This window comes from Pleurodeles waltl, chromosome 9 (assembly GCF_031143425.1).
Source record: "Pleurodeles waltl isolate 20211129_DDA chromosome 9, aPleWal1.hap1.20221129, whole genome shotgun sequence".
NCBI lineage: Eukaryota > Metazoa > Chordata > Amphibia > Caudata > Salamandridae > Pleurodeles > Pleurodeles waltl.
Genome location: NC_090448.1, coordinates 182,917,007 through 182,989,095, shown reverse-complemented (window position 1 = coordinate 182,989,095; position 72,089 = coordinate 182,917,007).

The following is a 72,089-nucleotide window of genomic DNA, read 5'->3' as shown; positions in this document are numbered from 1 at the left end:
CATTTCTTAGCAAGTGGGTCATTTCAAACAACAGTGGCCATATCATCAGGGATGTCTCAACCTATGTTTTCCAAGGTGTTGTCCAGAGTGTTGTCTGCCCTGCTCAAACACATGCGGAGCTACATAGTTTTCCCTGAGGTGGAGGATTTGCCTACAGTGAAGGGTGACTTCTATGCCCTTGGACATATCCCCAACATCATAGGTGCCATTGATGGGACCCATGTGGCTTTGGTACCCCCCCAGAGAAAGTGAACAGGTGTACAGGAACAGGAAAAGTTATCATTCAATGAATGTACAGATGGTCTGTTTGGCAGACCAGTACATCTCCCATGTTAATGCCAAGTTCCCTGGCTCTGTGCATGACGCCTACATCCTGCGGAATAGCAGCATCCTGTATGTGATAGGTCAACTCCAGAGGCACCGTGTGTGGCTATTAGGGGACTCTGGTTACCCCAACCTTTCCTGGCTATTGACCCCAGTGAGGAATCCCAGGACCAGGGCAGAGGAACGCTACAATTATGCCTATGGGCGGACTAGGGGGGTGATCGAACGCACCTTTGGCCTCCTGAAGGCCAGATTCAGGTGCCTCCATATGACAGGTGGATCCCTAATGTACTCACCAAAGAAGGTGTGCCAGATCATCGTGGCCTGCTGTATGCTTCACAACCTGGCTTTGCGCCGCCAGGTGCCTTTTCTGCAGGAGGATGGTGGTGTTGTAGCAGCTGTGGAGCCTGTGGAGAGTGAAGAAGAGGAAGCCGAAGAGGACGACATAGACAACAGGAACACAGTAATAGAACAATACTTTCAGTGACACACAGGTAAGACTAGACACCGGCATATTACATTTACTTAAAGACTCCTACCTCTCTACTGTCTGACTTTTTCCCCCAGTGTATGGTAACTGTGTTGTGACTTTACCTTCCGTTTTCAGAGCTGTGGTCCCCACTGCGTGACATCTGCTTAGTTTCCCCATGGACTACAGCTGTGTGACAGCGTTTTTTTGGCAACACAATGTGAATAACAATTTTGGCACTGTCATGTCTAATACATTTGTTAAAATCACAGACAGACTCCAGATTGTTTATAAGTGTGTTTATTCAAGTGCTCTAATTTGAATGGGTGGTTGCAAATCGGTGAGGGGTGATGGTGGAGGATTGTCCATGGCAGAGTCCAGACTATCAGGTTCACAGGTGCATTGTCCAAATGCCTGTGGGAAGTGGAGCAGGGGCAGTTTAAGGTTGGACAGGGTGACAATGTGGGACAGTGGGATGACAATCAGGGCGGTATCCTTTGCTGGCGGGGGTCTTGACATGTTACTCTGTCTTCTTCCTGGATCTCAGGGCCCGCTTGCGGGGTGGTTCTCCTTCTGCAGGGGGTGGGGTTCTGGTGGCCTGTTGGTCTTCTGTCGGGGCCTCCTGTCCACTAGCGCCGGCGGAGGTGGTAGCCAGTTCTTGGTCCATGGTAGTGTCAGGGGCCCTTTGAGGTGCCAGAGTGGTCCGCAATGTGGAGAATAACTCATTCAGGGCCACTACGATGGTACCCATGGCGGTACTGATGTTTCTCAGTTCCTCCCTGAACACCATATACTGTTGTTCCTGCAGAAGCTGGATTTCCTGAAACCTGGCCAGGACCGTCGCCATCGTCTCCTGGGAGTGGTGGTATGCTCCCATGATGGAGCAGAGGGCCTCGTAGAGAGTGGGTTCCCTTGGCCTGTCCCCCCCCTGTCGCACAGCTGCCCTCCCAGTTCCCCTGTTTCCTTGGGCCTCCGTCCCCTGGACCGTGTGCCCACTACCACTGCCCCCAGGTCCCTGTTGTTGTTGGGGTGGTGGGTTAGCCTGGGTTCCCTGTAGTGGTGGACACACCGCTGATTGACGTGTCCTGGGGACAGAGGTATGGGCCCGCTGGGTGGGTGTTGTGCTGGTGTTCCCAGAGGGGGGTAGGTCTGCTGTGGCCTGTGCCTGTCTGAGGGGAACCGACTGTCCAGAGGTCCCCGATGGACCGGGCTGGTCATCTAGATCCAAGGAGACAGAGCTGCTGTCATCACTGTGGGCCTCTTCTGGGGGTGGAGGGGACATCTGTGGACCCTCCTGCGCGGTGACCTGGCGTTCGGGTCCTGCAGGGGTATAAAAGTATGGTTATTGCTTCTGTGTGTGCCAATGGCGTGCAATGGGTGGGTGCCCGTGCACCCCAGTGCTGGCATTCCTTTGTGGGGGCTGTTGTGACGGTGTTTTGGGGGGGTGATGGGTATGTGCATTGGGCATGCTTTGGTGATGGGTGTCCATGCTTTGGGGCCGCATGCAGGGCTAAGTTTTGGGATGGATGGGTTGTGATGGTGAGACATTTGCAAGGGGTAGTTGTGAAGGGGGTGAGGGATGGGGGTATGAGTTGGCATGCAGGTGGGGTGGGGGGGATGAAGTAGTGAAGATGAGACTTACCAGAGTCCATTCCTCCAGATACTCCAGCGAGGCCCTCAGGATGCAGGATGTTCAAGACTTGCTCCTCCCATGTTGTAAATTCGGGGGGAGGAGGTGGGGGTCCGCCGCCAGTCCACTGTACCGCGATGTTGTGCCTTGATACCATGGAACGCACCTTCCCCCGTAGGTCGTTCCACCTCTTCCTGATGTCATCCCGATTTCTTGGGTGCTGTCCCACAGCGTTGACCCTGTCCACTATTCTGCTCCATAGCTCCATCTTCCTGGCAATGGTGGTGTGCTGCACTTGTGTCCCGAACAGCTGGGGCTCTACTCGTAGGATTTCCTCCACCATGACCCTGAGTTCAGCATCTGAGAACCTGGGGTGTCTTTGAGGTGCCATGGGGTGGTGTGGATGATGTGTGGGGTGGAGTGTGTAGTGATAGGTGGGGTGCTATTTAGTGGTGTGTTGTGTGAGGTGCGTGGAAGTTGTGTGGGTATTGGTATTGTGTGCCTGTGGATGCTTGGTGGTTGACTGTGGTGTCTCTCTCTGGTCTTAGTTCAAAATTTTTGGCCGTAGGGGTTTGTGGGTGATGTGGGTGTGTGTTTTATATTGTATTGGGTGTGTGGGAGTGGTGTGTGTATGTGTATCAGGTGTGTGTATTTCGAATTGTCCAATGTGGTAGTGTTTTGTAGGTGTATGTGTATTTCGACCGCGGCGGTGTGTACCGCCAATAGAATACCGCGGTTGAAAGACAGCCACGTGGATTCGTGGGTCGTAATGGCATGGGCGTATTTCTGTTAGCGTGACGGTGGAGGTTTGGTCATCGCCAGTTTATCGCTGACCTTTGATGTGGCGGACTTTTGTGGATGGCGGTATTTTGGCGGTTTGCCTAGTGTGGGTCAGAATGACCGTGGCGGTTTATCGCGGCAGTGTTATGGTGGTCTTCTGTCTGGCGGTAAGCGCCTTTTACCGCAGAGGTTGGAATGACCACCAGAGTGTAAAGCATTCAAATATCACAAAACAGTAATTAAATAAAACACAGGAAACAGTTTAAAAATCCAAAACCAATTTATAAAAATTGATTATGGGCCTCATTCTGACCCTGGCGGTCTATGACCGCCAGGGTGGAGGCCGGCTGAAGCACCGCCAACAGGCTGGCGGTGCTTCATTTAGTATTCCGACCGCAGCTTTGAAGCCGCGGTCGCCCAGCCGGGTCCGGCGGTTTTCCGCCGGATTTCCCCCAGCTGGGGGAATCCTCCATGGCGGCGCTGCTTGCAGCGCCGCCATGGGGATTCCGACCCCCTTCCTGCCAGCCAGCGGGAACGGGTGTCGTGGGGCCCCTGGGGGCCCCTGCACTGCCCATGCTACTGGCATGGGCAGTGCAGGGGCCCCCTAACAGGGCCCCATACAGATTTTCACTGTCTGCTTAGCAGACAGTGAAAATCGCGACGGGTGCAACTGCACCCGTCGCACCCCTTGAACTCCGCCGGCTCCATTCGGAGCTGGCTTCCACGTTGCAGGGCCTTTCCCGCTGGGCCGGCGGGCGCTCTTTTGGAGGTCGCCCGCCGGCCCAGTGGGAAATCCAGAATGGCATCCGCGGTCTTCTGACCGCGGAGCGGCCATTTGGCGGTTCCCACCAGGAGGGCGGCTCCCGCCGCCCGCCAGGGTCAGAATGACCCTCTATATTTTTATATTTAAAATGACACCAAAACGAATAAAATCGGATAAGGGGAACCGGAGATATGAATTTTTAAAGAATTATTATTTTTTTTTCGCCTAGAAACAAAAAGCGCCAATCGGGTCATCTGGTTGCACCTCGACCGGGGCAAAGTCAAAGTTTAAGGCCGACCGCGATGGAGCCCTGCCCGGCTACAGGCCGCGGGAGGCCTCGGTTAAAAGTTTACCTTCACACTTAGGGCCTCATTCCGACCCTGGCGGTTTATGACCGCCAGGGTGGAGGCCGGCTGAAGCACCGCCAACAGACTGGCGGTGCTTCATTCAGTATTCCGACCGCGGCTTTGAAGCCGCGGTCGCCCAGCCAGGTCCGGTGGTTTTCCACCGGATTTCCCCCGGCTGGGGGAATCCTCCATGGCGGCGCTGCTTGCAGCGCCGCCATTGGGATTCCGCCCCCCTTCCCGCCATCCTGTTTCTGGCGGTTTTCACCGCCAGAAACAGGATGGCGGGAACGGGTGTCGTGGGGCCCCTGGGGGCCCCTGCACTGCCCATGCCACTGGCATGGGCAGTGCAGGGGCCCCCTAACAGGGCCCCACAAGGATTTTCACTGTCTGCATTGCGACTGCACCCGTCGCACCCTTGCAACTCCGCCGGCTCCATTCGGAGCCGGCTTCATTATTGCAGGGCCTTTCCCGCTGGGCCGGCGGGCGATCTTTTGGCAGTCGCCCGCCGGCCCAGCGGGAAAGCCAGAATGGCCTCCGCGGTCTTTTGACCGCGGAGCGGCCAAGTGGAGGTTCCCGTTTGGCTGGCGGCACCCGCCACCAGCCAAACTTGGAATGAGGCCCTGACTCTTTTTTTCGAAGATTTTCTTCAGCGGGACGGACCTGCCAGTCCAATCCGACCTCCTGGAGCCCTTCTCCAGATACGCGATGCTGGAATCCTCGGTGGAGATTTTTACCTTCGGACTTAGTCGTTTTTTCGACGTGAAAATCCTTCGACCGGGGTAAACCTGGATCTTGATCCGACGTCCATGGAGCCCTCCTCGGATACGCTGGCTGGGAGGTCCCGGTCAACTTTTTACCTTCGGACTTAGTCTCTTTTTCTGAGATTTTCTTTACCGGGACGAACCAGCAAATCAGGCCGGGTCGCGGTTGAGGAAAGCCGGCTAGAGTTGCTGCGGCGGGTCGTCCCTCTATGGAGCTTTTTTACAAAAGTTGTCCAAACTTCTCCAAACTTCTGGAGCTTCTCCCAGATGTCCTTTTAAGGTTCTTTTGGGGTCCACAGCTCACCCCAAGGGTCCAGAAGTTCTGAGATGGTCCTTGGGGGTGCGGACTACAACTCCCAGAATGCACCTGGCACAAACTCCTTTTTGGCCACTGGACAGTGGTCAGCTGGTCGCTTTCTTCAGGAGTTGGTGCAGGGGACTCTGGATAGCAATTTTTCACCTGTAGCAAACAGGGAGTCCCTCCTTGAACCAGTTGAAGCCAGGCAAAGTCCTTCTTGTGGTGAAGCCCAAGTGTGCAGCTGGTGCAGTCCATCTGAGTGAAGGTTCCAGGTGCAGGCCAGGGGTTCAGCAGGGCAGTCCTTCTTCTCCTTTGGTTCTTCCTTGTTGGAATCTGATGGGGATCTGAGGTGTGGGTGCAGGTCTGCCAGTTTTATCCTTGCTCCTGGGTGAAAAGCAGGGGGGTCCTGGTTCTCCAATCAGGTGCAGGGTCCTTCCCCCTGTGATGACCACTTCCTGGGAAGTGTGGCAAAAATCAATCCGATTCTCTAAAAATCCATCATGGCTGAATCTGATTTTTGGAGGTTACATCTGGCTGAGCCCACCCACTGGTGTGGCTAAAAATCATAAACACACTCCTCTCCTGCCCTCTCCTAATCTAATCAAGGGGGCACCTAGTTGTCTGGGGTTGCAGGATGTGGGGGTGTTGCTGGTTGCTCCAAATGTCCTTCTCTTCCTTTGAAGACCAGTTTGGCAGCCCTCCCCCTTCCTGCCTCACCATCTGCTGAGGGGAGATTCCCTCCCACAGGCACATTCCTTTGTGTGAAGCCAGGCCACTTCACACCTCATCAAGGCAGCTTGGCCAAGCTACTAGAGCTGGCCAATCAGAGCACAGCAGCAAAAACAATGCAGGGCTGAAATGGGCAACTTTTCAGGTAAAGTTTAAAACTCTTTACCTGAACAAGTTATATTAAATCCAACAACTGGAAGTTGTGGGATTTATTACAACAATAATTAATTTGATACCAAATTCTTGGTATGCATCATTTAAGGAGACTTTAAAAATTAAAATAAAGGGCTGATAAAACTATTTTTATAAAGTCCCTGCTTATAGTTACATGGCACCCAGCCCTAGGGGCACATAGGGCACATCTTAGAGGTGACTTATATGTAAAAATAAGGCAGTTTGAGAATTTGGAACTACTTTTAATTCCAAAGTCGAATTTGCATATAACTTTAATTTAAAAGCAGCCAGCAAGGCAGGCCTGCCTTTAAAATGACACTGGGCACCTCAGCAGTGCACCTATGGGTGCACTACCTATGCTGTGGTCCCTAAACCTACATGCCCTACCATATACTAGGGACTTATAGGTAGGTTAACTTAGCCAATTATAATTAGCCTAATTTGCATATCCATTTTACACAGAGCACTGGCCCTGGGACTGGTAAGCAGTACCCAGGGCACAGCCAAGAGTCAGTGACCACCAGTACCTGTCCAAAAAGTGTGGGGGTGACCAGGGCAAAAAGGAGAACTTTCCTACATCTTCCAACAAAGAGGTCTTAGCAGACAGGTCTATCTCTCCCCACCCTAGTTTAGGCACACACGTCATCAGAGGAAGAGGTCTCAGTGGAAAGGTAGGGTCTCATCACCCCCCAACATGCACTAGTGTAATATATGATAGAGGTGTGAGCAGAGAGGCCAATCCCTGTTCAAACCCTACTATGCACAACCATCTTCCTAGGGAGAGGTCACAGCAGAACAGCTAGTCCAGATGCACACCCTAATTTGCACACCCTTCACCCAAGGGAGAGATCCCAATGGCGAGCCCAGTCTCTTCTCATACTCCACTGTGCACAAGTGTCATCCAATATAGTAATCTCATGGGTGAGGCTAGTCTCTTATCACACCGTACTACACAGTCTTGTCTTACAGGAGGAAGGTCTCAGTGGAGAAGCCAGTTTCTTCACACCCCCTACTGTGCACACCTGATGCCCTGGGGTTAGCTGCCACCAGTGAGGCCAGTTCCTCTCTACACCTTGCAATACACACCACCATCCAAGAGAGAAGTCTCAGCAGAGAGGCTAGCTCATATTCCCACTCTAATCTACAGACCTGTCACCCAATAGTGAGGTCTCAGGGCCGAGGCTCCCATCTCATTGCATCTGACTAGGGATTTGTGGCATGCAAGATAGAGGTATGAAGAGAGAGATCAATCCCTGTTGATATCATACTATGAACAGTTGTCTTCAAACAGAGAGTTCTCAGCAGAGAGGCCAGTTTGTCCACATCGCATGCTACACACAGCAGATGCCCTAGGAAAAGCTGAGAGCAGAAAGGCCCATCCGTCTCCTCACTAGGTACACCTGTCATTCAAGACAGAGGTCTCAGCAGAGAGGCAAATTCCTCCTCAAGCTCCACTACATACAGCTGTCATCCAAGAGAGAGGTCCCAATGTAGAGGCTCATTTCTCATCACATCCTACTATACATTTGAATTATGCAAAAGAGAGGCGTGAGTTGAGAGACCAGTCCCTGTTCACACTCTACTGTGCACATGCGTCTTCCAAGGCAGAGGTCTTAGTGGGGAAGTCAGTTCCTCCACACTCCCTACTATACAAAGCTGATGTCAAGGGGATAGCTGTGCGTGGAGTAGCCAGTGCCCCTCCACCCTGTGCAACACACACCTGTCCTTGTATTCTAGTATGCACGCATGTCATCCAAGAGAGAGGTCTCAGTGGAGAGGCTTTTCTTTCATCACATCCTGCTATGCATGTGTGTCATGCAAGAGAGAGCAGAAACGCTAGTTCCCTCACTCATCCTACATAGCACACCAGACACCCTTGGGATAGCTGTGAGCAGAGAGGCCAGACCCAGTAAACACCCTACTATACACATTCATTTTCAAGAAAGGACCCAGAAGAAAGACCAGTCCCTCCTCACACTCTACTATGCACACCTGTCATCTAAGAAGGAGGTTGAGGAGCAGAGGCTAGTCTCCCATCACATCCTAATACATACACGTGTCATGCAAGAGAGAGGTGTGAGTAGAAAGGCCAGTTCCTTTCTACATTCTACTCTGCACTCTCATCTTCCAAGAGAGAGATCCCAATGAAGAGGCCAGTTCCTTCACATACCCTATTATGTAACCTGACATTGTGGGGATAGCTATGAATGGAGAGGCCAGTCCCTCTCCACACGTCACTATGCACATTCGTCATCTAAGCTACAGCTCTCAGCAGACAGGTCCGTTTCTCCTCACACTCTACTATGCACACACATCATCTAAGAGAGAGGTCTCAGTGGTGAAGCTATTCTCTCATCATACTGTCCGATACACTTATGCTATTCAAGAAAGAGGTGTGAGCGGAGAGGCTGATTCCACACCCTACTACACCCACCTGATTCCTGAAGGATAGCTGTTAGCAGAGAGGCCAGCCCCTCTTCTCTCTCATGTCGTTCAAGCGAGAGGACTCTGCAGAGAGGTTAGTTCCTCCCTACATTTTAGTACAACCACCCACAATCCAAGAGATGCACACCCTCCTGCACTCACCCATCATACAAGAGAGAGGCCTCAGCGTATCGGCCAGTTCCTCCACACACCTTACCATGCACACTCTTTATGCAAAAGAGAGTTCACAATGGAAAGGGCAGTCTCTCCCCATGCCCTACTACCAACACACATTAGCCAAGAGAGAGGTCTAGTGGAGGGGCCAGTCCCACTTTACACTTTATTACCTACTCCTGTCATGTAAGAGACAGGTATCAGCACAGATGTGAGTACCTCCCCACACCTTACTGCACTTGCCTGTCATGCAAGAGGAGGTCTCAACAGAGAGGACAGTCCCTCTCTAAACACTACTAAGAACATGTTATCCAAGAAAGAGGTTTCAGCGAGAGGCCAGCTCCACCCTACAACCTACTACACACACCTATCATCCATTAAAGAGGTCTTAGCAGAGGAACCAGTACCTCTGCACACCTTAATATGCATAGTCATCACCCAAGAGAAGGCTCAGCTGAGAAATCAGTCCTTTCTCACACCTTACTCCACATACCTGTCACTATGTGGAGTGGAATAAGCAAAGATTCAATTTCCTGACAATACCATTCAATGCACACTAATTGCCCCAAAAAGTGATTTCCGCAGTGATATCAATAACTTCTCACACCCTGCTATGCATACTCATTCCCCTAGGGAGGTGTTTTAGTTGAGAGTACAGTTTCTTCCCACACTTTACTATGCTGAATCTTCATTGCAGACAAAGGTCTTCATGGAGAAAACTGTATCCCCATACTATACTATGCACGTGCATCATCTTGTGGAGGTGGCTCAGTAGAAAGGCAAGTATCTTAAAACAGCCTAGTATTCAGACCGAACACTCTGAGATTGTAGTGAAACTGTAACACAAAATTTGTATTAAAATCACAGTTAACACATGATTAATATATATTTCGAAGAACAATAAATGTAAATATAATAATGTACAATCCTGTGAGAATGTTGTTGAAGTTGATAAATATTCTTGCTGGACTCTCGCAGGAAACGTTATTCTAAAAATAAAAAAGGGGGGGTGTTTTGTAAACAAGGTAGATAATGAGATTACAGTGTAGAACATTTTTTAAAACTTGTTTTACTTTTTTTGCTATTTTTCAAAAATTCTTTTCATTTTTATTTAATGCGTCTTTTCAACAGAAGAAAACTAGATCTTTGTGGTTTCTCAAAAATTGGGAATTAAGGGGCATATTTATCAATGTTTTGAATCACCCTTGCACCATGCAAGGGAGTACAAGGGCAATGCAAAACTTAGATGAGATTCACCAAGACACGCAAGGGACCTTGCGTGGTCCTGTGTGGCTTGGTTAGTCTGAAGCAACACAAGGCAACACAAGTTGCTGCCTTGCATTATTCTGTCCCGGGGAGGCGCTCCATGGGTGGAGCCTTTGTGTTCCCACGCATCCATCCATTTTTCTGAAGCATTCCCAGATTTACCAATACTGGTAGACCTGGGAATGTATCAGAATGTTACCCGTCCACAGGTGAGACATAACTAGGAAAAACATCTTCATTTCTCCTCATGTTTAGTTGAGCCTAGGCAGTGCCAAGCGCTGTCTCTCGACATGTTGTAATCCACACCTTTAGGCTTGCAACACGCCCATCTCACGCCCATCACTTTCATTCGTTCCTTGGCCCGCCTTGCAAAATTCTTTTGATTTTGTAGGTAAATTCTTTACATTTGTCCCACCTCAAGGCTGCTTTGTTACTGCCTTGGAGACTGACCCTGTTGTATGGATTATTGCACGATCAACCATATGCCTTTGCATGGCTCACTACTTTTTTCTTTTGCCTCGCCACTTCTCTCTGCATGGCCATATGTTGTTTCTACCTTGTCCTTACTTTGGGCATGCCACTGTTTCTCGGTGGTGTCTGCAAACAAAGGGGGTCATTCTGACCCTGGCGGTCTTGGACCGCCAGGGTCACGAATGATGGAAGCACCGCCAACAGGCTGGCGGTGCTTCCCATGCCATTCTGACCGCGGCGGTAAAGCCGCGGTCGCCCTGCCGGGGCAGGCGGTATTCCACCGTTTTTGCCCCGGCTGGGAGAATCCGCCAGGGCTGTGCTGCAAGCAGCGCTGCCCTGGGTATTCTGACGCCCGTACTGCCAGCCTGTTTCTGGCGGTTTTCACCGCCAGGAAGAGGCTGGCGGTAAGGGGTGTCCTGGGGCCCCTGAGGGCCCCTGCACTGCCCATGCCAGTGGCATGGGCAGTGCAGGGGCCCCCTAACAGGGCCCCGGCCAGCTTTTAGGCAGACAGTGAAAAACGCGACGGGTGCAACTGCACCCGTCGCAACACCGCCGGCTCCATTCGGAGCCAGCTCCTGTGTTGCGGCCTCATTCCGCTGGGCCGGCGGGCGCTAACATGGTTAGCGCCCGCCGGCCCAGCGGGAATGTTGGAATGGGGGCAGCGGTATTTTGGCCGCATGGCGGCCAAATGCCGGTTCCCACCTGGCGGGCGGCTACCGCCGCCCGCCAGAGTTGGAATCACCCCCAAAGTCTGTAACCTGGAGGTGGATTCATTAGCAGTTGATAAATATACAAACTGGAGCATTTAAAACAGAAAAGAACACAAAAACCTCAATGTGGCGCTCCTGGCACAGCAGGAAAGCCGATTCTACAATAAGCACTGCTCTTGGGAAACTCACCCTATAATGCTTTGCAGGGCATTTCTTTTCCAAAACATTTTTGCACATAACTCAGCCTGTGGTGCCCCTGAAACAATGCAATCACCACCTAACCATTCAGCGCATCACACTCTTTCTGTCTAGGTCCTCTCTGGGTCCTCACACTTGGGTGGAGAGGACCGCAAAATAGTAACCTCTTCCACCATTCAATGTATTTTACAGCTCTTCTTTGGCTGGAACTTTTGTTTTAGAGCGGGGATAGTTTAAGTTTTAAGTACCTTGCTTGTAATAGTAATGCATTAGGCCTGCTAGGCCTGAAAATGTATAAGGTGATATGCCCTCTAGGGGCTTCATATATGGTTACACTGCATTACTTTCTACCATTTTGTTTTCATGTAGTTAGGCCCTTTAGGGGCTGACTATATGGCTATATGACCATGTTTCTTACAAACACTATTTTTATTATGGTGTCTACTGGGGCTGTTCTGAGCATTACAGTCAAGAAACTACAATATTTGCTGCACTCGGACACAGGCCCCATAATGCTTTGCAGGGCATTCCTTTTACAAAGCATTTTTGCCCATAACTCACCACACAATGAGCTCCTTCTGTCTAAGTCATCTCTGGGTCTCCACACTAGGTTGGGAGGGACCACTAAATAATAAAATAAAAAAATATAATAAACAATGGCAATATTTTTATTTTTTGCTGCAGATAGAAGAAGGTCAATGGAAGTGCCTTAGTTATATGCAGGGCCACTGGAAGTAGGTGGCAGAGAGGACCAAATTATACAGCATGGTTGACCAATTTATGTGGCAATAAAAGTCCACTTATGTATTTACGACGCCAATAGCTCTAGCTCTAAAACAAATGTGAGACTACTGCATTGCAAATGCTTGTTTCCTCTTTCTACATTTGCTACATTTTGCAGCACATGGAGTAGGAGAAAAATGCCTCAGAGGATTGTTTTTCTGCAGATAGGTGTCCCTTCCTGCACAGAAACAATCCTGCCTGTAAGACAGGCACCCTTGCACCCTGGTGCAAGGATGCCTGTTGGTGCTAGGCAGCAGTTTGTGCACCAACGCAGGCACGGAGCAGGAATGTGCTATATGAAATGTTAAATAGGGCGAATCCCTACCCTCTCCCTTTGACATAGTGCAGCAAGGTGGCTTTCTACGTTGCATTGCTTGAAATGTTGATAAATATGTCCCTACATCTTACAGGAAAAAAATAATAAAGCAGTTTTTTGGTGGGTATTTATGGTCCTGTACCAATTTGTCTTGTGCATTGTTGCACAGTTTAGAAACAAACATGACAGTGCCACGTAACTGGCAGTATAGTACTTTATTTGAGTAAGAATTATTAAACTATCTCTCCTGAGTTTGTACATCAGATGGTGCTTGCTCTCCAAATTGTGCAAACCTGGTTCGGCTTGATAAGGATGCCTCCTCTGATTGTCTCTGTATCTCGACACATGCAAGACGTGCCGGATGCATAGGTTTCAAAGGGCACCGCATTCTTCTGGAGCCAAAGCTGTATCAGTGTCTGGTGCCACAGGAAAATGCTTTGCCACACAGCTTTCAGGTAGTAACACCTTTTTGAGAGCGTCAGGGATTTAAAAACAAATCCCAAACAAGGAATGTATTGATTGGTTTTGGATCCAGTGGTGCAGTGATTGCTCCTGCCACCTCGTCTTCATATGTTGAATATGGCGTTCTCCTAGTTTTCCAGTGTACTAAAGTGCTGAGCAGACTTGTGCTATCTTTTATTTTTTGGAAATTATGTGTAGTGAAAACATAACAGGAACGTATTAATTCAATTGAAATTACATTAGTCAGTCAAGTACACTCTTGCGGGTAGTCCACAAGAGCGAAACAGGAAGTTCTGCCCACTGCACATGTGGATTGTGTGACTGGCTCTCGTAAGCCTTTTGTGGGAATGAAATAGTGTCTTAAATTATAATGAGTAATTAGTATAATACAGATGTTTAAAGGAGACATGTATTTAAAAAAATTATAACATAAACATACAACGGATTAGTGAGATATATATTGAGGAGCATAAAACTAAATTCATGAATGTATGATGTTGCAAATTGGGTTGTTGGTGGCTTGCTAGAGTATTGACACACCCATAAAAAAAACATTTGGTTGGTTAACACTATTTTCATGTATAATTATAGGGAGGAATCCCCCTCCATTTCTCATTTCCACTCAGCTGCTTGATGTTGGAATATCTACAAAGGCCAGGGAGAATACTGTCTTCTATTCTTGTTATTTTTGCTAAACGTGGCTGAGGAGATGTCATCATCTGACTGTGATGAGCAAAGACAAGCTGGACAACCAGAACTTCCTAAGCCACCCAATACATCAATTGTGTACCAATTATTTGAGTTGGTAACTGGTGGGAAGACAGTGTCTGCAAAGCATGTAAAATACAAATTGTGCCATTAGGAATTTAGTAGGTTAAAACAGTATAGTTTGGGCACGACAGGAAGTTTTACGTCACTCAAAGGCAATTCATCTCCAATGTCTAGCTCACAGATACAGAGGAGTACAAAGCGAGATGTCTCATCAGGTGCCTCCACATCTATTCAATCAGGGAAACCAGCACCATCAGAGTTTGTAGAAAGGCAGGTCAATAACAACCAGGCCTATTTAAATAAGGGACAATTTTGCTGCCTTTGTAAGACCATAATTGTTTCTTCTGAATTAAGTGCTGCAGCCTGTGACAAGTTGGCAAATGACCATAAACGCACTCCAAGGCATTAGATTTTTTTTGGTATGATTTTTCCCAGTTCAGAGTTCCTCATTCTTTATGAAGGTCCTCACTTCCGTTTTGCAGTTCAAAAAACAAAAACACAAAAAAAATAAAAGGTTATAAAAGTGTTAGAAACAGGGTTTTTGTTTGGCAGAGTTATGCACCCTGTCCAACCAGGAACCACAATCCTAGTCAGGGTAAGTCAGGTACACACCATAAATTAAACTGTACTCACCCTCTGATATCTTGGCATAAAGCAGGCAAGCCTAACTAGACAATGTGTAAATTATTTATGGAACCCTTCAAACAGTAACACAGTAAAAACACCATAAAAAGACTCGACACCGGGTTAGAAAAATAGATTATATTTTTATGAGCAAAACAAGACCAAAACAACAAAAATAAAACACGTGGAATTCAATATATGAATTTTTAAAGAATAAAATGAAATGTAGTGCTTAAAAGCACCAACCAGGGCTATTTAGCCATGCTAGACCAAGTTAAATCCAAAAGTCATACGTAAGCTCCTTTTGTGTGTGACTGTCTAGAGGTAATGCAAAAGCCCAGACACACTGGACCTAAAAGCAGGAAAAAGCCAACTTTCTAAAAGTGGCATCAATAAATTTGACTTTACCATTAATGAGGATTTCTTATTACAATTCCATATTGTATAAACATGACATATTTACTCTATCTGAATTAGGAGTTACAGCTTAATAAATGCAATAAGGAATCCCTAATGTTAACCTATGAAAGGGGTAGGCCTCACAGTAGTGAAAAGCGAATTTTAGGGGGGTCACTATGAGGACATGTAAAACTTAAAAGTATATGTCCTGCCTTTTAATTTCATAACACCCTGCCTTATGAGGCTACCTAGGGCCTGGGTTAGGGGTGACACTGGTAATAAAAGGGGAGTTTAAGGCTTGGCAAGGGATTTTAAATGCCAAGTTGACATGGCAGTGTAACTGCATATATAGGCTCTGCAGTGACACGCCTAAACATGTTTAAAGGGATACTTGAGTGGGAAACACAGGCAGTGCTGCAGTCCCACTATTAGCAGTTGATTCACAGACACTGGGCACATGAAAGGGGTAGGCCTCACAGCAGTGAAAACCAAATTTGAGGGGGGGGGTTCACTATCAGGTCATGAAAAAACGTAAACATATATGTCCTGCCTTTTAATTTCATAGCACCCAGCCTTATGGGCTACAAAAGGCCTCCCTTAGGGTTGACATATGTAATAAAAGGGAAGTTTAAGGCTTGGCCAGGGGTTTTAAATGTCAAGTTGACATGGCAGTGTAACTGCACATACAGGTTCTGCAATTACAGGCCAGATGCATGTTTAAAGGGACACTTGAGTGGGAGACACAGGCAGTGCTACAGTCCCACAATTAGCAGTTAATTTACAGGCTCTGGGTACATGTAGTGCACTGTACTAGACACTTATAAGTAAATTGAATATGCCAATTGTGGATGTACCAATCAAACCATGCTTAGGGAAGGGAGCACATGCACTTTAGCACTGGTCAGCAGTAGTAACGTGCTCAGAGTCCTAAAACCAACACAAAGAAATCAGCAAAAATGTGAGGCAAACAGTAGAAATGTTGGGGGAAAGACCATGCTAAGGCTGTCAAATCTAACACATGGAAAATTGTTTACATTAGAACCATTCATTCTGACTAAAAGCCAAACTTTTAATGTCATTTGTGTTATGTGTAACTGTATGCTGGCATTGTCTAGCAGTCTGTACCCTCAAATAATTTATTTTGTACTCACTTGTTTTTATCACATTTGAAAGTTTGGAGCTCAATTGGAGACAATGACGTGGTTTATAGCATGTAATAGATTGTATAAGTCTTCTTCTCCAACAGTCTAATGTTTCTCTTTGCCATTTTTTATTCAGAAGATTCTACCCTCAGTGTTTGGACATTCTGACTGAGGTTATACTGGTTGTTAAACTCCATCTCCCTCCTTATGGGCCCTTGCCTGCGACACAGGCCTACTACTCTGCACCCTTATGAAGAAGTATATACCCCAGTAGCAGGCTATAAGGCCAAGGGCAGCCAGATCAGGCTCTTTCCTATGACAAAGAGATCACAATGAACAGAGCAGACTTTCCCCATACCGTTCTACTGTTGCGTATGTTCTCATTATCCTAATGATGCTACTGGACTCAGGTGGCAGAATCACCTGAATTGTGGGGTACTGAGTGCAATTCCACACCATGTGACGCCTGCCCGCCTAATTCGGGTTTTCTGGCTAACTAGCAGCGGATGATTGTGGCAACCGGGCACATGACAGAACGACCCCTCAGGGAAATCTTGGTCAATCAGATCTCATCCGTTTCTCTCAGTTACATTAGTCTCCCACAAGAAAAGACAAACTGAAGCAGAGTATAGTTAAATAAGGTTTTATTGAAGTAACTGCATCTGCTATAAAATAGCATGTATTGCAATAGCTAGGATGATAAAACTCACTAAAACCAAAATGGTGACAAGGAGTGTGAAACACAAAAAACAGTCCCACCATGCTGTCACTAGGAATGATATAAATATTTCCTACCTATGCTTTGTTAGAGCACAGTCTGATAAGCCCTAATCCGCCCTTCAGGTTTCCCACCTGGGAAGACATGATCCCCCATACCTGAGCGAGGAAGCCTGTAGTCTAGAAAAGCACGATCCCCAGAAAGGCCAGGGATTCAGCAGTCTAAGCAAGCAGCTGTAGCGAAGATGTTCAGCAATCAGGATGCAGTTGTGCTCATCTGGATAGAATCTCCCCCTAATGTGTATGGGACAAAGAAGTGTTTTTATAATAAAACAGTTCATGTTCTAAGAAAAGGTTCCTATGTAAGGATATGTACGTTTCTGTGAATGTTGAAGACACAGCATAACACTTTTGCCGGCAACCCTATCTGACTGCAGCCTTGAGGAAAGCAGAAAGTGGAATGCTAGGAACGTGGTGCTTTCCTAGGTGAAGGAACAAATAGATAGAGCAAATAAAACAACGCAGCAAATGTGGCTGATGCTAGCAAAATAACGCAATACTGAATAAAATGTAACTAGGCTAAAGTGCACAACGGCAGGCCTGTTTTGCTAAAAATAATGTGTCTAAAACGTGGCTAAAATAGCTATACAACACCCTCCTCTTGCCGGTTCAAAGGTGGTTCGGAGCCTAAAATGAATAAAGGCTACTAAGATCTATTTATAAAAACATATAACATGAATGTCAATAATGACAAGTTAGAAGACACTTCAGCATGAGTTAAAACGGACAATAAAAACATTAGCAGTGGCGCCAATAGAACCAAATTCAAAAGTCAATGTCATTTTTAAAATCGTCAATTATATCCAGGACAATTGAAGCCAGGAAATGTTCCACTTCTGCAGGTGGTAAAATATCCAAATGGTTTCCTAGAAAAACGATAGGGCATTCACATTCAAAAGCCTGAGCTCCATCTGAGGCAGAAGCATTCCGTGTTGTGCCTAATGTTGAGTTAAGAGCTGCATTTTCCTCGCAGGGCAACTCATAGGCACCTTCCCATAGCAAACGCACCCCCAACGCCCATGTCTGGTAATGAGCCCTCAGTGAGAACATCAGCGTAGAAAAACAGACTTTCAGTGCACATTCGAAAAGGCACCAAAGGTATCAAAACTGAGGCTGCACACAATCCAAAACCAGTCTTAATGACAGGGATCAGTTGTACTCCAGTTCTTCTAGGAGTGGTGTTCCGAAATACTGCATCATGCGTTCACGACACAGTTGCGCTGGTGGAAGCGATTTCAGCCCTCCTTGTTGTGAAGGGACAGCCACTGCACAGAAAAAATAGCAACAGCAAAATGCCACCTATGATAGCCAAAGTAATCGGTAATCCCCCGAAAACACTAGAAAATATTGAGTGTATGGCTGAAGGTATTAAGCCAAATATTGAGGAAAAGGTGTGAACAAAAGCAGAAAACCAATAGCCTTAAAGAAATGCATGATTCCAGTAGTACTGGATGCATTAAATATTGGTCCCACAAGTTCATCAAAGTGTCTCAGAAAGTTTGTACTTGAAAGGGACTGTATCTCTGCAAATGACCTCGCAACTTGAAGCGCATAGCAGATGTAAACGCTGCATGTTTTTGAAACAATAAATCCTTGAGTCTGCAAACTTGTCAAAATTCACATCTGAAGTAGCAATATGAGGCCAAGTCTCTGCTACTTCCCATTGTTGGGAAGGGGGAAATAGGACATTCCCACAACAGGTGACAATTTGGGAGACCAAAACGACATAAGCTATTCCGGCTTGCCTTTAACAACAACTCTCACTGTTAAGGAGCTTCCATTTGGAAGCACCTGGAACGCAGGTCTAATCAAGTGGACTGGAACTCCCTTCAGAAAAGAATCCAAGTTTGCTGCTGAGGCATTACATGCCCCGTGCACAGACAGCTGCTTACAAACCATTGAATGGCTTACAGATCGCATTCACTGCCACTAAGAAAGACCTCTTTCATGCCATTGAAACATTTGTATGAAAAGAGAAGGTCCCACACCTTGTTTATATAACTATCTCATAGCCTTTCATTTCTGCCTACTGAAATGTATAGGCAGAAAGGATGTGAACTGAAGTGATAAAATAGGTAGATTTATAAACCTGTGTATTAGCCATTCAACAGATTGTATTTCAGCCACAGTAAAAGGCAACTTTTCTAATTTCTAAATGTTTAGCATGACATAAGTCACTTCCTTCTTAGCCATTATTTTTTGTTGTTGTGTTAAGATAAATGTTGAAAATATAGTCCTGATTACGACCTTGGTAGATGGGATACTCCATCACATATCCTCCAGCTGTTTTACAAGCTCCATAGGATATAATGTAATACTGCAGTCAAGAAATCCTTCACGATTGTGACGGAGTATCCCATCCGCCAATATTGTAATCAGGGTGTATGTCCCTTGCGCTAAAGTGTTGCCAGGGAACGTGACCTGCTTTCAATGTTTGTAGTGTCCAACCTAGCTGCATAATGGACCTTAGCTGATTCTGTCCATGAGGTAAAGAGGACATGCCACTCTGTACTATGAGTATTGCAGGAGAAACAATGTTGTTTGAAGTGTGTGTTTCACATAAGCTTTATTCGGCCAACAGACCATCAAAGCAATACAATACAATACAATATAATATAATAATATAAACCATAATGTCATAGAAAAATTTAAAAAAAGAATGATCCATGTTTGCCCGTCTTAAAACAATTTCAACTCATTGTAAATAAAAAGTGCGTATGCGCCATGCTGTTGCTAAAAACTTACTTACTGCGTAAATTGTCACATTTGAATTGTGGCTTTTTAAGATCCGCAAAGCTAAAAAACATTTCCTTAAATTCAATTCCCTACAGATTTTATATATCCATTTAAACCTTGGGATTGAATAGGCGGGACAAAAAAACATAAAATGTTCTACTGTTTCGGAAGGAATGCCACATACAGGACAGGTATCAGAGCTTGACTTAGGTCCCCATCTGCTCGTTAAGGCCTTCAGGGGTAATGTTCCAAATCGAAATCTGGCATACAAACTTTTGCCTAACAAATCAGGTATTGTATCTAAGTATGGTTCAAACTCAGGGTACCATTTAAAATCAATAAACGAGTTAGTTAAATGACCATTCGATTTCTGAGAAATGTAATTATTACATATGTGGGACCAGTAAGCTCTCTTCAATACTTTTACATGGGGCTTCACAAGTTGCTGGGGATTCTCCCAGAAGTTCCTCAGTCCTAGCATGCAAAACCAACTAGATACGTGTTTGATCCATGGTATGGACATGGAGTTAGAGGTTTTTAACAATTCTAATAGGGAAGACTTATATATAGCCAGTTCAGGAACTACCCAAAGCCTCACCCAATATAGTAGGGGCCGTAAGATAATCAAATCGGCTATACGTTTAAGCCCTAGATCTAAAAAAAGGGGGGTTAATGGGGTGCTAGTGGGACAAGCACATAGAGCCCGAGCAAAGCTATTCTCAATTTTAGTTATCCTACTGCTATCTGTCATGCCCCAAATCTCTGCACCATAAACAGCAGCACCCTGTGCCTTGGCCACATAGATCTTTACTGCTGGAGACACAACTTTAGCGATCGTATTCCTGTAAAGGCGTAATATGGATGCTGCCCGATGTTGCAAAAGCCCGCCACTCTTACCGACTTGTTCGTCCCAGAGGAGTGAGTCTGTAAGCCTCACACCCAAGTAGTCGATAGAGCTAACCTGGTCCAAAATAGCTCCATCTAACCTGATCGTACACTTCTTACGAGAGCCAGAGCAAAGCACCATCAATTTTGTTTTCTTCGAGTTCAGCTCTAAACCAAAATTCCAGCAGAATGATTTAAATCTATCCACAAGAATTTGCAGCCCCATAGGGGTCTTTGAGATCAATAGAGAGTCATCCGCAAAAAGAAGAATTGGGATTTTCTGATTGCCTAAGCTGGGAGCATCATTCTGGCATGTCATGAGTTCTTGGACCACCTCGTTAATGAATAAAGAAAACAAAAGTGGCGCTAGGACACATCCCTGACGAACACCTCTTTTAATGGGAAACTTGTTAGTCAGTTCGCCTTGGTTACCCCATCTTACTTGAGCGTATGTGCCTTCATGCATACGTGTTAATAAATGAATGATATCAGATGGTGCCCCTCTTTTGTGTAGCACTCCCCAAAGCTTGTCTCTAGGGACCAGGTCAAAGGCAGAGCGCAGGTCTACAAAAGTGACATATAGTGTTTGCTTTGCCAAGACTACATATTTCCAGTGTAGCACGGTCAACCTAAATACCTGGTCAACCGTGCTAACTCTAGAGCGGAACCCTGCCTGAAGTGGTGATAGGATCTGCTGCTCCGTCACCCAACTCGTCAGTCTAACTAACAATTGTTTTGCAAAAATTTTTTGTAGGTTGTCAATTAAACTGACCGGTCTGTAGTTAATTGGAAGATTTACGTTGCCCTTTTTATATATTGGAATAATTTCTGCACCCTTCCACGTCTCAGGGATCTGTCCTCCTTTTGCGATTTTGTTTGACAGCATATTAATATACCAGGTCCAGATGGGCCTCTCGTCACTTCCCCCGGACTCCTGGCCAATCAGCGCGTCATATGTCCTTATATCATAACCTCCACAGACTAGGTAGAAGAGGTCCGCGTGCTCCCTGAGTCTTGGCAGCTGCCGTGTCATTCTTTTCCGCCGTTGTTTGAAGTGTATATCCAGTTGGACAATGTGTTAATCCGATTATCTACAACTGCTAATGCTTTCTGTAAATTTTCTTGATCTATTTGTCTTCACCTGGCAGCAGATTCTTGTTGGGAAAGTTTCCAAATCTCATTAAATACTGCATATAAAAAGCGCTTTCTGCGTTGTCTTCTGGGGCCTATCAGGAAATTCTGCAAATCTGTATCGTTAGACAGAAGACACAGGTATTCTTTAACAGCATCCAGTGAGGAACTTTTCATCCATTGCTGGCATAGATTCCCTACACTTCCTTTTGACTACCAGGGTAAATGTGGTGGTCCCAGCACCAACAGGCTGGCGGTGCAGACCGCCGGATTATGAGTGTGGCGGGTTGGCCTCTGCCAACCCACCACATCTCCACTCATACTGCCATGGCAGTCAGAACCGCCGGGCCAAAGATGATCATCCCCAACCCGGCAGTCAACAGAAGACCACCAACAGTATTAGGAGCAAGCTTTCCATCATGGTTTCTGCGGCGGTAGCAGCGCCATGAAAACCCTGGCGGAAAGGATACCGGTGACAGGAAATTTCTTCACTGTCACCGGTAAGTGGCTCCCCCACCCCACCAGCAAGCACTAGACCCTCCTCCCTCCACTCCCCCTGTAAGCACTAACCCCCCAGCAAGCACTAGAACCCCCCACTTCAGCCACATCACCCCTTCCCAGAATACATACACACACACGCATCACACATACACCCATTCACCGACACTTACATACACGCATCCACTCACACGCATCGACACACACATTCACAACAATATTCATACATGTATTCAGACATGCATCCATACAAGCATTTACAACAACATTCATAAACGCATACAAGCATGCATATTCACACCCATTCAAGCACGCATACTCACACCCATCCAAGCACACATACTCACACCCATTCAAGCATGCATACTCACACGCATACACACTTACATTCAGACATTCACTCACTTCAACATTCAGACACACATAACACCATGCATACACACATTCATGCAGACACGTAGACTCCACACTCACACATGCGCACACAACCCCCCGCCTTGCCACCCCCCTCTCCTGTTGGACGATCACCTTACCTGCTCCAGAGAGAAGGTTGTCCGGCAGGGAAAGGGAAGGGGCACTTCCACTGCCAGCAGCACCCAGCCAGCATGACACAACAATGCCGTATTATGTCCCATAATACGGCAGGTGGGGTCCTACTGGTGGGGCAGACCGGTAGTGGAACCGCCAGAGTGCATCTGCCCTCCATCACGACTACTGCCAGATTTCCACCCAAGGTGTGGCGGAAATCCGGCAGTACCCATAATATGGTGGTCAGGAGACTGCCAGCACCAGCGGTCGTCTGGCGCCCCCGGCTTTGGCGATCTCCATGGAAGACAACCAAAGTCGTAATGAGGGCCTTTATGTTGTCACTATACACAAATATTCTGAGGCCACATAGGGATGATCTGGCCTATTTGTTCTAAATCCCCACATGGAGTTAACAAAACATGGTGCCACTCACTGGTGTCTACTAGCCACAATAACCACCCACCAGGATGTGAAAGTGATGTGTTAAATGCTCCATTCTGGACCCACTCATCGAGCTGATCTTCAGATGCATTTATATATTTTTGCCATTTATAAAATTTTACAGGACTACTGAGCACATTTAGGGGCATATTTATACTCCGTTTGCGCCGAATTTGCGTCATTTTTTTCGACGCAAAACTAACTCCATATTTATACTTTGGCGTTAGACACGTCTAGCGCCAAAGTTCATGGAATTAGCGTCATTTTTTTGCGTGAACACCTTCCTTGCGTTAATGATATGCAAGGTAGCCGTTCCCGTCTTAAAAAATGACTCCGATGCTATTGCGTCGGATTTATACTCCCGGTCAAAAATGACGCCCGGAAGTGGGCGGGTCTAAAAAACCCGCATTAGCGCCGGATTTTAGCGCCAGGGTCAGGGCAGGCGTTAAGGGACCTGTGGGCTCAGAATGAGCCCAGAGGTGCCCTCCCAAGCCCCCAGGGACACCCCCTGCCACCCTTACCCACCACAGGAGGACACCCAAGGATGGAGGGACCCACCCCAGGGAAGAAAAGGTCAGTTGTGGTAAGTATTTTTTTAATATTTTTTTTGTGGCATAGGGGGGCCTGATTTGTGCCCCCCTACATGCCACTATGCCCAATGACCATGCCCAGGGGACAGAAGTCCCCTGGGCATGGCCATTGGGCAAGGGGGCATGACTCCTGTCTTTGCTAAGACAGGAGTCATGTTAATGGGGGTTGGGCGCCAAAAAAAAATGGCGCAAATCGGGTTAAGACGTTTTTTTTGCCTCAGCCTGACTTGCCCCATTTTAGGACGCCCAAACGCCATTTTTCCCTACGCCGGCGCTGCCTGGTGTACGTGTTTTTTTTTCACGCACACCAGGCAGCGCCTGTCGGCTAACGCCGGCAAACGCCATTCAATAAATACGGCGCCCGCATGGCGCTTCAGAATGGCGTTAGCCGGCGCTAATTTTTTTGGCGCTAAACTGCATTAGCGCAGTTTTGCGTCAAAAAGTATAAATATGGCCCTTAATTCCTTCATTTTTGCCAAGCCTAAACAACTTGACTGTTGTACAGATTAATTCAATTTGAACAGGTATCAGGCATGCTCTAAATAAAGCTTCCTTTCCCCTTACTTTCCAATTTTTAGCTCTCCACACACTTTTCAAGTCTACCGATTTCAACCAGTATTCATAGCCTTCTATACCTAACCAGGCAACATAAGAATAAGAATAAATAATTTTGTATCAGTCAATAATATGTGTTGAATTTCCATTACTGGTGATTTTAAAAAGTACGACTCAGCATTTTCAACATTGTGCCCACTGAAATATGCAAACTTCTCAGTGTATGTTTTGGAACTCCCCATTGGTGGAGTCAGACAGTGTTCCCACTGTGTGTAATTAAAAATAGTCTTTGGGGTACTTGCTCTGTGAATAAAATGATGTCCATAATAATTATAACAGAACGTATCTCATAATTCTTTTGGGATTGATAAACATCCTCACTTTCAAATACAGTAAAATACTGCAGCTCTGACATCATAGAATCAACTGTTTTTACATCCCAATAATCAGAAACTACTCTGGGTGTAATAACATCGTTCATGGAAAGTATGAATATGTACAGAATTTGAAGGACCTCCGTCGGGCCATATATATCAAATAATACTTTATCCCAAACAATACCATCAGGAATTGGTATAGCGGAAAGGGTCACTAGGGAAAAGTCTCTGCGGACTTTGTGAGAGGAGAAATGTGGTTTTAGGACCTCATCTACCAGTTCAACTGTAGAGCATTCAGGAAGATAAGGACCATGAATCAGTAAAAAGAAAACAATGACAAACCCAATCCAAAAGGAGGAAGGCAGGTACAGATAATATGAGCCACAGATAGTTCTATGGAAGTACAAAATAGTTCATTTTGAGCCAAATTATCAGCTTACGTATTCTTGACAGTTCCTTGCAGTAGAGGCAAATGAGTTGGTTAAAGAGTCATTGATGTCAGCAAAATATCCAGAAGCAGTTCATGAAAAAACTGGAGCCGTGTTCGGAAGAGGAGAGCTAGCAGAAGCCTCCCTCAGTGGTTCATAGCAGACTATACCATTCATTTGTATAGAACTTGAGTAGAATCGCTCAATGTTCTTGACGTTACTCATCTCAGAAGAAGTTACTGGAACTAATGAAAGATCATATTCCAGCCTACCCAAGCTTGGAGAGGTGTAAGAGTTGCTGCTTAAAACCTGTAGTGGAACATTCTGGTCTGTAGTGAAAGGGATTTGGGTACTACCCAGGAGTCGCCGAGATCTGCTGCGCAGGATCGCCCTTTTGGTGTAGCTTGACATTGTCTATGGAGACAAAGCAATTTCCTTTAGAACCAGGCAGCAGTGGTAGAATGACAGTTCTGGTACGATGGATTCCCAGGACTGGAATCAGTGCACGATAGGAAGGACCAAACTCTTTTTTCTCAGTAATCTTTTCACACACTAGATCCCCAACTTTTGAAATCCAGCGGCTAGATGTTATTGGTACATCCCTTTTTCTAAAGGAGGTGGCACTGGCAGATGTGTTGTAATTATAGAACTGTTGTAAGTCCTGCATGACAGTGACTGATTCATTTATGTCAAAAGGTGTATCTACCGCCTCCGTGCTAGGATCATCAAGATCTGAAACATACAATCAAGTTCTGAACAGGCATTCGCAGGAGGAAAGTGCTCTCTGGACTCCATACAGGTGAGTAAACCAACTACGACCCGTGCCTAATACTCTGGCTGTTAAGGATTACTTTAAATCCCGTATTCTTCACTCCTCTAAACTAATTTCCTCAGTATGAAATGGAGATGAATAATGCAGTTGGACCCCGTACAAAGCCATGGCATCCCTGAAAGCCCTTGAGGTAATAGCAGGGCTCTGGCCGAGTGGTAAGCCCCAACAGCATATGTGCCGATAAAGATTTGAAAATCTTTTATAACAGTACAAGCGTCAGCCGAGCATTGTGGCCAGACCCATAGAAATCTGGAGCATGAGTCAACAGCGACTAAAATGCATTTGCATGCATCGTCAGGTGTCAGGGGACAACAATGGTCCAAGTACACACATTGTAATGGTTTGTTAGAAATTAGGAGGGATGTCTGCGGTGGGCATTTGATGGTGGACCCTTTCATTTGCTGGCCGATGTCACAACAAAGCACATACTGCTTGGTCTGTTTGTAGAGATCTGGCCACCGGTAACATGCTTGTAACAATGATATTGCAGCTGCCACACCAGCATGGGCAGAAGTAACTCCCTCATGAGCTGCTTTGATCAATTCTGGTCTTTGATCTTTGTTGGAAATCACACGATTACCCACCCCTGGTATTACGGATAGGCCTGTGTTGAGGCATGATATGCAGTAGGAATATTTGATAGGATATGCCTTTGGCAAGGGAGTGCTGTCAGCCAAAGCTTTCACTTCAGTGTTTCATCATCCATTTGGTGTTTCATTATCCAATTTCATTCTAGAACGAGTTACTGCAGCAAAAGAAGCTGTAGCTTCTGCTGATTTGGCTGCCTCATCAGCAAATGTGTTGCCTGCAACATGTATTCCAACACTCTGGTGTCCCAGGGTATATACAACATGAACATTGGCTAGCGTTTCCTTCAGATTTGCTACTTTCCCCCACAGAAGTCTGTGTTTGATGGAGTTTGCTTTTGAATCTCTGAACCCATTCCGGTGCCAGTAGTCATTGAAGGACTGGACACAATATTAAGAATCACAGACAATCAGTGACAGCTGTTCAGGATCCGCATGTTCCAGTGCCATCACCAGAGCCTTGAGCTCTGCTAATTGTGTGCTGCAGTCCCCTAAGGTCTACGATTAAGTGTGTTATGGATGCAACTTACCATATTTCATGTAGCCACTTGCCACTGCACAAGTGGTGGAGTATTGGTGTCTTGTGCCAATAGCTGGTTGGGCTGAACCATTAGTGTACATAATTGTTTGATATTTTTTAATAGTCAATGTGTTTGCTGGAACTGGAACTGGGTATTCAAGTTTGTATTATAAAAATGATTGCGTTTTAATTTTGAGTAAAAAATATAGTCAACATCAGTGGCCATCAAAGATGTTGCCCATTGAATCTAACATGGATCTATTGCCTTAACGTTAGGAATGCTGGCTTTGGTAACAACCTCAAAGGCTGGGATGGGGGATACAAAATGATATATTTCCCCTGGGGCAGAGGTCTCTCTTTAATGACAGCCATCTGAACACCAGTGAGAATTTTCTCAGTGGGAGCAAAGTGTTGTTCTGCTGTGGAGTACAAATGTGATTTGTATGCAATCGGGACGGCCTCACCCTCATTGAATGTTACATAGCTGAAACCAATGGCACCAACAATTACTCTGATGACCAAGTGTTTTTTGTTGCCCCTTGTATGTAAATGTTTAGCTGCAAGCATATCTTGTTGTAATGCTCTTAGAATGTATGTGTGTTTGACTGCCCAGAAGTCAAATAAAGGTTTAATGTGTTGTGCATAGTCTGGAATGTATATTCTGCCAATATTTTAAAAGCCCAATAAAGACTGGAGCTTTTTGATTGTAGTTAGAGGTTGTAGTTGAGCGTATTTTTCTAAAAACTGGGGCGCTAGGCTCCTGCATTCATCTGATAATTCATATCCCAAAAACAAGACACTTAGGAAGGCTATTTTTGTTTTATTTTAATTGAATTTGTAGCCTATTTCAGCACATCCCACAACAACGTGGGCTACCCATCTTACATGTTGCATGAGGTCGTCGCCTGTAAGGTAGACATCATCCACATAGGACAAAGCCTCAGGGTCAAGGTTGTATAAAATAGATGTAACACAAACTGAAAACAGTCCCAGACTGTTCTTGTACCCTTGTGGGAGTCGGCAGAATTTCTCTGGGAGCCTAAAGTGCTGAAACTTGTTAAGCCCCTACTTACAGGCACTATATTTTGGCAAGAAAACCCTTTGGAAATATCTAGGGTTGTTTTGTATTTTTTGTGCCCTATATTGTTTATAAGTGATGTGCTGTGTGCATTTTGTATAGCAAATGTGGGTGTGTGACTGTTTAAATGTCTGTAATCTGAGGCTATTCTGTATGAATTGTCTGCTTTAGCCATGGTGAACAATGGATTGTTCATTGGTGAGACACAGGGTTCAATGATGCCCTGGCACTCTAACTGTGTGAGGATTTCCCTCACAGGTGCTTTAGCTTCATGCTTTATTGGATATTGGGGTTGAGATTGTGGTTGAGATTTAATGGGTATTACATGATAGGGGGAACATTTTTCCCACCCCACATTGTTGAGATACAATGCAAGTGCCTGCGCCACTGCCCACTCAATGGTGTGTATTTCTACGAGCTTTCTGAAAACAAAGCGGTGAGAAAGATGTTTCAATAATCTCCTCTCAGAAGGGAAATCACAGACAAATTCTGGTGGCCAATCCTTCTTGTCCAGCTAAATATCATAAATGGCAATGGTGCGATCCCAAAAGATGGCATCTATTGTACGTTCAATGTCTCCTAACTGCACAGTTACTTTATACACCCTGTCAGGCATAGAGACAAGCATGTCCACGGTTTCAACTTGTAAGAAGTCATCAGTTGCTTTCACCTCCAGATGCTCTTGAAGATCCTGGTCAACTATTGTGACCTCTGCTGCACTATCTAGCAGTGCTAGTGCCTGTTCTTCAGTGCTGAGTGGCATGTCATATTGCTACTGCTGCCACTTTTTTTTCTTTTTTAATTGGGTATTTTGTTGGGGAAGTTTATCTTCTTTTTTAACGGAAATTTCAGACGAGCGTTGTGAGTCCTTTTTCAGTTTCACATACTTTGTTCGCTGCTCTGATCACCCACCTCTCTTCCTGATTTTTTCCGGTGAGTCCTGAAAGGAACAAGATTGGCGTGCATCAGTATATTGATATCTGTAATGGCGTTTATTATCTCTATTTCTAAGATTATAGCAATTTTGAATGGTCTCTGAATGCAGAAATTCCCCCCTTTTTTTGGGGGTGTTTGTTGTTTTTTATCCCAGCATTTTTTAGAACCTTCAGGTGCTTGCTTAGTAGAGTCTCTATTCGATCTACCCTGCAATTGTGGTTTGATGGGTCTGGCCCCCAGACTATCTCAACCAATGCTCAAGTAGGTCTCAGGGATCATCTTTGGAAGCTCACGTTCTTGATCCTGTGCAGGAACGTCCTGGAGCCGCATGCACACTGCTAGTGCAAATGCTTTCCCTTTAAGGTTACTTAATATAATTGAAGACACAGTGGCAAAAATATCCATTAATTGCATCCCCAAGTCCAGGGCCGGGACAGCCCCATATTCATCTTTAATTTGTTTTAAAATCCCTGGAAGATTGGCAAGTCTTGGTGTACCATGTGCAGTAGTGTGGCAAATACCATGCACCAAGTATTGCAGTTGTCTGCGGTGGGAACCATCCCAAATGGCAAGAACATTTTGAGTATCCCAAGTTTGTCCTGAGGGCCCGTATGCGGAAAAACTCCTTCCAGCGTATTTATTTTTTGAGCTAACCAAAAAAGAATTTCCTCCCGTTTGGCAGGTACCTTACCCAGTATCGATTGTACAGTGACAGGATTAATGCCTGGCGCAACTGCACGTGGTTGTGCTGGGGCAGCATGTACTGGTTTTGTATTTAATGTTTGCATTACAAACTGTACTAACAGTCTGTATAGTGTCATGAACTCTGTATATGAGCGGTGAATCTTAGCTACTGCTAGGGTTGCTGCATCAGGATGCGGTGTATATGTGACCAATAGAGGCCAGGTTGGGCCATCAGTGCTCAGAGGACCTAACCTAACGTATACTGTTGTATGTGGTAGAGCACCATCAAGCCAATTTTTATGGTCTTGATAAGATAGAGGTATTTCTAAATATGCATGAGCTCTGTATTGTGCAGGTATGTTAACAGATGTGTAAGGATGAAATGTATTAGTTCCCATCAACTGCTGGAAAATTGACCCAAGAATAAAACGTCTTTGTTCTGTGGGCTGGATGAGTTTCAACAACAATTGTAACTGTCAGAAGATTACCCATTAAATCAAACTTCCACAGGAGCAGATGCCTTTTACCCAACTCCCTCCAAAAGATGCGTGCTCAGACTTTAACTGATTATCTGAACCCTGCATCCGCTAGGGGGAAAGGGGATGGGAATAGAAAAGTTCCAGATCCAGTTCCAGCCTGTGTTTCCCACTTGAAGATGGGATATTCAGTGTGTGTCTCTGAAAACCTGCACCTTTCTTCTTATTGGGATTAAATGAAGGACCTGCAGTTGGGTGATAAGAGCATAGATAAGTACATTCCTACTGCACATTCAACTGTTCAGCCATTCACATTCAGCCAATTCTATCACTCTCCTAACCTGGATTTTTTGAGAGACTAGCCTCTCTCTAAGAAAACAATGTTAAATTAATATCTTCTTTTCTCCAGGAGTCAGAGGTTTCCAATGTTCTCTGGAGAACAGTTCAAACGTTCACCAATACACAAACTACTAATGTCTTTTACAGGAAATGAAAACTCCTTCTCAAGGTTCAGTTTTCTCAATCACAGTCTCTATGTATTAGTCTGAGCACTGAGGTTTGTCTCTAAGACTGACAAGTCTGCAAAGCAAAGAGTTCTTGAATATATATGTACATCTATATATTGGCAAGTCTGGAAATCATACAAAAGGATTCCTCACTGCAGTTGCTTGAAGTTATGTTAAGCCAAAACAAATTCTCCTCAGAAAGCCGATAGCCAGTTGTTGAAGAAGGAAAAAATTCAGCTTCTTGAAAAGGGAAAAAGTAGCTGGTGTGCACACCATAACAAGAAAAATAATTTATTACTCAAAACTGAAAGAATTCTCTATGAAACGAAGGCCTCAGGAACACCGCTCATTCTCCTCAGGATGACAGTTGGGGTACAGGGCGCCCAGAGAGAAACTGCTGGGGGGAAGCTTCAGCATGAGACTAAGGTAGAAACACTAGAGCACTGACCTCACAAGGATTTGCGGCCACCATCTTGAGTGCAGTTAAACCTGAAGAAGTTAGTTCTAAGAACAGCCTCCGCAAGAGCCAGTGGGAGTGAGCACGCCGCTGCAACCAACGTGGGTACAAGGAAAAGGGGAATCAATTTTGCTGAGGAAAGAACTTAACAATGCTGGCAATAGTTTTCCTGACTGTACCCCCCTCCAAAGAACTCCCTCCCACAGAAGGTTTTTTGGGGAAAGTATTGTGAAATTGCTTAGTCAACTTGGAGCATGCATGTTTCAGAAGGCTTCCCAGAACATTTCTTCTGGGCCAAAACCTTTCCAATCAATGAGGTAATATAATGTTCCTTTTTTAAACTTTGAGTCTAAAATTCTATTCACTTCATATTCTAAATGTGAATCTACATGGATAGGATCTGGAGGGTGGTTGTCCTAACATTGGGAGAGCTTCTTTTAAATAACGAGACATGGAATACTGGATGAACCTTAATCTGAGGGGGCAAGGCGAGTTTGACTGTTACTGGATTTACAATTTTCTTTTATTTTAAAGGGTCCTACATCGAGGCTGGAATTTTATGTTCCTTCTTAAATGTAAATGTCGAGTGGATAGCCAGACCTTCTCACCCTCGCAATAGCCAGGGTTGCCTCTCCTCTTTTTGTCAGCATGTTTCTTGTAAGAGACCTTTGCCTTGGTTAAGTGTTCTCTAGCGGATTTGTAGGTTTTTAAATTTTCTTACTGAATTCATTCGCAGCTGGGACCGAGCCTCCCGACCTTCCTAAGAAAATGTTTGAGTGCCTACCAGAGTTCAAATAGAAAGGAGAATAACCAGTGGAGGCATGAATAGCATTGTTGTACGCAAATTCTGCTGTCCAAATGAAAATTGGCCAACCATTTTCTTGGTCCAGGAGATATAAGTGTATGTACTGCTCTATCTCCTGGTTAACTCTTTCTGTCTGTCCATCCGTTTCCGGATGATAACTGGTAGAATAACTTGAGTCTATTCCAAGTTGTTTCATAAAAGCCCTCCATTAATGAGAAACAAATTGGGGATCTCGATCTGAGATTACAACCACCGGAATGCCATGAGCTCTCACTATGTGCTGTGAAAATAACTGTGCTAACTGAGAGGCTCTAGGAACCTTCTTCAGAGGAATGAAATGACTCATTTTAGAAAAAGTGTCTACAAAAACTAGGATTGTGTCAAAACTTTGACTTGAAAGTAAATTTACCATCAAATACTTACTAATGATGTGCCAGGGATATGGTGCAATGGGAAGAGGCTGAAGCTCACCTTCAGGAGCTAATCGTGTTGTCCTTCCCTGAATGCATTTATCACAGGTTTGAATGTATTGTCTTATTTGAGGGATCATGGCAGGCCACCAGAAATACCTCTTAATTAATTTGGTAGTCTTCAAAATTCCTTTATGGCCAGCTAAAGGATCAGCATGACACGCTTGTAGCGCTAGTTCTTGCAACTTACAAGTTGGCAAATATAAAACCCTTCTTCCTTCTTTTTTGTTGGCCCAATCTGAAATTTCTTGTTCAGACATGGATTCTCAAACCTTCTTTTTTATTTCAGAAAATTGTAAGGTACAAACAAACTTTCTTCTGGAATAATTGGAATCTTTTCAGCTTCTCCGCCTCCAGGCATATTATTGATTATTGATAATGCATCTGCCTTACCACTGGCAGAACCAGGTCGATAGGTAATGGTAAAATTAAAATCTGCAAAGTACAAGGACCATCTCAATTGCCTTGGAGTTAATGTCTTAGAAGACTTTAAAAATTGAAGATTTTTATGGTCAATGATCACAGTGACTAAATGACGAGCCCCTAATAATTAATGCTGCCATTCCTGAATGGCATAATTCTCTGCCAATAGCTCTTGGTCAGCAATTGGATAATTTATTTCAGGAGGAGTTAATTTCCTCTATCGAAAGGCCACTGGGTGAAGATGACCTGTTCCCTTGTGCCTCTGAGACAATACACCACCAATTGCTTGGTCGGAGGCATCAGCTTCCACAAGAAATGGCTCTTCAGGGTTAGGATGGAGAAGGATCGGGCTGTCGTAAGGGCTCCTAGAGGAACTCAAAAGATTCTTCAGCATCAGTTGACCAATGGGAGGGTACTCCTTTTCTCAAAAGTTTTATAACGGGGACCACCATTTTAGAAAACTCTTTTATAAATCAGTGGTAGAAATTGGCAAAGCCAATAAAACTTTGCACCTCCTTCACCATTTTAGGAGAAGGCCAATCCTGGATTGTTTGAATTTTAGCAGGATCCATGGAAACTCCATTTTCCGATAAGATGAATCCAAAGAATTCTACTGCCTTCGCATGAAAGGCACACTTTTCGAACTTCACATATAGGTAATTTTCTAACAATTTCTTTAGAAGTGCTCTCACGTGATCTACATAGCCTTGCAAATTCTAGGAGAAGATTAAAATATCATCAATGTAGACTACTACAAATTGATCTGAAAACTCTCTCAGAACATCATTTACAAAATGCTGGAAAGCCGCCGGCGAGGTACATAGCCCATAAGGCATCACTTCGGACTCTTATAGACCAAAGCGGGTGCGGAAGGCCGTTTTCCATTTGTCTCCCTTAGCAACTCGAATTAAATGGTACCCTCCGCGATGATCTAGTTTGGTGAAGATTATTGCTTTATTTACCTGATCCAGCAGTGCTGAAATCAAGGGCAGGGGATATTGATTCTTCACCGTAACTTGATTTAATGCTCTATAATCAATACAACTTCTTAACTCTCCATTCTTCTTCTCTGGGACAAAAAAAGGGGGGAAGAGACTGGGGATTGAGAGGGGCAAATAAAACCGTTTGCCAAATATTTTTCCAAATATTCTTTTAGGAGCTTGTTCTCCTTTTCAGTAAGGGCATAGATTCTACTGCAAGGTAGATTCACACTTGGCTCAAGTTCGATCCTGAAATCATAAGATCTGTGGGGAGGTAGCTTCTCTGCCTCTGCTTGGTCAAACACAGAAGACAATTCTTTATATTCTGGGGGAATGACAACCTTTTCCAGAGCAATACCCAGATTGGATTTTGTACCTAAAACTTGAACGGGAGATGGGGCACTACTTATCTCTTGAGGACCATAACAATGCTTCCGACAGTAACTTGAATTTAATTGGACAGTCCTCTTTTCCCAATTAATTTCAGGGTTGTTTTCCATAAGCCACAGTAGGCCCAAGATCAGCTAAAATTAAGGAGCATCTATGAGACTGAAAGATATATTTTCTTGGTGTCCTAGATGATCTTTCAGAACTATAGGTTCAGTTTCATCTGTGATGGGACCTGTTAACAAGTTTGTTCCATCCACCGCATGATCAGGCTCTGCTATTCTCTTTTTTACACAAACTGTATTCCCATTTTTGTGGCATACTGGATGTCGCAGAAATATCCCGTAGCTCCTGAGTCAATCATCACTGAAACCTCCTGCAGCTTCTTTTCTCTAAAGATGAGGTCAAAAGACATGGTAAGATGAGGGGAAGCAGACTGTAAGGTGTTTGTCACTAATTGGGATTCAGGGGCTGGTTAGTGTTGTAAGTCAACCAGGGCTACTCTCTTGGTAAAATGTATTTTCTCTTTTCCTAAATTAACATGTTTAGGCTTCTTTGGGCATTCTCTTACAAAATGCCCAGACAACCCACAATAGAGACATAGGCCCATGTTTATACTTTTCAGCACCTCATTTGCATCATTTCTTGACACAAAAACGACACAAACTTACAAAATACAATTATATTTTGTAAGTTTGTGCCGCTTTTCCGGCAAAAAATGACAAAAATGCGGCACTAAAAAATTATAAATATGGGCCATAGATTCTTAGATCTTCACTTGTCCTTTTCTTCTTTAGACAGAGGACCTCTAACACTGCCGATTTGCATTGGCTCTTCCGAAGAGTGTATCTCGGAGGTCTTGATTCTTTCCACTTTACTCATATCGAAACGTGGTGGGATAGGATGAAATTCTCTCTTGCGTTCAGCATTTCTTTCAAACAGATGCTGATCAATCTGTAAAACTAGATCAACTAATTTTGACACATCAGTAGGTCGATCTGGAATTTGGGCTAGCGTATCTTTTAGTTCTTCTCGTAAACCTCGGTAAAACAATGTAGCCCTTTTGCTCTCGGTCCAACCAGTCTCCACAATTAATTTGTTGAATTGGGCTAGATAGGAGATCAAATCCCTGTTACATTGTTTTAAGTCTAGTAATTCATTATCTGTGGCTTGGGAAATTGTTCTGCGGTCAAAGATTCAAAGGAATTCGGTTTTAAAGACTTCAAAATCATATCATATAGGGTAAGTTCTTGACCCCAAAGGCATGGACCATGAAGCCTCATCTCCACTCAAATTAAACAAAATGAAAGCTGTTTTTAACTGTTCCTCTGTAAAAATAACAGGAGGACAAAGGAAGTGTAAGGAGCACTGGGTTAAAAATAGTACCGCCTTGTAAGGATTTCCACTAAAATGTTCAGGTGGGGCCAGGGGAATGATAGGGGAGATGGAATGAATGACTTGTGTGGATATTTCTGAGGTAGAGGTAGGGAAGGTTTTACCTGAAACCCCACTAGTCCCTGCGTTATTCCCTGAAGTGAAGTTATTTAATTTGTCCATGTGCTCAGACTTTAACTGATTATCTGAACCCTGCATCCACTAGGGGGAAAAGGGAATGGGAATAGAAAAGTTCCAGATCCAGTTCTAGCCTATGTTTCCCACTTGAAGATTGGATATTCAGCGTGTGTTTTTAAAAACTTGCACATTTCTTCTTATTGGGATTTTTTAAAGGAAGGACCTGCAGTCGGGTGATAAGAGCATAGATAAGTACATTCCTACTACGCATTCAACTGTTCATCTATTCATCTATTCACATTCACCCAATTCTATCGCTCTCCTAACCTGGATCATTTGAGTGATTAGCCTCTCTCTAAGAGAACAGCGTTAACTTAATATCTTCTTTTTAAGGACTCCAGGAGTCAGAGGTTTCCAAGGTTCTCTGGACAACAGTTCAAAAGTTCACAAATATACAAACTACTAATGTCTTTTACAGGAAACGAAAACTCCTTCTCAAGGTTCAGTTTTCTCAATCACAGTCTCTATGTTTTAGTCTGACCACTGAGGTTTGACTCTAAGACTGACAAGTCTGCAAAGCAAAGAGTTCTTGAATATATATGTACATATATATTGGCAAGTCTGGAAATCATACAAGAGGATTCCTTACTGCAGTTGCTTGAAGTTCTGTTAAGCCAAAACAAATTCTCCTCAGAAAGCCGACAGCCAGGTTTTTGAAGAAGGAAAAAATTCAGCTTCTTCTAAAGGGAAAAAGTAGCTGGTATGCACACTGTCACAAGAAAAATAATTAATTACTCAAAACTGGAAGATTTCTCTATAAAATGAAGGCCTCATGAACACTGCTCATTCTCCTCAGGATGACAGTTGAAGTGTAGGGCTCCCAGAGAGAAACAGCTGGAGGGAAGCTTCATCATGAGACTAAGGTAGAAACACTAGGGCACTGACCTCACAAGGATTTGCGGCCACCATCTTGAGTGGCCGTTAAACCTGAAGAAGTTAGTTCTAAGAATAGCCTCCGCAAGAGCCACCAGGAGTGAGGATGCTGCTGCAACCAACGGGGGTACAAGGAAAAGGGGACTTGTTTTTGCTGAGGAAAGAACTTAACAATGCTGGGAATAGTTTTACTGACAGTAACTTGACCCCCCCTTGTCTGTTAGGCTATTTGCCAATAAATATGCAGTTAGGGGTGGTCGCATGTTTGCTGCAATTACTACCCATTGCGGGTTCACCATGGTAATGGTAAAGGTGTTTGTTCAGAGATAAGGACACCAGATGGGGATTGATCCTTTTAAGGTCCAAGCCTAAACAACCAACACATTGGATAGCTACTAGCTAACTAGCTGAGGAGGAAAACCTCAATACCACAGAGGTCTCCGTATATAGTACTAAGGTGCCTTTAGCACATGGTGAGACAGAGATACTTAGGAGGATGTGAAAAATAGTGCCTGACCAAATGATGGCTGCGCCATGTCATGTAGGTTTTCATTATTCTAATGAGGCTACTGGACTCGGGTAGCAGAATCACCTGAATTGTGAGGTACTGAGTACAATTACACACCATGTGACGCCTGTCGTCCTAATTCAGATTTTCCTGCTCACTAGCAGTGCCTCATCTCTGCCCAAGAGCAAGGATGATTGTGCAACCGGGCACATGACAGAAGGATTCCTCAGAGGAATTGTGGTTGATCAGATCTCATCCCTTTCTCTCAGTTACATTAGTTTCAGACAGGGAAAAACAAACTAAAGCAGAGTATAGTTCAATAAGGCCTTATCGAAGTAACTGCATCTTAAATAAAATAGCATGTATTGCAATAACTAGGATGATAAAACACACTAAAACCAAAGTGGTGACAAGGAGTGTGAAACCCAAAAACAGTCCCACCATACTGACACTAGGACTGATATATATTTCCTACCTATGCTATGTTAGATCTGAGCATGATAAGCCCTAATCCACCCTTCAGGTTTCCCCCCTGGGAGGAGATCATCCCCCATACCTGAGCAAGGAAGCCTGTAGTCTAGAAATAAACAATCCCCATATTGGCCAGGGATTCTGCAGTCTAAGCAAGCAGCTGTAGCGAAGATGTTCAGCAATCAGGATGCAGTTGTGCTCATCTGGCGGGAATCTCTCCCTAACGTGTATGGGACAAAGAAGTGGTATAATAATAAAACAGTTGATGTTCTAAGAAAAGGTCCCCACATAAAAATGTGTGTTTCTGTGAATGTTGGAGACACAGTGTACCACTTTGGACAGCAACCCTATCTGACTGCAGCCTTGAGGAAAGCACAAAGTGCAATGCTAAGACTGTGATGCTATCCTAGGCAAAGGAACAAATAGATAGAGAAAATAAAACAACACCGCAAATGTGGCTAATGCTAGAAAAATAAAGCGATGTTGAATGAAATGTAACTGGGCTAAAAAGTACAACGGCAGGCCTGGTTTGCTAAAGTAACATGTCTAATACATGGTTAAGATAGCTATACAACACTACACACACCGGTCTTTAAATAGAGGGGTCCAAGCACAGAATGCAGCCACTCCCAAAACTGTATCAAGTGCACCCATTATCCAGGAGGATGTCCTAGCTGAGAGGTATGTTCCTCTACATAATGTATTAAGCACACATGAGATCCTAGGAAGAGAGAGGTGTGAGCAGACATTTCAGTCCCTACCTACAACTTAGTGCACACACCCATGTCTTGTGGAGAGGTCTCAAAATAGAAGCTAATCTCTCCATACCAGCTACTACCCACATCTGTCATGGAAGCAAAGGTTTCAGCAGAGAGGTCAGTCCCTTCCAACTGTCTAGTATACACATCTGGCGTCCAAAAGCCAATCTCTAGACTCACCCTGCTATGAATAGTTGTTTTCCTAGAGGGAGAAGTGTGTAGAGGCCAGTCCCTCACTATACCCTTAAATGCCTCCTATTGTCTAAGATGAAATCTCAGCAGAGAGGTCGCTCTTTGCTCAGATCCTACAATATACACCCATCAGCCTGGGGAGGTATCTAAGCAGAGAAAGCAGACCCTCATCGCACCCTACTATGCTCACATATCTCGCAATGCACAGGTTTCAGCAGACAGTACAATCCCTCCCCACCTTCCACCATGCATAGTCATCCCCTATTGAGGGGTGTGTTTAGGCAGGAGAATTCCTACCATACTCTCCTATGTGCAGCTTGATAATAAAATATTACTTTGTCTTCCAAAAAAGCAATAGAAATTATTTGAAAAAACAAAGGTGACATAATAGTTAGGTGGAAATTGCAGCTGTAATGTTTTCAACAACAACAAAAAACACAGGCATTCACCAATTAAAGTTAGCAGAGCTAGCTGTAAATTGCACCCCTGCCGTGCACTACTTATGTCCTCTTATACATCACTCATGACATGTTCTATGACATCATTTATAACATCACTGATGGCATTTCAATTGACATCATTGATGACATAATCAAAGGTACTTTGTACACTTTAGTCCATAAAGGAGTAGAGCAGTAAAGATAAGAAAGTAAGCACCAAACAACTCAAAGTAATATAAAATATAATTAATGATATCATACATACATCCCTCTTAGGTGAACCAAGCTTCTGTTATGTGCAACATTGACCCTTTACCATACAGTTTATGGGTAGCTGAGCAGTCGAAGGCCTAATCAAGGGAGCTGATGTGGGCTAGAAATCACTGTTCACTGGCATGCAATTATAACAATGAATAATTGTCCAGTCAGTGCTATTTCTCTGAAAAAGGAAAAGTACATTTATTACACACACTACTAAACTACTCTTTCACTTACAAATATATATATAAGGTAGATAGAAAATACTTTAGGTGACATACCCCAATTACGTCTGACCCATAAAGTGTTATGTCCCCCAACATCACAGTACCCCCATGTATAAAACATAGCCTAACACAATAAAAGGAGGTATAACTACACAAGTGTCTTTTTTAAACTCTTTCAGGCCATATAAAATATAGCCATAAAGCCGAATCCTAGAAGGCACTGCACTACCAGCTGAGGAGTGCCATCCTTGGGAAGTGCTTGAAATTATGAATACAATCCTGGGGAGTTATAAATGCCCTGGTCACTCAAACAAAGGGTTACTTTTGAATTCCCTTCTGGGTGCTGCTGTAACTCTTGCAACCCCCCACAATACTTCTCAAACTCGTTGGTGGTGCCACTGCCTGCCTGTGCCCACTACAAGGTGAGAAAACACATTCTTTTGGAAGCCAGCCAGGGAATTATGGGGTGCTCCCTCATAGGAGTATGACTATCTAATGATCGTCTTTGTCCACTTTTCTGCAGCACTTTCCCTTTCTTTCCTGGAGTTGGGGGCCCAGGGATGAGTTCCCTTTCTTCATTTTTTAGGGGTTCAACTGTGCACCCCCTTTTCTTTTATAACAGAGGCCCAGAAATCGGGTTCTTGTGTCAGACCCAGAGAGATGGGGCTTTCTTTGGGCAATCCTGGTATGGGGAGAAGAACCCCCCCCCCACACACACACCCTCCACCTGGCAATTGTTTAACAAAGATTGTGTCATCCCCTGAGAGCTTGGTCCTCCCCAGGGAATTTAAAACAGAGTTGCAGCAGAATCCCATGCACGCTTTGGACCAAACATCAAAGGTAACAAACTCCAAAGCACCATACCTCAGACCCTGATTGGCTAATTTACACAATCTTTTGCTCTTTTTACTCCAACTGCTACCAGACACCTGGTCTCTGCCTTTCATTTGCTCTGGTATTCCTTTCCTCCTGCTGGGGCATGGAAGTCCAGATCCTCCCCCGAGTGGTCCTTAGGGGAGCAAAGGAACCTGATTCTCTAGCCATAGAGAGATGCACTGATCCTGGGGTGAACTGTAGTAGAGGCCTTAGCCCATTAGGGCATCATAGGTCCTTTTTTTCCAGTTGTCCATGGTTGGTACCTCCATCCAGGTCCAACATTCAACAGCAAAAAGAACTCTCTCTTCCTTGCACACATGTTTTTAAATAGAGTGGAAGGTTCTGAAAACAGGTATCACTACCCAATCCCCTGGTGCCATATCATCCCTCCAGCTGTGTCCCAACTCTCTTGTACTACAACAGCAAAAACTTTCTGATATCTTTGCCAGTGCCTTTCCCACTAAAACATCAAAGCGGAGAACTCTAATGTGTTGTCTGGAGTTGTCTGGACTACCTCCTTTGCTCAGTGTTACAACTAATGTTCAGGTTTCCTTCCACACTGGTCATTATTCTTTTTGTGTAGGGAGGCTTTTGATCCCTTTTCTGGGAAGCAATCTAATTAACTTGGCCCAGCTGGGAGACAAAAGACCTGGCTCTGATTGCCGAGATGGGGCCACTCACCTGAAAAGCAGGATGTCTGCAGGGGCAATGGCATGCCCCTGACCTCCTGGAACACCTCTCAGCACTTCCTGGTGGACACAGAAACCCCAGCAGGTGTCCCAAAAGGAAAGGGGGGAATGGAAGAGAAAGAGACAAAACACTGCCTCGTCTTGCCGGTCCAGCCAGGCACCCTGTATCTTCGGGGGGCAGGTCATTGTTGACAGAGTGATAGTAGAGTTAGTGCACTCAACTTCCTTGAAACTGAATCTCTCTTTCTGATATGGGCACGGGAGCGGTAGAAGAACACCAGGATGCTCCAGCCCTTTTCTTGGATAATAATAACTGTTGGCACAATTACTAACACTGCATTACCAAAACCCAAACTGAGTACCATAACAATACATACTGCAACATTAGGGGTGGCTCCACAGAGATTCACTGTTGCACACTACAATTAGAACTGTGGTTGCACTTATCATGCACAAGAAAGACAAACAAGTGCATTAATTATATCACGTATAACTTTACTGCATGCATAGGGTTAAACTAAAAGGAACAAAAACAATCCAAGAAATACAAATGTCAACTCTGGGTTTAAACAGTTAGGGTGGCACAGTTTGGTTTGGTTTCACTGTGTGTGTGAAAAACCCTTCAAAAGCAAATTCCACAAAGCTGAAACACAAGCATGAATGACACAATTTAAATGCAAGAGTTATGCTATTAGAGAAAGAAATGTCACGTAAATGCTCTTTTAAAATTGCACTATCACTTTTTCTAGTATTTGAGCTCAAGCAGATTTCCTGAAGCACATTTAGGTAAGTAACTACAATAATAATGAAGAATGTTCAGAAATGCATTTGTCTCTTCAAGATAAGCACTCTGCCAAAATACGAGGTCTGCAATACACCAGCTGGTCTAGGAAAGCGCGGCCCTCAAAGAACAAACTCCCTGAAGAATACTAGTCACTTAGCTGCAGTCTTTTCCGGAGTGCTGGAGGAATGCCTGGTGTCATCTGGTACAGGAACGAAGAAAAGTATTGACTCAAAAGTACTGAATACGAGCAGCAGGGGCTGGACTGCCAAATCAGATGCTGAGATCAGGAAGCAACACAAAGCCAAGCAGGGAGGCATGCTTCACTCTGCTATTTATAGCCAATCAAGAAAGCAGTTGAGTTTCCACATGTGGATGAGTCACCACACCCAATTAGAAGCACATGTCTACACCACACCCAATTAGAAGCACATATCTACACCTGCTCACTTTAGCAAACAAGCATTGGTAAAACACTCATTGATAAAACCAATTGTGTAACACAGCACATTATGTTTACTTAGAAACATGAAGGTTTAACCAAGAACAGAGATATGATTTAACCCTAATCCCCGGGGATGTTGTCAGATAATGCAGGAGGCACCTTGGGGATTCCTGACACTGATCCTGAGATGAGCCAGAGAAATATGAAAATTTGAATGACCTATTAGGTTTACATACATGTGCTTGCGACTTCCATAATCAATCTTGGAGCACACTTTAATCCCAGGTTGATACCTTGCCAGACAGGGTAGGCCAAAGGGAAGCTATATGGCACACTAAGGCAGATTTCCCCCTATGTATATAATAGAGTGTCAATGCTGACAAAACGGTAAACCATACTCACTTTACACATGAATGTGCACATTATTATAATACAGAAGGAAGAAGGGCAAACCAATAACCCCTTGGGAGCTAGGGTAGCATTATAAAAAAAGCAAATGGCCAACAAGGTGATCATTTACAAACACAAAGAAAAACTATAAATAAATATCCCAAGATTCTCTATATTTTAACATTGTGAATAGCAAAATAGTGATGCATGGGGAATGTGTGTGTGTGCGAGGCTACATGCATGCCTTTATGGTTGCAGCGCAAACACTATCACCTTCAGATATGTTTTTTTCAGGCACCCAGTTGGTTAGTTTTTCTTGGTTTGTTTTTATTTAGCATCTTTTTCTGGGGTCCCTACATTAACTACCTTCTACTATTAGTTCTGAGGATGGTCTTGCATATTTGTACAATAAGACACTTAAACATCACTGTACATTCCACTACTTTCACATAGATTTGTCATCATTGGGACACGCTCTCCAGGAATGTCCTTTGTATGAAAAGTGATTCATACACTTCTATCTCAGTGAAACTCTGCATGGAAATATGCCCAACAAATTCACTGGATATATGTGTATATTTTATTTTGTTGTTATAAGTACGGCTTGAAACCTCTTGTTTAAATAAATACCAACTGATTGTCTTTATATTGCTGGTATGCCTGCTTCTTCATTTAATGTTGTTGTTGCAATAATCTGTAATATTATTGTGAATTTTGCTCAGAGCGTTATGGTGCAGTATAGGTTTATAAACTCATAGATATTTATTTACAGTTCTTCTTTGTTTTTGAAAATGAGGCACTTGTTGGCCATTTACTTTACACTAATATTATAAGTCCTAGCCCACATCAATATCTAACTCTGCAGAGCCCCCTCTGTGCCAGGATACCTATGCACAATTACGAGGCTCAACACAATGGCAGTGTCCCATATGCAGCCCACACATGTAACTAGCCAAGTGCACCTTTCTCTAGATGCACTGCAGCAGCCTTATTTTAAAAGGTGGACTCTCTGTAGTAAACTCATGCAGTGCTTTACCAGGTGATTACAGTAGGTGAGACTAACCCACAGTAAAAAGTCCAAAACCAAGTGATCAAAGAATAAAAAACAAACTGGTTTCTTAAATGTGCTAAACTCGTTTTGCAACACTCCTCCTTTTGTGTTTTCTCTCTCTCTCTTGGTCTGGCTTAAAGTCTAATGAGGAAAAGTAAGTGCTGACCCCCAAAAAAGAGTGGGCCCCACCAGAAAACACCAGCTCAAATTAAGTACTGCTTTTACTGATTGATCCTTACTCCTTAGTCTCCATGTTCCAGTGTAAGGAGAACCTCTATTGTGATTCTTGGTTTGTGTGGAATAATACTTTATCAAAATGTGCAGTTTGAGCAAATGTGTTTTTACTGGGCTTCTTCTTTGCTCATCCTACGTTTTAATGAGGGTGACGCCAATGTAAGCTGAGCCCATGCTAGGCTATGAAAGTATTTGGAAACTCAAGCAACATGTTCAATTCAATACTTATGACTTGATTAGCTAGCCACCCACGACAAAATCACATTATGGGCCACATTTACAAGAAATGACCCTAGGCTGCCCCAACACAGCTGAGCATCAAAACTTTTAAAGCCAGCTAATGACAGGTCCTGTCATGGTGTCTTTTCCTCTGGATCTTTACGCTGCTGAACAAGAAGGCCCACCTCCCGGCATCATCGACTCAGAAAGCTTTAATAGTACAGAGTTATGATGAAGCCAGGCGGGGGAAGGGAATCAGGGTAGGGAACAGCTGGGAGAGAGATCTGAAAAGAAAGAGGTTAGAACAAGCATGCATATAGTCATTAATGACAATCTAATTCACCAGTAAAGCCTTTGCGTACATGCATCTCCATAATACCAGATTGAAACTCTTTGCGATTGGGCAATAGCCCCTTCTGTAAATCACAACACCAGAATGAACTGAGACCTCGGAGTCCCAAGAAAACCAGAGTTCTAGACCATGGATACTCTCTGAAATATCAATCATAGAACCACTTATGCATTGATAAAACTCTAAACATTAGATCTCTGTTTAGAAGACTCATAAAAACACTTAAAGGGGTCTTTTCAAATAATGTAAAAACACCTTAATATGTATATCACATATCATGCATCTTAAAACAATGAAACTGTGATTTCTTTATCTTTGAAACTCCTTTTCAATAAAGGCTCTCCTGTGCATGAAAAGCGCTTTTACTAGAGCGCATTGCTTCCGTGAACTGAAGCGCTTTACTGAGCGCGTTTTGCTGCCGTGAACTGAAGTGCTTTACTGAACGTGTTTGCTGCCGTGAACTGAAGCGCTTTACTGAGCACGTTTGCGACCGTGAACTGAAGTGCTTTACTGAGCGCGTTTGCTGCAGTGGACTGAAGTGCTTTACTGAGCGTGTTTGCTGCCTTGAACTGAAGCGCTTTACTGAGCGTGTTTGCTGCCATGAACTCAAGCGCGTTTGCTGCCGTGGACTGGAGCACTTTACTGAGCACGTTTGCTGCCATGAACCGAAGCGCTTTACTGAGTGCGTTTGCTGCCGTGGACTGAAGCGCATGAAAAGCGCTTTTACTGTAGCACGTTGCTTCTGTGAACTGAAGCGCTTTACTGAGCGCGTTTTGCTGCCGTGAACTGAAGTGCATGAAAAGCGCTTTTACTGGAGCGCGTTGCTTCCGTGAACTGAAGCGACCTACAACGCCATGCTTGTTAGACTAGGGGAATGCTGAAAATTAGGGAGAAACAACTCCCTTCTGGCTTGGGCTCTTCACGACCTTACCGCCCACGAGTACGACCTACTCATGTCTGAATTCCCAAAGGGAATAACTGGAACCTTCGAGTTTCTGCCAAGCTGCCTTGAAGAAATTCTGCTTTGCTCCAGAGGAAGGTCCCTTGAGGCCTGACTGCATCGAAGTCTTCAAAATAGTGAGCCACGAGGTCGGGTGTTGTATGGGCTTTATAGGCCAGCCACACCCCAAGATGCCTCTAAGAACAAGGGAAATGTAGTCCCATGATAAGTGCATCTTGACCACCAATGGCCTGATACTGCAGCTATGTGGGTTTTACCACAGGGCAAGCGATGCTGCTGGCCATTCTTGGAACAAGCGAGGATGACCAGTGGTGCGCATAATGCGCAGCAAATCCGCGCAGCGGACCTTCGGTTGGAACCTGGACCGTGCACAGCCTTGATCCTGACATTAAACCCCTCTCCCAAGTGAAGTCCAGGGCCTGGTTTTTCAGGATGGAGGAGGTGAAATTGCCGCACAAACGTGGTTCATGGACATTCTTTGCAGGGTCCCAAGAGTCATTTTCCGGTCCATATCCTTTCCAGAACACCAGGTACCAAAGGGAAGATCCCCGATATTTGGAGTCTATGATAGGTCGCACTTCATATTCCCAGTGCCCTTGGACTAAGAGAGGAGCAGGTTGTGTGACACCTGAGAGTGAAGCTAGTTTGAGAAGTGAAGTGTGAAATACTGGGTACATTTTCAAAGACAATGGTAACTTTAGTTTATATGTTACTGGATTCACTTGTCCTAAAACTTCATAGCGCCCTATGAATTTTGGATGGAACATATTTTTATTTTTGAATACAAAGTTTTTTGTGGACAACCAACCTTTATCCTTGTCTGTATATTGAGGACCAGGCTGGTGTTTCTTGTCATATTGTATTTTATATTTTTTCTTAGCTTCATGGAGACTTGTTTGCAGTTGTGAATGTACCTTCTTCATGTGTGTTAGAATGTCCATAACTGCCGGAGAGGTTTGTGTTGAAGCCGGTAATGTGACTGGAAAAATATGTGGATGACGACCATTTAACCCATAGAAAGGTGTTGAGTTTATCGAGGAATGATGAGAGTTATTATAAGCCAGTTCAGCAAGCCACAGAAGATCCATCCAGGTTTTTGGAGATTTTGTTGCATAACATCGTAAGCATTGTTTCAGGGTTTGGTTTAGTCTCTCTGTTTGACCATCCGTTTATGGATGATAACTAGTGGACTAGGTTGAATGAATACGTAAAGCCTTGCACCATTGTTGCCAAAAGCGTGCAGAAAATTGCAGTCCTCTGTCAGAGAGGATGAATCTTGGAAGTCTATGAAGGCAAACAATGTTTTCTAGTATAATAGTTGCTAAGGTGTCAGAGGTTGGCAGCCCTTCACAAGCGATAAAATGAGCATATTTAGTAAGGCTGTGCACTACCTCTAAAATGGTTGTAAATTGTATTACTTGCGGAAGACCAGTGATGAAGTCCATTGAAATATGTTCCCATGGATGATTGGGAACAGGTATTAGTAGACCTTTAGGTTTGCTATGTTCGCTTTTGCATCTTGCACATACCCCACATGATTGTAACATTTGTTTAAGATTGTGAACGAATGTAGGCCACCAAAAATACCTCTTCATGAGGTCTATTGTTTTTTGAGGACCTGGATGACCTACTAGAGGGTGACTATGTAACCAATGAAAAAGTTTCTCATAACTCCTCAGTAGGCAGGAAAACGTGAGATTCATGCAGTGGCAAACCTTTTTGAATTGACCTTTTGGTTGTAGGAACGTAGCAAAATCACAAAATAAAATGATAGACGGAGTGTTGAAACTTTTCAAACACTCACCGCCAGTCACAGACCTGAATTTAATCCATCGTTATTTTGCTTGCCACGTCACCTTAGTATGGACCCAGCTATATGCAAATCAGCCTTGACCCTTCTCCTAATGGGAGCAGTCCAGCCCGAGCTGCCAAGCCAGTTCCTCCCTGGACAGGATTCAAGCATCCTGGGACCAGTTTCAGGGTATCACCCTTCATCAGCCAGGCTAGCTTGAATACAGTGGCGCAGCAAGCAAGGGACCCACGTCTGGGCATACCCTAGCCACTTAGGGCGCACAAAGCAAAATCACAAAATAAAATGATGGACGGAGTGTTGAAACTCTTCAAACACTCACCCCCAGTCACAGATCTGGGTTTAATCCATCGTTATTTTGCTTGCCACGTCACCCCAGTTTGACCCAGCTATATGCAATTCAGTTTTGACCCAGCTCCCAATGGGAACAGTCCAGCAGAACTGCCTAGCCAGGTCCTCCCTGGACAGGATTCAAGCATCCTGGGACCAGTTTCAGAGTATCACCCTTCATCAGCCAGGCTAGCTTGAATACAGTGGCGCAGCAAGCAAGCAAAGGACCCACGTCTGGGCATACCCTAGCCACTTAGGGCGCACAAAGCAAAATCGCAAAATAAAATGATGGACAGAGTGTTGAAAGTTTTCAAACACTCACCCCCAGTCACAGATCTGGGTTTAATCCATCGTTATTTTGCTTGCCACGTCACCCCAGTTTGGACCCAGCTCCATGCAAATCAGTCTTGACCCTGCTCCCAATGGCTGGGTCCAAGCTGGGGTGGCATGGTGAGCAAAAGAACAATGGATTAAACCCAGATCTGTGACTGGAAGTGAGTGTTTGCATTGTTCAGCACTCCGTCCATCATCATAAGCGGGAAGGGTATGCCCAGACGTGGGTCCCGTGCTCACTGTGCCACTGGATTCAAGCTAGCCTGGCTGATGAAGGGTGAAACCCTGAAACCGGTCCTAGGATGCTTGTTTACGGTCCAGTGAGGACCTGGCTAGGTAGTTCGGGCTGCACTGTTTCCATGAGGAACAGGGTCAAGACTGATTTGCATACGGCTGGGTCCAAACTGGGGTGGCATGGTGAGCAAAAGAATGATGAATTAAGCCCAGATCTGGGAGTGAGTGTTTGAATTGTTCAGCACTCCGTCCATCATCCTTTTGTGTTGCTAAAGTTACCCTAAGTGGGAAGGGTATGGCCAGACGTGGGTCCCGTGCTCACTGTGCCACTGAATTCAAGCTAGCCTGGCTGATCAAGGGTGAAACCCTGAAACCGGTCCCAGGATGCTTGTTTCCGGTCCAGTGAGGACCTGGCTAGGCAGTTCAGGCTGGACTGTTCCCATGAGGAACAGGGTCAAAACTGATTTGCATATGGCTGGGTCCAAAGTAGGGTGGCATGGTGAGCAAAAGAACAATGGATTAAACCTAGATCTGTGACTGGGAGTGAGTGTTTGCATTGTTCAGCACTCCATCCATCATCCTTTCGTGTTGCTAAAGTTGCCCTAAGTGGGAAGGGTATGCCCAGACGTGGGTCCCGTGCTCACCGTGCCACTGGATTCAAGCTAGCCTGGCTGATGAAGGGTGAAACCCTGAAACCGGTCCCAGGATGCTTGTGTCCGGTCCAGTGAGGACCTGGCTAGGCAGATTGGGCTGGACTGTTCCATCAGGAACAGGGTCAAGACTGATTTGCATATGGCTGGGTCCAAACTGGGGTGGCATGGTGAGCAAAAGAACGATGGATTAAACCCAGATCTGTGATTGGGAGTGAGTGTTTGCATTGTTCAGCACTCCGTCCATCATTCTTTTGTGTTGCTAAAGTTGCCATAAGTGGGAAGGGTATGTCCAGACGTTGGTCCCGTGCTCACTGTGCCACTGAATTCAAGCTAGCCTGGCTGATGAAGGGTGAAACCCTGAAACTGGTCCCAGGATGCTTGTTTCCAGTCGAGTGAGGACCTCGCTAGGCAGTTCGGGCTGGACTGTTCTCATGAAGAACAGGGTCAAGAATGATTTGCATATGGCTGGGTCCAAACTGGGGTGGCATGGTGAGCAAAAGAACAATGGATTAAACCCAGATTTGTGACTGGGAGTGAGTGTTTGCATGTTCAGCACTTCGTCCATCATCCTTTTGTGTTGTTGTAGGAAGGTAGCCTCTTTCTAGCCTTGTTACCCCCACTTTTTGCCTGTTTGTGAGTATATGTCAGGGTATTTTTACTGTCTCACTGGGATCCTGCTAGCCAGGGCCCAGTGCTCATAGTGAAAACCCTATGTTGTCAGTGTGTTTGATATGTGTCACTGGGATCCTGCTAGCCAGGACCCCAGTGCTCTTAAGTTTGTGGCCTATATGTGTTCCCTGTGTGGTGCCTAACTGTATCACTGAGGCTCCGCTAACCAGAACCTCAGTGTTTATGCTCTCTCTGCTTTTAAAATTGTCACTGCAGGCTAGTGACTCATTTTACCAATTCTCATTGGCACACTGGAACACCCTTATAATTCCCTTGTATATGGTACCTAGGTACCCAGGGTATTTGGGATCCAGGAGATCAGACAATTCTTATACAGGACTTCCACTGCAGCCTGTGTGAAATAACGTCCACGTTATTTCACAGCCATTTTACACTGCACATAAGTAACTTATAAGTCACCTATATGTCTAACCCTCACTTGGTGAAGGTTAGGTGAAAAGTTACTTAGTGTGTGGGCACCCTGGCACTAGCCAAGTTGCCCCCACATTGTTCAGGGCAAATTCCCCGGACTTTGTGAGTGCGGGGACACCATTACACGTGTGCACTACATATAGGTCACTACCTATATGTAGCGTCACAATGGTAACTCCAAACATGGGCATGTAACATGTCTAGGATCATGGAATTGTCCCCCCAATACCATATTGGTATTGGGGGGACAATTCCATGCATCCCCGGGTCTCCAGCATAGAGCCCGGGTACTGCCAAACTAACTTTCCGGGGTCTCCACTGCAGCTACTGCTGCTGCCAACCCCTCAGACAGGTTTCTGCCCCCCTGGGTCCTGGGCAGCCTGGTCCCAGGAAGGCAAAACAAAGGATTTCCATCCATACTATGATATAACCGTCGACGTTTCGACCCCTCTATATCTTGGGCCAAATTCCGGCTCCACATTGGGTCTTCTTCAGGACTAATACGATGGGAGTCCCATACATATATCTTCTAACTTCTTCACTTCCTTTACTTGTCTGTTTATGAGGCGATCACATCTGATTTCAAAATATCATTCCTCCTCATCTAACCAAGTCACACGTCAATTCCAATGCATTCTTCATTCGTGTGTGTGAGCCTCCGAAAGAATGAGCGTTCACCAAGATTTGGCCCAAGATATAGAGGGGTCGAAACGTCGACGGTTATATCATAGTCTGGATTGGTTTCTGCATAAGATCTTTGGAGGATTGAAGGCATTGATTTGGACTCTCTGATGATTTGGAATGGAGTTAATGCAGCAAACAAAAAAGAACTAACCGACTGCTTTTAATGTTTCTTGTATAGGTTTTTGATTTATTGGAATATGTATTATTCTCCTTTCTATTTTTCACGAGCACTTTTTCTCACACTATCTGTCTTTGGGTGTGTTGTTTTATCAGATGGGTTGTCCATTTAGGATGAATATATTAAATTGATATTTATGTATAAGTTTAAAGAAATGAATATATATTTATATGAATAAATAGCTTTCTTTGCTTTCACCTATGTTGTCTTATGATGTATAAATAATTTGTCCGGTTCTCCCCGCTAGGGCATTGTTGTATGTAATGGTTAGCACAGGTCCCCAGCACTCCGTCCTGCATTGCCCAACTTGCTGAGTTGGACTCCGACATCGTGGGACCCTCTTTTGTGACTCTGAATCGACCGCTGTCCTCAGATCTTCTAAGTGCCTGTTCAGGTACTTCTGCGGGTGCTGCCTGCTTCTGCATTGGCTCTCTATGTTGCTTAACGCCCCCTCTGTCTCCTCTTCCAAAGGGTGACCTCCTGGTCCTTCCTCGGCCCTAGCAACACCCAAAATCCTTAACTGCAACTCTTGTAGCTAGCAAGGCTTGTTTGTGGTCTTTCTGCGTGAAAATAACTCTGCATCCTCCAGCACGCCGTGGGACATCTTCTGACCAAAGGAGAAGTTCCTGGCTTCTTCTGTTGTTGCAGAATCTTTGGCTTCTTCCATCAGAGGCAGCCCTTTTGCACCTTCATCCGGGGATTAGTGGGCTCTTGCCCCCCCTGGACACGTGCGTGACTCTTGGACTTGGTCCCCTTCCTTTACAGGTCCTCAGGTCCAGGAATCCATCTTCAGTGTTTTGCAGTCAGTTGTTGTCCTTGCAGAATCCCCTATCTCGACTTTACTGTCTTTCTGGGTTAGTAGGGTAACTTTACTCCTACTTTTCAGGGTCATGGGGTGAGGTGTCTTGGACGCCTTAGTGTTTTCTTACACTCCCAGTGACCCTCTACACACTACACTAGGCCTGGGGTCCATTTGCGATTCGCATTCCACTTTTGGAGTATTTGGTTTGTGTTGCCCCTAGGCCCATTTCTCCCTATTGCATTCTACTGTGATTCTACATTGTTTGCACTACTTTTCTAATTGTTACTTACCTGATTGTGGTTTGTGTGCATATAATTAGTGTATTTTACTCACCTCCTAAGGTAGTATATCCTTGAGATAATTTTGGCATATTGTCACTAAAATAAAGTACCTTTATTTTTAGTAACTGAGTATTGTGTTTTTTATGATATAGTGCTATATGATATAAGCGGTATAGTAGGAGCTTTGCATGTCTCCTAGTTAAGCCTAAGCTTCTCTGCTATAGCTACCTCTATCAGCCTAAGCTGCTAGAACACCTCTATTCTACTAATAAGGGATAACTGGACCTGGCACAAGGTGTAAGTACCACAAGGTACCCACTATAAGCCAGGCCAGCCTCCTACATTGGTGTCTTGTTGTAACCACTCTTGCCACTTAGTGATATGATTTTTTTTTACAAATAAGATCAAAGAATTTCTCAGCTACTATTAAACACAGTACTTTTGAAGGCATTATAATAGGCATAGGATTTTGTTCTGTATGAGTAATCGAAGAATCCTGCCTAGACAAAGCATCTGCCTTTCGATTGTCAACTCCTGATCTAAAGGTCACTATGAAATCAAATTCTGCGAAGAATAGCATCCATCTCAATTGTATGAGAGTCAATCGTCTGGCAGAACTCATAAATTGTAAATTTCTATGATCAGAATATACAGTTATGGTGTGTTTTGCTCCCAACAGATAATGTCTCCATTCCTTAAAAGCATTGCGAATTGCTAATAATTCTTTTTCAGCTATGGTGTAGTTCTGTTCTGCTTCATTCAATTTCCTTGCTGCATAAGCGATGGGGTGCAACTGTCCCGTTTCTCTATGACGTTGAGATAAGATGGCTCCCACGGCAACATTGGATGCATCAGCTTCCTCTATGAATGGTTCCTCCACATTGGGGTGAGCTAGGATGGGAGCTGTAGTAAAAGCCTTTTTCAATTCTTGAAAGGCTTCTTCAGTTTCCTGGGACCAGTTGAAAATGGCCTTTTTTCTTAGCAATTTAGTGATTGGTGCCACCTTTTGGGAGAAATGATGGATGAAACGTCTATAAAAATGTGCAAATCCCAAAAAGCATTGAACATCACGTACTGATTTTGGTGTGGGCTATTCAGATACTGCTTGAATCTTTCTTTCAGTCATTTGCATGCCATTTGGTGTTAAGATGACTCCTAGAAATTCAACTTCTTTGGAATGAAATTCACATTTACTTAATTTACAGAATAGATTGTGCTTTTGCAGGGTTTATAATACCTTTTTCACATGTTCTTCATGTATTTCCTCTGAGTCTGAATAATTCAATATATCGTCCATATAAACAATAACAAAGATGTCTAAATACTCTCTCAGGACATTATTTAGGAAGTATTGAAAGGCTGCTGGAGCATTACATAGACCAAACGGCATCTTTATATACTCGAAGAGGTCATAACGAGTTTTAAAAGTCGTTTTCCACTCATCTCCCTCTCGAATTCGAACTGAGTGAAAAGCACCTCATAAGTCAAGTTTGGTATAGATAACAACGGATTTTTCTTCGTCTTACAAGACTGGAATAAGAGGCAGTAGATATTTGTTCTTGACTCTGATCTTATTGATTGCTCTAAAGTCAATACACGGCTTCAAATCACCATTAGCTTTGGATACGAAGAATAGGGTAGAAGCTGCTGGAGATCGTGATGGCCGAATTAACTTGTTGGCCAAACATTGATCAAGATATTCTCGTAGGACTTGATTTTCTTTCTCAGATAAAGCATAGATTCTACAGTTTGGTATATTGGCGCCAGGTACTAAGACAATTGTATGGTCTGTGAGGTGGTAAGGAACTTGCTTTCTTCTCACTGAAAACGTCAGAATATTCTGAGTATTGGGATAGCAGGTCAACTTCCTTTTTGGCTGCAGTAGCAATGGAATGTTGAAACTAATCTTCTTTGTTTCTCTTCATTTGAAAACATTTTTTTGCACAAGAGGAAGAAGAAAAACTTAAAACCTGGTTGCGCCAGTCCATGCATGGATTATGTAACATTAACCACGGCATTCCAAGGATAAAACCATACTGTATTATATCGAAGCAAATGATTTCACAAAGATTCTGGTTTTCGTTATCTTCACAAATCATTTGGATTTGTGAAGTTTGTTTAGTAACTGGGCCTCTGGCCAATTCGCTACCATCTACTGCATAAATAACTTCGGGAATCGTTTTCCTGACACTGGGTATCTGTAAGTTTAGTGCAGTCTGTTGATCCACAAAATTTCCTGTTGCCTCTGAATCAATTAGAACAGGTACTTTATGTCTTTTTCCTTGCACAGTCATTTGTACTAGAATTCAAAAATGTTTGACATATCGGTTTGTGCATGAACACACTGAAGGGATTGTTAATTTGCCCAAGAGGTCCCCTTCATTTTTTCTTGGGCATTTTAGTTTTCCTGTGAGTCTTCCAAAGCAATAGCTATCTTTTTCTTTGTTTCCAAAGTTGGGTCCATTTTACCTTTGAATTTCTTTTGACATTCCTTTATAAAATGACCCTTTTTTCCGGAATATAAACACTGACCATTTTTTCGTCATTTGTCCATTTCCTCTGTGGTCAATGATGGGCGGACAGTTCCGTTAGCCGTTGGTTCAATCATTGAATCTAAGGACGCTTAAAGATGTCTGGGCCTTTCCAGATGCTAATTGTTTTTTTCCCATTTTTTCCTTACTCCTTTTCTTTCAGAGAGTCTATGATCTAACCGTAGAGTTAGATTAATCAAATCAGAGCAAGTTTCTGGTTGTGGTTCATCTTGGGCCTATACATCTTTTAGTTCGTCTTTTAACCCCTAATAAAATACTCCTGACCTTTTTTCATCAGGCCAAGCAGTTTCCACAACTAGCCGGTTGAAATGGGACAAATACGTTCTCAAATCTTTATTTCCTTGGTGCAATTCTAGCAACTCTTTGTCTGCAGACATAGTTGTAGCGCGCCTATCAAATACTTTTTCAGATTCTTCCACAAAACAGCACCAATTATACAACAAAGGACTGTCTACTCGAACTAAAGGCACTGCCCAAATAGCTGCATCACCACTCAGATACGATATCAGAAATGCAATTCTAGATTGTGCGTCCGGAAAAGCACTGGGACGACATGTAAAATGTAACTCCAACTTCGTGTGAAAAATTTGAACCTTATTAGGGTCGCCTGAAAACCTTTCTGGTACAGCTAAAGGAATCTGTGGTGGAACATTCACAGCTATATTAGTAGGTGTGGCAACCATAGGGCGAGTAGTAGAATCAGAACCATCCACCTTACTCTGTAACTGAGTTACTATGCTAACCAAATTAGCTTTGACATTTTTTGAGTCTGTCAAATCTTTTTGCATCTGAGCTACCGCTTGCATAAGGGTGTCAAAGGTGGCCATTCTTGCGCAGCTAACGTACAGACCAAGAGGAAAGTATTAAATTGTGTGCTCATTATTCTGCCACGGTGTCTTTTCCTCGGGATCTGCACGCTCCTGAAAAGAAGGCCCATCTTCCGGCGTCATCGACTCAGAAAGCTTTAATAGCATAGAGTTATGATGAAGCCAGGCGGGGGAAGGGAATCAGGGTAGGGAACAGCTGGGAGAGAGATCTGAAAAGAAAGAGGTTAGAACAAGCATGCATTTACTCATTAATGACAATCTAATTCACCAGTAAAGCCTTTGCCTACATCCATCTCCATAATACCAGATTGAAACTCTTTGCGATTGGGCAATATCCCCTTCTGTAAATCACAATACCAGAATGAACTGAGACCTCAGAGTCGCAGGAAAACCAGAGTTCTAGACCATGGACACTCTCTGAAATATCAATCATAGAACCACTTATGCATTGATAAAACTCTAAACATTAGATCTCTGTTTAGAAGACTCAGAAACACACTTAAAGAGGTCTTTTCAAATAATGTAAAAACACCTTAATATGTATCTTGCATATCATGCATCTTAAAACAATGAAACTGTGATTTCTTTATCTTTGAATCTCCTTTTCAATAAAGGTTCTCCTGTGCATGAAAAGCGCTTTTACTGGAGTGCATTGCTTCCGTAAAGTGAATCGCTTTACTGAGCGCGTTTTGCTGCTGTGAACTGAAGCGCTTTACTGAGCGTGTTTACTGCTGTGAACTGAAGTGCTTTACTGAGCGCGTTTGCTGCCGTAAACTGAAGCACTTTACTGAGCGCAATTGCTGCCGTGAACTGAAGAGCTTGACTGAGCGCGTTTGCTGCCATGGACTGAAGCGCTTTACTGAGCGCGTTTGCTGCCGTGGATGAAGCGCATGAAAAGCGCTTTTACTGGAGCAAGTTGCTTCTGTGAACTGAAGCGCTTTACTGAGCGTGTTTTGCTGGCGTGAACTCAAGCGCATGAAAAGCGATTTTACTGGAGCGCGTTGCTTCCGTGAACTGAAGCGACCTAAAACACCATGCTCGTTAGACTAGGGGAATGCTGAAAATTAGGGAGAAACAACTCCCTTCTGACTTGGGCTCTTCACGACCTTATCGCCCACGAGTACGACCTACTCGTGTCTGAATTCCCAAAGGGAATAACTGGAACCTTCGCGTTTCTGCCAAGCTGCCTTTGAAGAAATTCTGCTTTGTTCCAGAGGAAGGTCCCTTGAGGTCTGACTGCATCGAGGTCTTCAAAATAGTGAGCCACGAGATTGAGTGTGGCTGGGCTTTATAGGCCAGCCACACCCCAAGAAGGCTGCTACCTCTAAAAACATGAGAAATGTAGTCCCTTCATAAAATAGCACTGATAAGTGCATCTTGACCACCAATGGCCTGAACCTGCAGCTATGTGGGTTTTACCACAGGGCAAGCGACGCCGCTGGCCATTCTTGGAACAAGCGGGGATGACCAATGGTGCGCATTACGTGCCACAAATCTGCGCTGCGGACCTTTGGGTGGAACCTGGACCACGCGCAGCCTTGATCCTGACAGGTCATAACTCCATGCTTGCACCGTATTTCCAAAATGGTGCCATATGACACTAGGATCTCGTCAGCGGTAAAAAAATGACATTAGCCTTTGTGCCACATTGCAAAGCAACCTGGTGCTAGTGCTGCAAAAAGGCCTCTAGCCTGATCAGTGGCAGTTAAATTGATGCTAGGCAGCATAGTGTCACTTTTGTGTTTAAAAGCATTGGAAAAACACCCACAAAATGCAGCCTCACAAAAACAAATTCGGAAAGACACTGCAGGAAGCTTAAATGGAGACCCTGAAGACCAGAGACCCCAGGACAACCGCAGCAAGCCACGTACAAACAGGGATGTCAACACACACTCCCAGGAGAGGGGAAAGAGGAAGAGTAAGTGCAGGTTCAGTGAGGAGGAAAACATCTTGATCCGTGAGGTGACACTGCATCAATAACAGCTATTTATCACCTCCAAATTGCCATTAGGGAGGAAAGATGCCAAATGGCAGTCCATAGTGGACAAATTCAATAGTGTGGAAGAAAAGAAAAGGACAGTCATTGACTGTAAGAAGCGCTGGCATGATTGCAAGCGCAGAACAAAGGAAAAACTGGCCAGTAACCACAAGGCAGCATTGCAGACCAGAGGTGGAAGTCAAGTACCACAAGAGGAGCTTGATAAACTGGAGGAGATGATGGCAGCTGTCATCCCTGAAGAGTTGGTGACAGGACTCCATAGTCCCAACAGTGCAGCACATGACAAGCTATAACAACCACAAGGTAAGTTACAGTAAGAGGCAATGTGGTCACTAGGCAACATTAAAAGGGGTTGAATCTATGTCCCAGTGCAAAAATGCACTGTCTCCAGGCCATAGTGTAGAATGCTGGCACACTCATGGTGAAACAGCAAAGAGAGGTAATGTGCACTGACTTCACACAATTAGCACATCCTAGGCCACAACTATCATTGCACTATCTGCATTGTCTGAAGTTCAGCATCATTCCACATTACCTCACTTTGGGCCTCATTTATGAGGCACCAGCGACACACTGTGCCACCAGAGTGTCAAATTCCAAAGAAGCTGCGGTGTTGCAGTGTGCCAGTCCATATGTATAAGGCCTCGCAAAGCCACCTTGCATTACCTTTCATGGCCTTGTGATATGGACACCTTTAACGCATAACACAGTGTCAAGTGGACATTCCATGGGTGTTGTTTGGGCTGTTCCCAAGCAACACCCATGGAACCTGAAGGAATTTGACACATTCCCGAATTTACAAGGCTGGGAATGCATCAAAGTCACACGCCACCTCAGGGGTAGGATGTAACAGGGAGAAATACTTTCATTACCTCCAATGTTTAACCTCTTTCAATGTGTGCTACAGAATGAGGCACACATAAAAAGAGGACAACACCTCTTGTGATTATCTTTCTGTGCAGGAAAGTATCCGTCACTGCACAAAAACAATCATCCCCACAATGAAGGCATCCTGCACCATGGTGCAAGTTTGCCTTTGTTGGCACTTGGAATGGAATGGCTGTGTCACAGGGCAAACAGCTCATCTGAGAGATGGGTCAGGTGTGGGCGATGGGAGGCATACACACATAGGGACATGGCAAGAGACATGTCTATTGTACCCTGCACGAAACTAAATTGCACCCAGCTGATATGCGGGCAGGGGAGAGTGCATAGGTGTCAGCTGCCATGGAAGGCACCACAGGAACTCAACACAAATAATCAATTGGAGGGTGGGTGATGTGAGAAATGCACAGCACTGGACATGTGTCTACAAACTAATGATTATGTATGGGCATAGTTGGACACTGCAACTACTCTGCATGGTAGGTGCTGACTCTTCATGGTCAAATGACATTTGGTTTGAAAAAGGAGTCTGTACATACTGGGGAGATGGGATTGAACATGTGTACTGCATGGTACCTACATAAAATGCACATGTACCACGGGCTGTAAATGGGCAATGCTTGTGCCACACCTAAGAAAGAATAGCACAGAAAAACCCTTTGGTGGACTACACCTACATGTCATGTGGACCGGGGGAGCATGTGGAACATGCCAGGAAGGACTATGGAGCAACAATGTCCCAGGGTGCCACATGTACAATTTGGAGGAAGTCAAACAGGAACTTATCAAAGGGTTACCAAGAAACACCTTAACCCCACAAATCATGGGATCCATGGAGGAACTCAGGCTGAAGTGGCTGGGCAAACTAATGTGAGATTCAGATGTAGAGACCTGCCACCAATCAAAACACCACTACAATGTGGGGTGGAGACCCAAAAATTACTGTCATGTAGTACCACTGGAAATGGACATGCATGATTGACTTGTTATTGTCATGTGTGAATGAATGTATGAAATGGGTGGTGTCACTGTGTAAAACTTACCTGTGTACCAGGAATCAAACGTGGGCAATCTGAGGAGGTCTGAACACACACAATGGTGTGGGCCTGAGTCATGTGATGTGTGGCACTCTGCACATAAACAACTCTCATGAGGGTGTCATAGGGGAATGCAAAGGAGCCAAACTACACAGTAGGACACACGCCCATTCCCTCATAGCAGGCACACAGTGGCAGTGACAACTATCAATCACCAATGTACCTTTTGAGAAAATGTGCATCAATACCCACAGGCACCCTTGGACCATTTTGTAGGGGTTCCTGTGTTGCAGGGATAAGTGCTGATTTGCTGAAAGGGATATTTGCTTGACCTTGAACAATCATGAATGTAGTCTTCCACTTCCCATGTGTGCTGCAGAATGCAGAAATCATTGAAACTGAAAAAAATGGGGAATAAAATGTCAAATCTCTATGTTGCACCACTGCAATGTCACCCCTGAGGTTGTGGAAGAATCTGATGCATCTCCAGATATCCAAATCTGGGAATGAGTTGCATTCCTGAGCATTTCACAGGTGTTGTGGGGTAACAACCACAGCAACTCCCAAGGAACTCACTCTGTATGCAGAGTAATGCTTGAAAGGGGTACAGCATTATAGGGCAATGACAAGCCACACAAGTTGGTGTGGTGGTCTTATAAATTAGGGACCTGCACACTGTGCCACTGGAGCATCACGTTCTATGAATCTTCATAGTTCTATGAATCTTCATAGTTGCATGGCGTGCTGCTATGGCTCTGAAATGAGGCCTTAAAAGTGCTCGCTTGGAAACCTTGCTTGGAAACCTGAACACTCATGTCGACATCTATCAGAGCTCAACTTCAACTTACCTCCATTTCATTGCAGAGGTTGACACCATACCTCCTGCCCAGCTGCTTGCCTTGGACATCTCCAATGATGTGGATGAACAGCTGCAAACCATACATCTGGATACAGATTGTGTGAAGCTAATACATTGACTACTCAAAAATTGCATATCTGTGGATTGTAATCAGAGAAAAAGCCACACAGACTAATTGAACATACTTGGAGGATGTGAGATGTACGTTGATGAAAAACTTGTTTTGGGGCTCATAAGCATGTCATGTAACAGGTATCATGCAGTCATTGTGACAGCTGATGTAACTCACACCACAAGTGGCTAGTGTGAGCAAGGAAGATAGCAAAAGGTACACATTGATGTGACAACCAAATGTTCCTAGGTGAAGTCAGTGAGGGGCAGGTATAAGTGTGTAAGTAACAAATCCATGATTTAGGGTGAGTGCTATGACAACATTCCACAAATGCACGTCCCATGACTTACCAACATAGAGCAAATGCACATGAACACCTGTTTTGGGGTGTGTATCACTTAACATCCACATTGGCAATTACACTCATCAATGCTGTCTGTAGATGACTGATGGGATCCCATTTCCAACATGACACTGACTTGCCCATAAGAAAGACATCTTGTCATTCATCTCAAAATACTGCTTGAAAAGCCAAAGGCATATATCTAATAGCTTGTGCAGACATTTGAAATCCAAGGCAGAAATCATAATGGAGACCATAAGCTAGGAAAGAACAAATCTAATAAGAATAGGAACCTTTAACTACAACTACCTAACGTACTTAACCGAACTATCCTAACCTACACAACCCAATCCTATACTATCTACTACTAACTTAACTTATCTTAAACTTTAATGCCACATGGCATACATCAATGCCCCACCCCCTTAAAACACATTGGTAGACAAGGACAACAACAACTACACCAACTGAGAAACTAACTAAACTCTATGCCTAAACAAATATATTTTTGTGTATTTTTCATAATTGTTTGCCTTTTTATTTTTTCAAAACACCTAAAACATTACCCCTTCCCCTAAAACCACCCAATAAAAGGAAACCCCTAAAAACGAACCAACTCCTAATAAAATCAACTATGTCCTAAAACGTACCTACATTACACTATCATACCTACCACTAGCTAGCTAAAAAACTCAACAATAAAACAACAATATTTAAGGGAAAGGGATGCAAAACAAAATAGACCTTTCAGCTTTTCAGGGCTCACAAACGGCAGCCTGGATGGCACGTAACATCCCCACCATCTTCTCCTGACGATGTTCTATTGTTGCAATCATAAGCTTCGAATCTGCCATCTCCTGGTGCATGTCCACTGGGCCATTCCTGGATGCTTTGCTGGGGTTGGGACAGTCGGTGGTACTGGTCACGTGACTGGATCTGCCCCTGTAGGCCTTCCCCTGTTGGTGGGCCAACACTTGCCATGGTGTCATTGGGTGGAGGTGTCCTGATCCCTTGTGGACCCCACTTGGGGGAAGGCACTCCTTGACCCCGATGCCCATCACACTTATACATTTTGCCATCTTCCTGAAAGTTTTGTTCACTTGGCGTATGTGATTGTACATGTCTTTCCTCTTTTCAAATGCACACTTCTGGGATGGGCTCATGTCTTCTGAGAAAAAAGTAAGAATACATGTCAGGCAAAGGTTTATTTAGTAATTGAACATCAAGCATGTCAAATAAACACAAACTGCAGCCACCACACAATGCACATCACATATCACAAGAACATCTGGAGGGCAAATTGAACATACATCTGCTCAATATGCATCTTTTCTATATCAATTTTGCTCAAAGTACCAAACCAAAGCTTCTGTTACACACTAGCAATGCCCCATCTGAAGACATCTGTGAATTACCATGTCTTCATTGACAATGTGTTAGACTTGGCATCATTGGCATGGTCTCCCAAAATGTTTTGCCTTTACTTCCCAAGTTGCTTTTGTGTGCTGACCTCTGTTTTTGCTGTTTTGTTTGATCTGGACACTTTACCACTGTTGACCAGTGCTAAAGTGTAAGTGTTCCTTGTATAAATTATATGTGTATTTTGGCCGATTCTTGTTTGGCATATTTGATTTACTAGTAAGTCCCTAGTAAAGTGTACTAGAGGTACCCAGGGCCTGTAAATCAAATGCTACTAGTGGGCCTGCAACACTGTTTGTACCACCCACATTAGTAGCCCTGTAAACATGGCTCAGACCTGCCACTGCAGTGTCTGTGAGTGCAGTTTTAAACTGCCAATTGGACTTGGCAAGAATACCCACTTGCCAGGCCAAGGCCTTTCCTTTTCATACATGTAAGGCATCCCTAAGGTAGGCCCTAGGTAGCCCATGGGCAGGGTGCAGTGTATGTTAAAGGTGGGACGTGTACTTATGTGTTTTACATGTTCTGACAATGAAATACTGCCAAATGTGTTTTTCACTGTTGCAAGGCCTAGCTCTCTCATAGGTTAACATGGTGGCTGCCTTTACATGTGCCAAGCTACCAAGGAGGTGAGCGGGCGTTACCTGAGGGTGATTCTCCTTTACCCTGACTACAGTGAGGGCCCTTGCCTGGACAGGGGGTAACCTGACTCCCAACCAAAGACCCCATTTCTAACATTATGGTTATGATAAATATTTCAATGTGATCATGGCAAGGTTCATCCAATCTGCTGCATTGCTCATCAATGTCAATTTTGCATACTCCATTGCCCTTGGACCCATTGCCATTTTGGAAAGTCACCTGAGCAAAGATTGTGAGTCAGATGGCATGTTGCACAACATTATGGGCATGATCTGGCAAGGGCACATCTCTGGACACACAGCTACATGGAATCTACATGTGCCAGGTATCATATGTGAGTATGGAGGGTGGATAGTTTACTCACATCACACAGAGATGCATGAAACTACTCCTATAGGCTCTCATGTCAGTACATGTTGGGCCGTGCCATGACTCCTAGCGTATTCCCTGAGTAACTGGATGGGTTCCATTATGGAGTCCATTGCCTCTAAGAATGTGTCCTTGTTAGAAATGGGATCTCTGGTTGGCAGCCAGTTTGTACTCTGTCCAAGCAGGGACCCTCACTCTAGTCAGGGTAAGGAAGATACACACCTAGGATAACCCCTGCTAACCTCTTGGTAACTTGGCACAAGAAGTCAGGCTTATCTCAAAGGCAATATATACAGTATTTGTACCCACACACACAGTAATACAGTGAAAACACTACAAAATGGACACACAACACCATACACAAGTAAAGTTATTAATTTTTAAATAAAAAAAGAGTCTTACTCCATAGAATACAATGGATGAATTGATGTTACACAAAGTACCTGGTTTGCATCAAAATTAAAGCCGCAAGGGTGAGCGTGAATCAGAAAAGTGAGCAATGCGTCAATTCCTTACTCACAAGGGAGGCCGTGCATTGTTTCTTCAACATTCACGTTAGCGATGCATCATTTTTCTCTCCTGCAATGGAGCGATGCTTCGATTTCCGGATGGGCAACCTAGGGTCTGTGCAGGTTTATGTTGATTTTGACACCCAGCAATGACGCGTGCAAAGTCCGGCTGCACAGTAATGAGGAACTGAAATTTGAGGGGTTTGCATCGATTTCAGCAGCTGCAAGTGGGTGTTGCATCATTTCACCAGCCTTGATGCAGGTGATGCATTGATTTCCCAGTGGTGATGCAGGTGGTGCGTCGATTTCTTAGCCGCAATGCAGGTGATGTGTCGTTTTTACAGCTGTGTTGCAGGTGACACATCTAATTCTTCCCTGCACAGCTCCTGTGCATGGATTACGGTCTTGGTTCCAACAGCTTCACCTTTCAAAGGCCCAGGGACTGGAGTGGGCACCACTTGGCATGGTAGGAGTCTCAGCAAGAGAGTCCATGTGCTTGGTAGAAGAAGTCTTTGATGGCCTGAGACTTCAGAAGAAGGGGCAAGCTCAGATCAAGCCCTTGGAGACACTTCACAAGTAGAAATATGCACAAAGTTCAGTTTTTGTCCTCTTTCAGGCAGAAGCAGCAACTGCAGGCCAACCCAGCTAAGCACAGTCACAAGCAAAGGGACAGTACTCGTCCTCCAGCTCTTCTCATTGGCAGAGGTTTCTCTTAACTCCATAAGTAACCTAAAAATCTGGGTTTTTGGGTCTACTACTTATAGTCCGTTCTGTCATTGAAGTAGGCAAACTTCAAGGGAATGTTTCTGTTGTGCACAGGATCCTACATGGTCCAGGCCTAGTGCCAGACCTTTCGGGTGTAAGTACCATCTCCTCCCTCCCCACTCTAGCCCAGGAGACTCATCAGGATATGTAGCTCTCTTTGTGTCACTGTCTAGAGGGAATCTGCAACAGGTCATTTATCAGTCTGACCCAGACATGGAATTCACAAGCAGGCAGAGGCACAGAATGGTTTAAGCAAGAAAATGCCCACTTTCTAAAAGTGGCATTTTCAAACTGACAATCCAAAAAACAACTTTACCAAAATATGTATTTTTAAATTGTGAGTTCAGAGACCCCAAACTCCATATCTCTATCTGCTACCAATGGGAAACTCAACTTAAAAGGCAGTCTTCATGCTAACCTATGAGAAAGATAGACCTTGCAACAGTGAAAACACTGAGACATTGCACTTTGAATGTTGCACAATGAACACTGTGGTCAAATATTGCACATTACACATGACTTGCAAATGGCCATAAAAGCCTAATGGTCTGTCTCAATGTCATATGTTGGTAGGCCAGGCTGAAATGTACACATATTTGATGGTACTATGCATATATGTCTCAGGTACATTATTTATGGCTTTCAAATGACTTACTACCCAAAGAGTGTAGGGGCACTCAGCACCAACATTACTTAGAGCACACACTCAGCAATGACTCAAACTACTCCTGCATTACTCTTATCATCACATGTCCAGGACTATGCAAAATACAACATGATTTAGATATCCTTGTCCCCACCTTTGAAAGACTTCCTTAGATGTAATTGATGCATGGCCAAAAATAATGCACATACATGTTTTCTCCATCACTACATCCTTTTTTTCAGCCTCAGACATGTTGCCTTGTTTTTGACATGTCCTATTTGATGTGTGCTATCGTTTGAGACCTGACATTTGTCAACCACTGACACAATGGCCCACAGTTAGCTGGCCAAGAGTGACCCTGAATCACCAGAGCAACATGTCTGGTAACTTTCTGTGGCACAGTGTGCGTGGCCATAGGCACAAGGCTTGTAATGCACCAGAGTCATATATCACCTCAGTGGGAGCATCACAGTGGTACAATGATAATTAAATACCTTATTTGTCCACACATTTGCACTTCCTATGTGTGCATTACCAGCCTTGTGCCTACGGCTATGCACACATAGACAAAGCTGAATCGCATGTACACTCATCCCTGGCAACCATGTACCCTTGCACCATGACACAAGGGTGCCTTAATTGGTGATCATCAACAATTTGAGGGTAGGCACAGGGGACAAGCACAGGAATGTAATGCTAATGGTGCCTTGCTGCACTTGTCAGTGATGTCATGTGGCACAGCAGCACGACTTGCTGCCCTGCCCTGTGTTCTAACTTAGTAAAGAAGGGCCTATGTGCACCAGACATCTAATAGCAAAAGCAAAACAGGAATCCCTCACAAAGATTGTGTACTTACTGACAGTTCCACCAACCTCAAGCCAGAGGTAGTCCAGGAGGTCCCGCTCTCATGGCACAACATCTGCCCACCAATTCATCTGGTGGGCTCTCCGTCAACCTCGAACATCTTCCAGATCCTCTGCATGTGGAACTGGACCTTCCCCCAGCACAGCTTCCATGCTTATTCTGGTAGCCCTGGATGACGCGGCCAATGATGACCAGCATGTTGGGGAGGTAGTGGGTGACCAGCTAGACAAAGCCATCCAACGCGTCTGAATTCATCCTGCAAACCCTTGCCTACCCAGACATATCCCCACCCAAACCCAAAATAAACCTAAGATCAATAACAAGTACCACACACTACCCCCAGCTACCCCAACAGACTAAACTACTGCAAGGAAGAACACCCAACAGTACACACTTAAAACAATACAATAGCACTGCTCTACACAGCACCAACAACACACCACTTCTCTCAACCACAGATAAAAAGACCGCAGGCCCAATTCACCAAGCTAAACTCAAACCAAAAGTCCAAGTTTAGACCAAAAGTCTATGTTTAGACCTAAAATATAACTTTAGTACAAGTAAAGTTAAACTTTTGGTCTAAGTTTCTACTTTAGGTCTAAGGTCAGACCAAAAGTCTATGAGTAAAGTTAGACTTTTGGTCTAAGTTTACTTTTGTGAATCAGGCCCAGTGATTGTAAGAAAAAGTAAAAGTAACTTTGCAGTTCCTGGTTTGCCACATGGCCAGACATTGCATCACTTCCTGGGCTGCTGTGGCACATTTTCAGCCAATGCGTCATTTGTTTTTACTCTCCACACCTATGCATGGATTTTTGAGGATGCATGATGAACCAAAAAGAGGAAGTTCTGACGTGCGCATGGCCTGTGTTAATTTTTTGAATAAACGATGGCTGGAAAATACATGCATTGGGACAAAGCATTTTCCTAGGCTGTCTGTTAATGTGTTGCCTGTGAATTCTATGTTTTACACACTCATCTCTTTTCATCTGTCCAATGCATGTTTTGTAAGCGAACATGGGTGTAGGTGTATGCATTACATGGATCAGACCACATATAGGCCACATTTTTTTTGCTTCGTGGACACCATACCTTCAGAGGGTTGCCCCATGTGCCAACTATGGGCCTTATTTACAAGAAACTGGTGCATCGTGATTAAAGCACCAGTTTTCTTGCACCAGTCTGTGCCCCTTTCTGACACAGTTGTGGCACCTTGCTGGACTAGCATCATAAATGTTGGCACTAGTCTATCAAAGTGCAGGGAGACCCATAGAACAAAGCACAGCATCACTTTAACACCTGCCCTTAAGCAGGTGTTAAAAAATGACACTAGAATGACACAGTGAAATCTTCTAGATTTTACTGTGCAATTTTGAAGGGCCTCCTTGCTGGGGAATACCTCCTTTGCATACATTATACCTGGTGCAGGTATGATATAGCACAAGGGTTTACAAACCAGTGCAATGGTATCATTGTGCCAGTTTGTAAATCTGGCGTAGAGTGGGGGACTGTTCTGCGCTGCTGTAGCATCTGAAAAAATGATGCTACAACGGCACAAGGGGCTTGTAAATAAACCTGTATTTGTTGACACATGAGTCCATTACTTAGTTTGTCCCCAGGGATGCCATGGACTAGCCTGGAATGTGGGCCACACACCAACATTTAGGATGGCGCAGATGTTGGACAATATGTGCTGTGTCCCAAAGTGCAGACAGCAGACTGTCAAGCAAGGGGGAGGTGTTACTGTGTCAGGTGCAGGCAAGTGTTGTGATACTTAGTACCCATATGTGTATGGCTATATGGATGTTGCCATTTGATCATGTTACCCCCTTCCAGGGGCCTCCCATCAGGGGATATACTGCCAGTTTGCCACTGGATATTGTATCTGCCACTGGCAGCACATTTGACATGCAGCAGACAGTCAAAACTTCCTTGCCCTATTATCTGCTAGGGACTTATAGGTAGTTGGATTCAATATTTCCCTATTATCTACTAGGAACTTATAGGTAGTTGGTGTAAATATTTTCCTATTATCTACTACGGACTTGTAGGTAGTTGGATTGCACCTTGCCCTATTATCTACTATGACTTACAGTAGTCTGTCTGTGGCAATGGTGCTTATGTCAAGGTAGCATATGCCTTTTGTTCACAGTAGTGGCCCTAGGTCTAGGTAGCAGACCCAGAGTACAGCCAGGATCAGTCCACACCATTTTCAGTGACTCACATTTAGTGGTATGTGAAAACTGGATGACTTTATAACATTGTGACTGTGCAGGTAATTTAACTACACACTGGTTGTGATGCTATGTGTTACCTCACATAGGAACAGTCTTTCTTGTCATCACGCTCTTCTGACATTGTGAGTTTGTGGATTAACTATAGGGGTTATCACTCATGGCTGAATGCCGTAACCTTGGTCAGCTGAAATGCTGATTGAAAAAATAAGTGTCATTGCTTTGGTCTACTGCTTTTGCACATACCCTGCACATGTGTGTAATGTGTATTCGTATTGTCATGCACTTCAGCCAATTTTGACCACATGATATGTTAGTCATGCCAGTGTGTTGGAGTTTCCAGGGGCCTGTTCAGTCACTGTATGTGGGGCCAAATGTAGTACATGGGCAGATAGGTCATAACATTCAAGTTCCTGACTGTCATATTTGTGCTACAGGGTTGAATGGTGTCTGATTCCCATCCCTTTAGTTCAGTCAATGTTTTGTGTTGCCACTACATGTGTGGTGCAACAGAATGTACCTAGGAATCTTATTTGTTAATCCAACCTAGGTTGTTGGTGACATGTCAGGCATGGCTGACAAAGACACATGTATAGGTTCCTGCTCCTCCCCAGATGTTGGAATTGAACCACATTACATTTTTACATTTGCTTTTGATTGGCCCACATTTTCCATGGCAGTTGACATGATGCCATCCACACAGTATGCCCTCCACATCCTAAATGGACGACCTGATGTGACAAATGGCATTTCCTAATCCATGCTTGTATATCACAGTGTAGTAGGGAATTGTGCCCAGCTTGTGCACACTACACATGTTCTAGCAGATTGGTGTGTGTTATTCTGCAGAGTACACAACTTCTTGTACTGTACCACGTCTCTAAGAAGGGTAACTGGTACACATTCCTTGAGCCTCCTGCCATTTTGGGAGTCCATACAACTGGACTTACACACAAGCTGCAGAGAGAGTACACATTCACACTTGCATAAGGGATTGTAGATAACCTCCTAGCTTTCAGGATGTATAATGTGTATGTGTGAGTACCTTCCTGCCAAGGCTGCTGCCTCAGTAGCATGGTGAGTGATGTCTGTGTGTAGCATTACACTTCACTCATGTGAGATGCAAGTTATTTGACATTGCATTGGACATTTGAACAGATACATGTGAACTGGCCATGGCCGGTGGTTTGTCATCTGGCACCTAGGGCCTCATAGGCATGGCCATGGCAGAGGGCAGCACAGCACATGCCTTGCTGTGGTGCCATGGGCCACTGTGAAGAGCTCGGAAAGTGCCATATCCACAAGGCACCTTTCTGTTCTCGCCCCTGGCACTGATGACAACTTGCTGTCTAGCGCCAAGGCAGGCAGCCTTGCAACATAGTGCAAGGGTGCATGCATTGTGGGAATGATTGTTTTTGCACAGGAGAGAACTCCTTCCAGCACAAAAAAACAATCACAATAGGTGTATCCCTCTTTCTTTGTGTGCTGCAGAATGCAGAACACATAGGAAGATACAGGGAGTGATAGGGAGACTGCTCTCTATTGCTTCACTCTTACGCCACCCATGAGATGGGGTAAAATTGTGATACATTCCCAGACTTCAAGTCTGGGAATACGTCAGTTACCATTTTCAGCCATTTGTGTTGCATAGGTATACCTCAAGCAACACCCATGGAATGGCCCTTTCACACAATGTGTTATTAATGGAGTCTCAGGCTGGCAGTCAGTATGGTCTCTGTCCAAGCAGGAACCCTCACTCTGGTCAGGTTAAGGAAGTTACACTTCTAAGACAACCCCTGCTCACCGCCTTGGTAACTTTCACAAGCAGTCTGGCTTGTCTCAAAGGCAATGTGTAAATTATTTGTACCAACACACACAGTAATACAGTGAAAACACTACAAAATGGGCACCAAACCAGTTTAGAAAAATAGCCAATATTTATCTAATTCAAACAAGACCAAAATGACAAAAATTCAACATACACATGTAAAGTTATGAATTTTCAAAATAATAGAATCTTACTCCATATAAAACAATGGAAACATTATTGTTACACAAAGTACCTGGGTTGAGTCATAAATAAAGATGCACAGGCGAGGGCGTCTCAGACAAGTCAGTGATGCATTGATTCCTTACTCGCAAGTGAAGCCGGGTGCCATTTCTTCTTCAGTCAGGTAGGTGATGCATCATTTTTTTCTCCCGCAAGAGAGCGATGCATCGTTTTCCAGAGGGGGCACCATGGATCCATGCAGGTTTGCAATGATTTTGACACCCAACGATGATGCATGTGAAATCTGGCTGCACAGTGATGGGAAACCATGCTACAAGGGGTTTGCGTCACTTTCAGCAGCTGCAAGCAGGTGTTCCGTCATTTTTCCAGCTGCGATGCAGGTAATGCATTGATTTCAGCGTCGAGGCGGGTGGCTTGTCGTTTGTACAGCCGCATTGCAGGTGGTGCATCAAAACTTTTCCATCGGGCTTCCTGTGTGTGGATTTCAGTCCTTATTCTACCAGCTTCACCTTTCAAGGGCCCAGGGACAGGATTGGGCACCACTTTGCAGGGCAGGAGTCTCAGCAGAGAGTCCAGGTAATGGCAGAGGAAGTATTTCATGGCCCTGAGACTTCAAAACAGGAGGCAAGCTCAGTCCAAATCCTTGAAGACACTTCACAAGCAGGAATATAACACAAAGTCCAGTCTTTGTTCCCTTTCCCGGGCAGAAGCAGCAACTGCAGGATAGCCCAACAAAGCACAGTCACAAGCAGGAGCAGCACTTCTCCTTCAGCTCTTCAGCTCTTCTCCTAGCAGAGGTTCCTCTTGAATCCTTGAAGTAATCTAAAAATCTGGGGTTTTGAGTCCACTACTTATACCCCTTTCTGTCTTTGAAGTAAGCAAACTTCAAAGGAAAGTCTCTGTTGTGCACAAGATCCTGCCTTACCCAGGCCTGGCTCCAGACACATACCAGGGGGTTAGAGACTGCATTCTGTGAGGGCAGACACAGCCCATTCATGTGTAAGTAATCCCTCCTCCCTCCACTCTAGCCCAGATGGCTCATCAGGATATGCAGGCCACACCACAGCTCTCTTTGTGTCACTGTCTACAGGGGATTCGCAAACAGCCCAACTGTCAGTCTGACCAAGACATGGAATACACAAGGAGGCAGAGTCACATAATGGTTTAAGCAAGAAAATGCCCACTTTCTAAAAGTGGCATTTTCAAACTAACAGTCTAAAAACCAACTTAACCAAAAGAGGTACTTTTAAATTGTGAGATGAGAGACATCAAACTCCATATCTCTCAAAGGGAAACTTCACTTAAAAGTTATTTAAAGGCAGCCCCAATTTTAACCTATGAGAGAGATAGGCCTTGCAACTGTGAAAACCAAATTTGGCAGTATTTCATTGTTTGGACGTGTAAAACATACCAGCACATGTCCTACCTTTATCATACACTGCACCCTGCCCATGGGGCTACCTACAGCCTACCTTAGTGTTGCCTTACATGTATAAAAAGAGAAGGTTTGGGCAGGTTGAATTAGCAGTTTAAAACTGCAGACACAGACACTGCAGTGGCAGGACTGAGCCTTATTTACAGAGCTACTCATGTGTGTGGTACACTCAGTGCTGCAGGCTCACTAGTAGCATTTTTCACTTTTCAAGCTTTATTCGGTCAATTAACCATCAAAGCATCACATACATTAAAGGAAAAATTTCAACTCATTTTATAATCTGTACAATAATTAAATAATTTTATAAAAAAAACACATAAATAAATACATACATGTAATATCAAAGTATTCATCTAAAATCCTGCCTGAGCACGCTTCATGGGTCCTTGATTAAAATGGTGATCACGTATATGCCATGCTGCCACTAAAAACTTGCTGACTGCTAAAATTAATTAATTTGATCTATGGCTTTTTTAAAACCCTTATTGCTATACTGCAATTTTCCAGCCCCATTTCCCTACAGGTTTTTCAAATCCATTTTGACTGTGGAAAAAAATATGTTGGGCAAAAAAACATAAAATGCATAAAATGTTCAACTGTTTCCGGGGCACCGCCACAAGCCGGACATATATCTGAAGTAGTGATTGGCCCCCAGTTGCAAGTTAAAGACAACATTGGTAAGGACCCAAAACGGAATCTAGCACATAAACCTTTGCCCTGTAAATCTAGTATAATATCTAAATAGGATTCATACTGCGGAAACCACTTAAAATCAATAA